At 33.9% G+C, this 60,948-nt stretch overlaps 3 protein-coding genes across 7 annotated transcripts in view; 1 reads left to right on the plus strand and 2 right to left on the minus strand.

The window, feature by feature from the left end:
• LOC125668735 (elongation of very long chain fatty acids protein 2-like) overlaps positions 1–15,787 on the plus strand; it is a 17,535-nt gene extending 1,748 nt beyond the window's left edge. For 3 of the 4 annotated variants that reach the window (XM_048903123.2, XM_048903122.2, XM_056162085.1), the window contains exons 2-7: positions 3,609–3,674; positions 4,403–4,596; positions 6,001–6,096; positions 8,799–8,970; positions 10,718–10,842; positions 12,275–15,787. In XM_048903123.2, coding sequence (XP_048759080.2) covers positions 3,611–3,674; positions 4,403–4,596; positions 6,001–6,096; positions 8,799–8,970; positions 10,718–10,842; positions 12,275–12,553 — 930 coding nt within the window. In that variant the 5' untranslated portion in view covers positions 3,609–3,610 and the 3' untranslated portion in view covers positions 12,554–15,787. Of the gene's footprint in view, positions 1–2,526; positions 2,550–3,608; positions 3,675–4,402; positions 4,597–6,000; positions 6,097–8,798; positions 8,971–10,717; positions 10,843–12,274 lie in introns of those variants that run through there. The other variant, XM_048903124.2, reaches the window with a different exon arrangement.
• A 4,064-nt stretch (positions 15,788–19,851) lies between these two features.
• Positions 19,852–35,531, minus strand: LOC125668728 (metalloprotease TIKI1-like). Its single transcript, XM_048903100.2, has 7 exons — positions 34,000–35,531; positions 32,168–32,728; positions 26,015–26,336; positions 23,646–23,736; positions 22,597–22,701; positions 21,380–21,475; positions 19,852–21,255 (listed from the first exon to the last, which is right to left on the minus strand). Exons 1-7 carry the CDS (start codon positions 34,093–34,095, stop codon positions 21,093–21,095), a joined length of 1,434 nt encoding a protein of 477 aa, XP_048759057.2. The 5' UTR covers positions 34,096–35,531; the 3' UTR covers positions 19,852–21,092.
• A 3,683-nt stretch (positions 35,532–39,214) lies between these two features.
• LOC125668739 (U6 snRNA-associated Sm-like protein LSm4) lies at positions 39,215–54,439 on the minus strand. 2 transcript variants are annotated; one of them, XM_056162088.1, is made up of 5 exons: positions 54,363–54,439; positions 52,072–52,113; positions 51,881–51,979; positions 51,479–51,656; positions 39,215–39,597 (listed from the first exon to the last, which is right to left on the minus strand). In XM_056162088.1, the coding sequence occupies exons 1-5, from the start codon at positions 54,363–54,365 to the stop codon at positions 39,518–39,520; spliced, it is 402 nt and encodes a 133-aa protein (XP_056018063.1). In that variant the 5' UTR covers positions 54,366–54,439; the 3' UTR covers positions 39,215–39,517. The 2 variants fall into 2 exon arrangements, with proteins under 2 accessions (XP_056018063.1, XP_056018062.1); XM_056162087.1 differs by lacking the exon at positions 39,215–39,597 and adding an exon at positions 49,547–50,674 and having other exon boundaries at positions 51,452–51,656.
• Between the last annotated feature and the right edge of the window lie 6,509 nt (positions 54,440–60,948).

Genomic DNA, 60,948 nt, shown 5'->3' on the forward strand with positions numbered 1-60,948 from the left:
CACAAGTATTACAATGGTTACCTTAAAGCAAAAAATTCTAAGATATATGTCACAGGTAAATGCCTGAGAGTGTGACATGGCATGTATAATGATGTATATACAGTAAGACCAAAACAGCATATTGTAGATTCACATCAACCAATAGTATTTTAAAGTACCGTATAGCTGGTTTTTTCCACTGGGTGATAAATTTGGCATGTTTTAGCAGTTATATAGCTTTCCGCCAAAATTTAACTCGCCAAATATGCTCCCGATTGCAACTTCAGTATTTACAAAAGAGATGACTCTTCCTTGTCCGCCAAAATTTATTCTCACTGCTAAAATTATTAGTATACATTTGAGCCAACAAATCGCCAAATGTTAAACCCGTGGAAATAAGCCGCTCTATGGTATTCAATTCTAGTTGTATCCAGTATAACATTAATGATACTGTATAATTTGTGTTGACATATAAGGACACACCCTCTCGACATCCATCCATCCAGAACTACTTTTTCCTAGAGCCCTATGTAGTATCTATAACACTTCTACCAGGGCTCGAAATTAACATATGCCCATCAGTCTGTGACTGGTTAAAAGTCTGGCGGATTGATTGACATTTGCACCATTCAGTCCAATGGGACGTCATTTTAGAAAACTCACTTGTCAAATCTTAAACACGCATTTGGCATTCCTCTGTAGATATAAGACAAACTCGATTGGTAAAGATAAATCTTGCATAAGTGTTACAATATTGTCTGAGGCATATCGAATTAAATTCCATTATTTCATTTTAATAACATTAAGGAGGTATGCTACACCAGAGAAATTTGATGTAGATGAAAAGTGTAGGATATGTAGAAAAATATTTTGAATTTTCAAATTTTCAAATTTACTTTATTTTGTCAAAAAATACAGTTTCAGTAGAAGGTAATCTGAAAAAAATTTAAAACCCCTGCTGGACTCGAACCTGCGATCTATAGTTCAGCAGTCGGTATTCTAACCTACTGAGCTACTCGGCTAGGTATTTAAATGGAAAAGGAAAAGTCAAATATTGCTGATATCGATTTTGTCATCCATGTTTTTAAAGGAAGTCAGCCATTATGACGATGTAGAGTACTACCTTAAAGAAATATGTTTAATTATTTCTGGAAAACTCTGGTGGACTGGTAAATTTTTCTGCGGACTGGTTGAAATTATCCCCTATCAGTATGGCTGGACTGCTGACATAAAATATTAGTTTCAAGCCCTGATTCTACCATACATCATGTTTATGACATAATATATTTGATAAAAGAAAAATTGATTTAAAAAGAAAAAGACAACATGCAGCACTAGTGCCTTTGACAAATCTAGCATAGCTGCTTCATTCACTGAGCTCCGTCAGCTCTTGCTACAGGAAATCACTATATTTGGTTAATTCAAATTTCATTTCTATGATTCATGCAAGCTAAGTAAGAAAAGTTCTGTTATGAATTAGTTTTCATGAGATGAATTGAACTATAAGGATTCCTAGCAAGTTGTCTGATATACTGGTAATTCACTTGGTTTTGGGACACTATACACTTCTTTATAATTCACTTCAGGATTTATAGAGCATAATCTACCCAAAGCCAAATTATATCAAATAACTTTACAATCCATAAAATAATGTATATGTAAATTATATCAAATAACTTTACAATCCATAAGATAATGTATATGTAAATTCATTTTAGGGTGTTTAAATTTGGCCCATTCAGATCTGATGCACTGTTTGGCATACTCGTGATTTTAGAGTTGTTCTGTGTTGGATAATGGATAAATAGAGATTTTCATATATTAGGGCAACTTTGAGCTAGTGCTCTTGTTTCTCATCCAAACTGTGTTAGAATATGAATTCCACTAAAATTGGTGCAGGTACAGTATTCTTTATTTTGATGATACATGTTATGATGTACCACCAATTCATTGCTACAACCACACGGATCGGCTATTTCATTGCTAACTCCTGTGCTACAACTAGTTAGTATATTGACTGACTAATTGGTGTTCAAATGATCCATATTATAGTGTTATTGGATTTATATTGATGAATATTGACACTAGTTGATGCGTTCTACACCCAATGAGTGCCAATATTCACCAGTAAGGGTCAATACATGTATGCGGCTCCTAAGAGTCCTTTATCATATAGTTAAAACATATTTCAGTTGTTTAATGTTGATAATTCATTCTTTTTCTTGTCAAGTTTACAAAATGAACATTATCTTGACATTGGTATGAATGCATGGGATATCATAGTTGCACACATTTTCAGCATTCAGTCAAATTGCTTTAATCAGTGCTAGTGATATAATATTTTCTGGTCCTAATTTGATAACAGTAAACCAGAATTGTAATATTTTAGATATCAATTGATACTTGAATAGAACATTGAAACCAGCTACTGGAAAAAAATTTTTATTCGCAAGTGGGACAATAGGTCCTGCTAGGACCAAAAAAGTTTTGCAGGACCGAACATTTCTGGCAGGAATCACAAAACCCCACACAGTTTATGGATTAGGAATTGCTGAATGAAATACATATATGTAAATATCTTTGTTGCATACATATTCTTTTTCAAAGACCGGCCCTTCCTCCACTACTGCTGTAAATTACACTCTTTTTCATCTGCCCGTCTCTTTTTCATCTGCCCGTCTCTTTTCCTGTTCGTTATTTCCATTTCACAAAAAGTTGACATTCATTTCAATAATTGCCCAGATATTGTTTGCTAAAATTCACTAGAATGTAGAAACACTTTATCAATAAAAAATTATTAGCAATTTATAACAATAAATTTTGATTGAATTAAATCTATGTCATTACAGTTTTCATATTGTTATTGTATCATTGATGAAGATTGCAATATGTTCATCATAAGGTTGTTAACTCGTCCATTTTTGATGCTGGAAATTGGTTAAATGCTACCTGCCATTTTGATAACCTCCTGGATACATGCTGGCCATTTCCTAAATTATCTCAAGCTTTCACTGACTTGATTTCCACTCTTCAATAGCCCCATGTTGCTGGACCATCATCATTTCTTTTTTAATCTGTGTATGTGTATTGCAAAAACACAATTTGTGAATGTATTGGATTGGAAAGTTCAGAGTTGAAGGAAGGGCAACAGACTCTGTCTGTTGATCTGACACCGACTTCAAATATATATGTCTTCTACAAACAAAATAACGAGGTGCATCGCCTGTTTTGTAGATCTTGATGAATTGATATATATACCAGTAGAAGTGTCGGAGATCAAACATTTTGTATTATTTAAGAAGTATTAGATCATATGCCCAAATTTTTATAGTTTCATGGTTTATTGTCTGAATCCAATTCATGATTTTACAGGTTTTTGATATTGACCATTCTAATTTTAATTAAATAGATAGGCTATATTCAATGTAGTTTTGATTCTCTGCTTTTGACCTACAGTGAAAATAAGGTTGTATACTGTTTAATAAACTTTCTTTTATCATTTTAAGGAAATTTGTCAAGAAACATTGTGGAAGAAAAATGCCATCAAGAAATTTCTATATATTTAGTTGCCAAAACATTCCATTTTTCAAGTACTTCATATTTTTTTTTTTTTTTTTTTTACATGATAGCCATGGAGAAAGTTCCTGTTGTGAGGGATATACTGCAGGCGTATGAAGAGGGCAAGGCCACAAGAGGTAGGGCATATCATAAGGTAATACGGTTAAAATGTAGAAAAATGTGAAACGGGTAAAAATTCAGTACACACTCTATCAAAGTGTTAAGTATATATATCTCAGCTGAAGGACATTGGCCTATCTCCTCATGGTTTAGCCTTGTATTACCTGTGAGGAAGTGATTAGGACCTGTACTTATCATTTAACCCCTAGTTATAAATGACACTCTGGAGTTTGATTATACAGATGCCCTATTTCTATATTATATTAATAGAAATCCTAAGGTCACACGTGTATACATATTTGTAGATGTAGGGTATCATTACAGGCCTGTAGTTTTAATCTCTGTATCATGATCAGGGTGTTAAAATCTAATCAACAATTAAATGCATGGAGCAAAGTTATAGTTAGTAGGTAAATAGTTCTGAGGGGTTTAAAGGTAATTTATCAAAGAAAGACAAATAAAATATATCCTTGTTTGATTTTCAAATGCAATGCATATTCATGTTAGAAAAAAACCACCATGTGATAAAAGGAGAAAATGTCATGAATAGCTAAAAGAATTGTTTGATATTCATAACGATTCTTGAAGCAAGAGCAGAATGTCTGATTAACTTTGTTATAGAATTTTGATACAAGAAAATGCATGTCCTTGAAAAATGATTGGCTTGACTTTTTATTATATGTGTATAATAAACTGTAATCTAGTGAGGAAGTAAATTGTACATGAATCCCATTTTTGTTTTCAGATCCCAGAACAAAGGATCTGTTTATGCTGTCCAATAATCCTGTTTATGTTTGGATAATAACAATTGTGTATATTTTAACTGTGACTGTTATTGGGCCGCGATTTATGAAAAATCGTCCCGCCTACAGTTTCCCTCGATTCCTCGTGGTATACAATAGTGTGCTTGTGGTGTGGTCCACCTATATGTTTGTGGAGGTAAGGTATTTAGGAAGGCATACCGGTAAATTATCAAGGGTTTTTAACTCACATAAGCTGGAAGCTCTTGAGGGCTTTTCTGATCGAAATTTGTCCAGTTGACCCAAACTTGGCACAAAGCATTCTTGGGTGAAGGGGATTTAAGTTTGTTAGAATTAAGTCCAAGACCCAAGGGGAGATAATTAAGAAATAGTAAAATAAAGATGGGTTACATGTTTTAATAATCTTTTCTTCAAGATCTGCAAGACCAGGAAAACCCTAACTTGCATAGAAGTTTCCTTGTATAATGAAGGTTCAAATTATTATAAAACATTTTTAAAGAAGACTTTCCTCAAGAGCCATGAGAGTGCAGTTTGTTAAATAAAGATGCAAACATCTTCCTGTAGTGTAGACTCAAGTTTGTGCACACTTTCAGGGCAGCATTTTTTCTACTGCATGGGAATGATACACATTTCATTTGGGAAAATAGAATCAAAATAGAACAAACTGGGAACTTTCTTTCTTATCAACAAATAGCATTTATTTTAAAATGAACTCAGAATAAGCTGTATTTTAAAAAATAAACAAGTATTCATCATTGACATTTTTTAAATGAATGCAATTTTATTGACCTCTACTTTTTATATAAGAGAAAGTGAAGAAATTAGTTAACTCGTACAACATTTTGTAGAAAGAAAATTACAAGTCTCAAATTAGGATGCCATAGTAGTTTATTACCAGTACTGAGCATTTCTAAGCCTCAAAATTGGGGAAAATCTATAGTATTTAGTATTGGGAATAGTACTGTTTATTGGTATAAGGGGTGAAAATGTTGCAAAGGCACATTAGAGGTTGAAGATTTTTACATAGGAATATCTAAAGAAATTCTTTAAAAATCTTGTGTTCAAGAACCACTAGAGTACAATTAGTCTAATTTGTTCTCAAGAGTGCTTTTTAGATAAGTATTGTAGATTCAAATTTGATTCACATTATGGTATGCATGGCAAGATTAGTGTCGTAATCAGGGTAACTCTGTTGATGTTTTACATGGGGAAAGACAATCATTATTCTGCTCGGTTAAGCAATGTGGCCAAGTGATCTCTTGTTATAATCTCTTATCAACTGTCATTATTCAATGAAGATAATCAATTTATATATATGACCTCTGAAATGAAAAGAACATAGTTAATTCCCCCCCCCCCCCTTCCCCCAAATCTCTCACAGGCATTGATCATTTGATGTTGTATGTATAGATGAGCTGTCTCTCTAACTAGCTGCAGGTTTTCAACTTAGTTCCAAAACCTTCATAATAATATGCTTTTATAATTCCCAACCTTTTTTCTTCAGTATTGAAATTTGTCGCAATTGTGTTACGATTCATTTCCTGCACAACAGATTATAAAAACCATGATTGTTACTTTGTAGATTATAGCCAGTGCAATCCATGCAGATTATTGGAAAAATGGATTTCTATGTTGTGTGTACAACCAGGACACCCCCAAGAACCCCAAAGAAGAGAGGGTAGGTTTAGTGGGGTTTTAATATAGAGCCATATTGACAAATAGATAAAGGTACTGGAATGTATTTTAAAGTTGTTTTGTTTTACTGGTATGCAGACTTTGAACACTGAGCAGATGTTTAACGGGGAAAAAAAAGTTAGACAAATAATAAGATCAATGATTCATTTTGAACTGATGTCACTTTCTGTAATGACAATGATATAACATTGTCACTGTTCAAAGATCAAGCAGGATGTTACCAGTAAATGTTACCAGTGAGAAGTAATTTAATTTTATGATGTGAACACTAAGCAGCGTGCTTTTGACAGTAATGATACACTGTGAACATATTATTTTATCTGATGATAAATTGTAGATACGACTGGTGATTTTTTAAAAGACTAATTGTATAGCATTATGTACTTGTCAGAAAGAGCTATTAGAGTCATTTTGTATCACTTTTAATCTGATCAGATATAATTCAGACAATTTTACTGTATGGTTGGAACTAAGGTGAAAAAGAACTCTTGTTCTTTGAGTTCATCAATTGTTTGCTGTATTTAAATTAATGTAGTAATGCAATAAAATGGAGGATGCTTATATAATCTGATTCTTGCATGCTAGGCATCTGAATAGATTACCAGTCCAAACAATGAAATGTACCGCCACTTCCTAGCAGTCCAAAGGAATTTTTGGTGTACAAAGCCTTCAGACAAACATTTTTCAAATCTCTCAGTTTCATTTCTTAAGTCATATTAAGAAAACTGGTTGTATTTACACTGGAACAGAAAAATCATTTACAAGTGAATACATGTATTGATTTTCTATCAGTTTTTATATTTTGCCATCAAAATGTCATTTATGTATGTGGATGGTATTCCATTCAAAATGATTGCTATCAATGGAAACATCGCGACCTGTAATAAGCATGCTTAAGTTCAATAAAAGCTGGCATTTGGATTGTCAACAATATGAATGTTTCAGTTGTATCATTCATGTGCTTAGTTTCAATCTCTTTTTATGTCGCCACCATGAAGTGGTCGGGGCATATAGTGTTACCCATAGCTGTCAATCATTCTGTGTTAGTTTTCCAGTCTTATTTTTTTCTGTGCTTGTAGATAATGAGTTAGTATTGGGTGTATTTCTTTATATTGATGACTTAAAAGTGAAGTACGAGTTTCACGTTGATCTACTTTATATTTTCACTGTAATATTGTCCTTAGAAACTTTCTAATTTTTCAACTGTTTTCTGCCAAGGGCTCAAGTGGGCTCTCCTGATCAAAGTTTTTCCATTGTCTGTTGGTGTCATTGGCATTGCAGATTTTTCACAATTTTTCATCTTCTCCAGAACCATTGAGCCAATTTCAACCAAACTAGGCGTAGAGTATTCTTGGGTGAAAGGGATTCAAGTTTGTTCAAATGAAGGGCCATCGACTCTTCCAAGGGGAAATAATCAAGAAAGGCAAAAATTGAGTGGGTTCATTTAAAGATCTCAAAAACTATTGGGCCAGAAAATAAAAGATATGGAAGCTTCATGACAAATTGAGGATTCAAGTTTGTCTAAATTATTGCGGAGTTCACATTGACTGACAACCTCGCATTGCTACGCAGGGTTTGAAATTAACTTTTTCAAGCACTAGTCCGTACGGACTAGTCACTATTGATGTTCACTAGTCCGCAAAGCATTTCACTAGTCCGTCCAGTATGAAAGGTGAAGATAACGAATAGTGATCAATCTCATAACTCCTATAAGCAATACAAAATAGATAGTTGGGCAAACAAGTATATCATATTTAATGATCTTCATTTTATTCAATAGTAATTAATGAAATCAAACACATCACAGTTGCAAGCAATTCAGTTTCTGACACCTACAGAAGAAAAAGACCACCATACTTTATTTTGCATTCAAGGTCTTCAGAAGCATACAGTAACCTCCGAGTTAATCCTTTTATAAACGTCCATAAGTACGTTCGAGATCGACGTTCTCGTTGTTTTCGTGCTCAGTTCTTAAGAGTCACAGGAGTTCGAAATTTTATCAATAAAGTCACTAAAATTCACTCGATTGACCAAGCCATGAGCCATAGTGTTACGAACTCCTGTCTTAGAATCATGAATGACGAGAACATGTGTGCACAAAGTTTAACGTGCTTGTTCTTAGATCACACTACTTGCAGTTCTTGCACCTCAAACCCGTTTTCGTGATGCGGAGTTCGGAATCAGTAGGAATTTGTGCTCGTTCGAAGAACGGCGGTCTTGAATGCACTCCATGTGTTTGGAAGATCAGGATGTCATAGTCACACAAACACTTACCATGCAGGTAATCTAAGAGGACTCAGACAAATCTTACTAAAATCTTAACCAATTCAAGATTGATTTCCGGATTTTCACTAGTCCGTACAGACTAGTGCTATAGAGAGTTTACTAGTCCGACATGTTTTTTACTAGTCTCGGACTTACGGACATGAGGTAATTTCGAACCCTGCTACGTAAACAAACAAACTGTATTGAAGTGTGAGTTTTCAGTTTGAATGGGACTTTAAACAGATGTTTGAAAGTATGTCTTTAATATTACAAGTTGGGTAATTTTCTTTGTGTTCCGGGTACATGATGACAATTATACAAAAAGCAGTGAGCTCTATAGAAGTGATGTGTTGTATCAGCCAGTCAGTAGTACGCTATTACCAGTATTTTGTTATTAACCAGAATATAACTTATTTTCAGATGGCGAAAGTCCTACACATGTTTTTCATCTCCAAGTTAGTGGAGCTAGTAGATTCAATTCTAATGGTTCTAAGAAAGAAGCAAGAACAAATTTCTTTTTTACACGTGTACCACCATAGTTCCATAGTCAATATATATTGGTGGGTGACCACATATATTCCAGGAGGCCAGTGTAAGTAGTGATTTATTTTGTAATCTTCCGAATGAAGTTCGGAGACTTATTGTTTTTGCTCAGTTCTTCTGCTTCCGCTTCTTCCCTCTTTCTCCCGCCTTAAAAATGTCTGCAGTCGTTTTCAGTAACCTGTTAGTGAAAGTATTAGATATTCAAGGACATGATAGGCCAATTCATCTAGTTGTGCAGAAATATTTGGGTTTTCAGATTGAAGAGGGTTAGGGTACATTTTCAGGGAATCAAATGGGTGTGGGGTCCAACAAGAACTCTATGGGGAAAAATCAATTCCAAATTCAACAGATACAACTTACATGACAAATATGATAGAGTCCTGAGATATTCAGAAATGAGAAGAGACTGACAGGGCCTACAAACTAGTATCAAGGTCAAGGGACTCCATTGACCTTGACCTCTTACCATGAACATAAAAACTGGTTTAACTTTAGAACCTGAACTAATAGTGACATAGGGTCTTTAGAAATGATAAGAAGATGATAGGACTTACAAACTTAAGATCAAGGTCAAGTGACGCCAGTTTTACTAAAGGAAACAAAGGGATTTTTTTTAAATGTTTAAAATCAAGGTTTTTGTAATCTAGATTTAAAAAAAAAAACAGAATTGAAATTAGTATGGATTTTATGCAAGGGAGTTAATTAATGAGGGGGCTAAGAAAAAAAAATCTATTTTATACAGCCAGTACTTCTGTCTTGTTTTTCTTGAAGCTGAAGTGTTCATCAAGTTAAGATAGATGTATTTTTTCAAGTTTCGGATTTTTATAACAAAACCTCTTTATTTAGGCTCAGCCTTTATAAGTCTTATATTTTACTGCTATAGTTTTTTGTTTTTGAATTTTTTTTTTTTTTTTTTTTGCTGAGGGATAAATCTGCAAAAAAATGTATTGAATAGAACTATAACTGTAAAATGGGATTAAACAGGTTTTGTTGCAAAGCCAAAAATAAAATTGGTGTGTTTCTGCTAACTTTTCTGACTGAACTTTTTCATGCCGACCCTAAAAATTATTTTATCAGCAAATCTAAGAAATTTTGGAATTCAGTGATTGATGTGGTCTCACTAAATATCATGCACTGTGTACTTTTTCCAGAAATTTCAAATAAAAGAGTATAGGGTTATCTGTAGTATATTTTTAAGGTCAGTGTAACAAATTGGATGTTTTAGGTTTATTGAACTTTTATAGGTGAATATTGTCATGAGTATGGTATACATGTTGTAGATGCTCGAACACTATTCTGTACCCAATGAGTGCCAAAAGTCACAAATATAAGTTCAGTAACTCTTGTATTATATAGTTAAAACAGATTTCAGTTATTTTATGGTGTCAGATAATGTATTCTTGTTCTCAAGATTACAAAACGAGCATTATTAGCATTGGAGATGAGGATTTAATGTGAAGGATTGATATCTTGTGTACGTTGGTGAAAATAGAAAATCCAGCACAATCTTCCTTTACCAGAAAGGGCATCATTTATGACAGTTTTTACATCAATAGATTTTCACATAATTAAATCATGGCTGTCACAGTTCTATGGATACGGAAGTACATGTAGTACTGCATGAAACACACTGGAATCTTATCTAAACTGACATTTTTTAAATATCAGTCATGAGTATATAAAATTATTCTAAGATATTGATTTGTCACTCTTGTAAAACACTTGTTTATTTTATTTTCATTTAATCATTCACAACAAACTGATTATTTCTTGACTTGTTTCTGATTTTGTTTCAGCCTGGTTTTGTAGTTCTCTGAATGCATTCGTACATATCATTATGTATGCTTACTATGCACTAGCAGCAATTCCATCAATGAGGGGGAGGTTATGGTGGAAGAAATACATCACTAGATTACAGCTGGTAAGGTTCTGGTCATTTATTGCAGTATGTTAGTATGAAGCACATTGAATATTGCTTATATACATGTAGATTACCAAGAATTTCTTTTCAACTCACCTTTTTAGCTCCCTGTAAACTGTCTGTTCGATTTTTTCTCCAAAACCACTAGACATGATTTGGCTCCCAAGAATTACTTTCAGGTTTTTAAAGCAAAGTTTATTTTGAATAAAAATATATTCACAATTTTTATATTCACCTATGTAGAAATAGTATTGATGGTTTTTTCCCCAATCATTATCATTGTGATAAACTGGAGATCACCTGGATGACTCAGATGACCTATTGCATCAATTGCAATTGGTTCCCACCCATTGTCATTCTCATGTTTTAACAATTGCACATTTTTAACTTCTTCCTGAGTACTGAACTAAATCTTTTCAAATTTGGTGTAACGCCTCTTTGGAGTAAAAGGGACTTAAAATTATCAAATTCATTACTTTCACACTACAAGGACCATAGTGGCAGGGCAAAAAAAAAATCACCAAAATTTGACTAATTTTTAGAAAATCTTCACCAATTCCACACATCTGACCAGTCATCTGAAAGGAAAACTTGATGCATAGTTATGCAGAGCAGGGATCCCTCTATTAAAAGTTGTAAATTTTATGACTCCTGGGGCAGTCCTGAGGGGTCTACTGCAGGACAAAAATGGGCACATTGTGTTAATGTCTGTAATATCTTTTCTTTTGTTGACACCAAAACAAAAAACCCCGACTGCATAATCAGGAAGTCCTCTGTCAACTTTGTAAATGCCATGGCTCCAGGAGCAGGGTTTCAGCCTCCAGGGTGGGGTCAAAGGGGTTCAGCCCTCAGGGCAGGGTCAAAGGGGTTCAGTCTCCAGGGAAGGGTAAAAATTTTCATATAGTAGCTCTAAAAGCTTAAAAACAGGTTATGTTTTTAAAATTTAGTATTTTAAAGTCTTGAATAATATTTTAATTAAAAGTTAACGTACATGGAGCAGAACAAACTGCCTGTCAACTTGCCAGAAACATATTCTGATGTTCTTCAAACAAATTCAGTTTCATTGTCAATTGTGCCATAGTTATCTATGCATGTGTCGAGTTACAACTAGTGTTGTGTTCAAAACTTGACTCCACAATATGTGGTTCAAAGTTTTATACTATTTGGTTTTCAAACTTACTAAGTTTCTTCCTATATGAATTAGGTGACTCCAGTAAGGACTGTGGCCCATGGGTCTCTTGCATTCATCATTCTTTGAGATTCTGGTAGGAAACTTGTTTGGATGTAAACATCAATTATGGTCATAGTTGACTCGTACTAGTAAAGATCAATTTTGTTCCCAGTAGACTACAAGAGTCAGCAGTCCTGGAGAGTGTTATATGACATGTAATGCATTAGCAGTGCTCTCAGAATGATGCTTTTTTCATTTCAGATTCAGTTTGTACTGATATTTTTCCACACCATTCAGACAACTTTCACAGGGTGTGACTTCCCTCTGTGGAGCCATATTCTCCTGAGCAGCTACATGATTTCCATGATGGTTCTGTTTGGTAACTTTTATGTACAAGCCTATATCAAGAAGTCAAGAGCCAGCCATAAAAAGACTGACCAGATTCAAAATGGAGGTGCCAAAAATGATAGTCTGCACCATGGCAATGGTGTGAATGGTCACTCAAATGGTATTGTCAGTGATCACAAAAAAGTTAAATAATGTAGAAATCCGTAAAGCATGTAGTTTGTTCCTTAGTAATTATGTACTTGAGGGACAAAACATTTTTTTTTTTTTTGATACAGTAGATATTTTTTACCTGATGCTTAATTTCAGAATATTACTATTAAATGAATGTATGTTGTATATTTTTAATATTGAATACGATTGTGTTGCTGTTTATGATAATACAATGGCATAGTCGGTGAAGACTATAATGTTGGGCAGCGAAATGTTAAGTGCAGTCCCCTGTCCCTGATTGGTATTTTTGTAACTTGTTACATGAAGTCACTATATAGACTGATTTTAACGTGAACAAATGTTTTTGTTATAGCAGTAGCCTGTAGATACATGCATTGATTTGATATCATTTTGTTATGCTTTGTTTTTTTTTTTCTTGTTCATGTTTACGCATATATGAATACAGACTGTAAAACATTATGAATACAGACTGCAAAACATGAATACAGACTGTAAAACATGAATACAGACTGTAAAACATTATGAATACAGACTGTAAAACATTATGAATACAGACTGCAAAACATGAATACAGACTGTAAAACATTATGAATACAGACTGTAAAACATGAATACAGACTGTAAAACATTATGAATACAGACTGTAAAACATTATGAATACAGACTGCAAAACATGAATACAGACTGTAAAACATTATGAATTTGAGTTGTCAGTATCTCACAAGTGATATATTTTATGTTCATTTAGGATTATAACAGGAGATAATTTTCAAGAGAACATTGTACATACATGTATGTATAGTTTGATAAGTAATGTTATACCCCTACTGTGTGTGGCCGGTTAACCTTAGCGACAGCCAAAATAGCAAATTGTAATTATGTAAACAGGGTGTTCATATGTAGGGAGATAATGTATATCTAGTGAATCTCTGATTCCCAACTGAAAAAATGGTGATACGTGATATGAAACTAAAAGTGCTGTGTATAAAGTGTGCTTGAATATATGTTTGAAGATTCATTTTATTTTCAATCAGAAAAATTTATCAATACGTGTATTGACATGTGATCAAATTCTAAAATGCTGTTACACTAAAAATTGTGCCATCTTAGATCATTTCCTTTTTTCAGTTATCATTATTTGTTCTGTTTTTGGTATAATTATCATTATTTGTTCTGTTTTTGGTATAATTATCATTATTTGTTTTGTTTTTTATTTTCCATTGTTGAACACAATAACACCATGGTTAATCTGTTATCAAGGGGAAAAATTCAGCAGTTCTTTTTAGGAAGTGTTTGGGGGTAAACCTCTCTAGCCACTTAAAAAGGGGGGGGGGGGGGGGTGTCTTCTATGCTTATACTATCGATGTATCCTCTGGGCAGAAATAGACATTATATATTCCATTGCTTGGGGTGGGGGTGTTCTTAAAGTTTTAAGAGCAACATGAAAAGAAAAATAGAATGATGCAATCAGATTTTTAAAAAATACTTTGAAATTTAACTTGTATAATGACGTGTGTATACAGCTGGAGCTTCCGGAGAATGGTAACTATATTCAGTGGGTGTTCGTTGGATTAAAACAGAGAGGCATGTTATATATGAAAACTAGAAAAATTAACTTTAGAACAGACTCTTTAGTTGATTAACTTTAGAACAGACTCTTTAGCGTATTTCAAAGATAAAGCTGCTGAATGTCTCACCAATCACTAGGCCTTTAGTTAATTGATTCTGGGTTGATCAGAGAATTTATACTTTGTATTAGTTAACATCAAATAATAACAAGTAACATGAGCTATTTTAGTGTTCGTTGGTATCAAAAAGTACTGTTATAAGGGATGTACCTGTCAAATATGATGATCAAGTGAAGTAAGAGTAATGTTATTGTGACTGACAGAAACACTGATTGACGGATGATCAGACTGCATATCCCCAGGACCATTTCACATTCGCCGTGGATTTTGTAAGATTACCTTGCTGTGAATTTTCCAAGTCGCATCTTGTACGGGTAAATGTATAGGGTGTCACAGATGTATCGCTAAGAACCAATGGGACAACCATGTAATAAAGAGGCTTGGTTTTATAGAGTATTTACAGTTATCTCTTAAAAAATTCCCAAGTTGATTGTGAATTGGTCCTACATGTGGACCACCTATTTATTAACATCCCTCCCTATAGGTACCTTCCAGCCTGGCAGAAAAAAAAAACCAAGTGTGCCATGTGTTCTACTGGGTTTTTTTTATATCTATAATCTGTTAGCATTGTAAGGTATTGTGTATTCATAAAGACATATCCAACAATGAATAAAATGCCCATGAAAAAGAACCAATTTTAGTTATTTCAAGTATTTCTAAAAAATAATGACACGAGTTTCAAAGGGAAGATGGTGATTAATTTTGCAAAATATTTTGTGCAAGGTTCTTATGAAAAGGTACATTTACCCATCTGGGGACGTAAAACAGAGACATAAGGTGCTGTGGAACTTGACTATTCGGTATGATCATCGACTCAATTTTTAAAGTTGAAGTAGCTAGGTCCATAGGAAAGCATGGGACTATCCTTTCTTTTTGTGTTTGTAGTGAACTATTCTTTAGGATACATGCATCTTCAGTTTTATCCCATTTTGGTAAAAGATTTGTGCAATTTGGTTAAATTTTGCCACAAGAAAAGTGATGAGGGATTTTTGTAATGTTTTTTATTTCTTTTATTTTTTTTTTAAAAGATGGCCCAAATGCAAATAAGATGTCAAAATTTTCAATTTCTAAAAAAAATAATGTCTGCATTTTATGTATTGTGGAGTTGTACCGTTTCATCAAAAGACATTTTTGCGGGCATTATACATGACTTAATTTGTATTTAAATGTTCTCGCTGTACTGTTCATATCTTCCTCGATGCTGTGATAATGATGTAAACAAAATGCTATGTGATCAACAATATGTGACATAAGTTTTATATACATAAATCTAAAAATTAAAGAAATTTCATTTTATTTTTATGCAGAAGAAAATTATGTTTATGTTGCAAAGCATTAAAAAAAACCAATATTTTGTTTTATCATTTTATCATTAATTTTTTATGAAGACCTTGAAAATGAGACTGAAAGTTATTTATTATATAGAATGCTTTTAGTGTTGAATGTGTGAAATAATGCCTATTTTGTATATTATGAGCTGATTATAATATTGAAAGATGCTATCACATCTTTAAATGTATTTAATTTTAAAATGGTAAAATAAAAATAAAAGACTGTATAGAATGAACTTTTAGTGATGTTACTGGAGGGAATCTATCACAAGCACCGTCTAATACGGAAGTTCCGAGTTCCCCAAGAGTTATTTCCCTTTGTCGAACTCTTCCGTAAATTATGACGTAAATATGATGACAGTGGGTACATTTGCTAATTACTATCGTTGTATTATTTCTTAAAAGATGATATCCAGAGTTTCTGAGACCATCCTATCTCGGAAAAGGCAACTTTAGTGTGTTTATGAGTATTGGATAACAAAATGGCTCAAACAAATATTGTTAATTGCCATCTTTCATTGATAAAAGAGTCACTCATGTAGAAGAGGAAACGAATAATGATTCAATAGCCAATTTGATGATCTTATTCAAACAAATTATGCTTGATATGGCCAGAATATGCGTACCAGTGATTGATATAAACAAAAGTTGCGCTTTTATTACATTTATCGTACATAATCGTTATGTACAATGCCAGTCTACGATATAATGTATACATTGTTTACCCACCATACGTCACAAAATGCAAAAGAGTTCGACAAAGGGAAATAACTTTTGGGTAACTCGGAACTTGCGTATTCATCTTTAGTATGATATGAGCTGATTTAATGATACCTTTACTGTCTAATTATTTATCTTTAGTATGATATGAGCTGATTTAATGATACCTTTACTGTCTAATTATTTATCTTTAGTATGATATGAGCTAATTTAATGATACCATTTGAGGGATTGCCATCACAACTTCAGTTATATAAAATTTGGAATTGCAAAACGTTATCATTACTATCTTAAATAAGAAATGTCTGGTCTTTTGAATTGTTTCAATTTGACAATGTCAAAACTGTAATTCTTGGCTTGAAGACGTACTTTCTTTCATCTATAGGAGAAATCAACATTCAATTTTGCTTTTGTTGATGTGTGCATTAAATACTAGTACTACAGTTTTTCAGATGGTGAAATTCTCATGTTTCAGTTCATTATATCACAGAGATATGATAATAATATTCGATGTCTCTAATTACCTTCATCAGCTGTTATCCAACAGTGATGCAAGAACACATGAAATCTTGGACAAGATGAGACAACTCTTACTGTGATGACAGCTTGATAAAGCATTTAGAAGTTTTATATAGGGAATAAGGGTTCTCTGTCATTTGAACACCTGCGTGAAACAGGACCTCAGATTTAAGGTCTCAGTTTTAAGATGTGTGACTGAGACTTCTAATACTGAACAAAGGGACAATCACAAGTATTACTTTTATTTTGATGGTTTTGGAATGTCTCAGCCAGACATCGAAACCAAACCTCTCCCACAAAGTGAGAGCCTACCAATCACAACTTTTTCAATTCCTGGTGATCGTATCAGTAATTTCAATTACATGTACTGATGTATATATATTGGGAGGGAATAATATCTTGAATGTGGTTTTATATTTGCTTTATCCAGTGAGTTGAAAATGTGAAGGCCCTGTCAATAGTGAGTTGAAAATGTGAAGGCCCAGTCAATAGTGAGTTAAAAATGTGAAGGCCCTGGCAATAGTGTGTTGAAAATGTGAAGGCCCTGGCAATAGTGAGTTTAACAAATCAAGTATGAAATTGCACTTCATCTTGTACATGTGATGCATATTGCCCTCAAGATAAATTACAGCGCTCTACAAAGCCTCGTAAATGCATTCACCACTTCAACTTGCAGGGTAAAGCAAATATAATATTACACTACAAGTATATAAAGATATCCTATATTGTACATGCGGTGTGATATATCACCTACTGGTCAAACTCCACCATGCATATATGTACACCATTTCATCATTAGCTGAAAGATTAAATTGTGCTGATATTATGTACGTATCCTTAATAGATATCAAATTTATATAATTTTTAAAAACTCTTCCCCCCCCACCTACTTTATGCAGGTTTTGTCGCATTTTCACTTGTGTGCAGTTCCGGTGTTGGTTAAAGCTTTAGTTTATCCAATGTGTGATATACACCAAAAGTTTGCAGTAGAAAACTTTTACGATAGGACAGGAGCAGTTTTCATGTTTCTTGAAACTAAATTATCAATCATTTACATTGATACTTGTTTGTTCTTGAGACAATTATAGCACTGGAGTACTGTTGATGTTTTAAGCTGAAGACTATACGCTCCGTTTATGCTTTTTGTACGCCCGTCAAAGACGGGACATATGGTATGGCATCGTCCCTCTGTCTATCCGGACCTTGTGAACAGGATACAGACCAAACCGCAAGCTCCAGGAGTTTACAACTTGGTACATTTGATCACCATGATTAGAGGAAGATGCCTATTGTTTTTGAAGGTCTGAGGTCAAGGTCGTAGTGTCACTTAGTAGGAAACCCTTGTGGGCAGGATACAAACCGAACCGTAAGCTCCAGGATATTGCAACTTGGTACATTCAATCACCATGATGAGAGGAAGTTGCCTATTGTTTTTCAAGGTTATAGGTCAAAGGTCAAGGTCCCAGTATCACTTAGTTGGAAAACCTTGTAGGCAGGATACAAACCGAACCGGAAGCTCCAGGATATTGAAACTTGGTACATTTGATCACCTTGATGAGAGGAAGATGCGTATTATTTTTCAAGTCAAAGTCACAATATCACTTAGTAGGAAAACCTTGTAGGCAGTATACAAACCGAACTGTTGGGGCTAGGACCGTCAAACTTTGTACACATACACTTTGTGCCAAGTGGGTGGAGGATGCCTATCGTTTCTTAAGTTCAAAGTCGTAGTAGCAGGATGCAGACCGATTCGTTAGGGCAAGGACCATTAAACTTGGTACACATACATCTTATGCCAAGTGAAAATATTACAGAGTACATAATTAGTCTTGCTTTTTTTTTTCGATGCAAAGAAAGTATGTCACACCCTGATGATTGCTGATACTACTTAAAGGCAAGTTCTACAAATCATGGTGCAAGAAAAACGCCCTGTATTAGCTTTTCACGGGCATATTATGTACTCTTGTTCAGTTATATATGTGTTGACTTTGTTGCTCTATATGTAGACAAAGTAGGGAATAAAGTAAAGATAATTTTAAAAAATGTACTTTTGTGATATGTCTTTGATTCCAATACCAGGCCACTCTGGTACTTTGTCTTATAATGAAGGTCTGTCGGTCTCATCACCGATTATTGACATGAAGAAGTTGATCCACATTTGAACTTCACAGCCACACTCATTAGACAAGGCCATGTTTTATAGAATTGGTATTGATCATCGAGACTTTCCTCTGTTCATTTGTCCTCCCATCTTGTCTTGCATGAAGTCTATTGACAAAGAGGTTGTGCTACATGTCTATTGAGGGTGATGACACTGTCTGCTTTGTCCAAACTCACTTGGAAGATGCATACTAACACCTCCCCTCAGATGTTGCCAGTGATCTATACTTTATAAATGACTGTAACTCCAAAAACATAACTTCTAGTCTGAAAACTTTGACCTGTTGAATACAAATATTTTGGACTTGAATGCCACAGTTCTACCAGTTAACAAATGAACAGCACAATTTTCTGAAACAGATCCATTCTCAACTACACTATACCAAGCAAACCTACACGAGCCAGGTGTCTATGGATGCACACTATCAGACACTCATTGAATGCTGCATATGGCCCGCAGTTTTTGAATGGAGACCACGAGGTTAATTCCTTGTGGAGCATGGGCATTCTCAAGTCATTATATCGCACTGGTGTAGCATAAACTAAGAGGTCTCATACATCCTGAATGTGGCCTATATTTTTTGGACCAGGCTTGGAGGTTACAAAACTTTTTTGAGTACGTTTTCATACTCGAACTCCATGCTCTAAATCATACTCATAAGTGAAGGTTATAAAACTTTTATAGAATTATTCTCGTACTCAAATGGAGTACATGCTCAAGATTTTTCAAGTATGCTGGGAGCTTGCTCAGAGTTGTACTCAAAACAAACATGGCTCCGAGTTTGATTATAAATATGGTAAATGTTTTATAACTTTCAGGCCAGGGTCATGCCATAGAAGTAAATAGATTTAACACCTTAAATATACAGACCCTTCTAGCTGATCGTAAAACAGGACTGACTAGAGTGGAAATGGATTTTTATTTGTTTTGGAAATGCTTAACAAAAATATTCTGAAAACTGAGGTAGACAATGTGAGGATATTGCCCATACTTGAAATAAACTAATAATGTCTTAGAAATCAGGTACATTGAAAAGTATAAGTAAACAAAGCATATCCATGAAAATTGATTGATGAAATATAGCACTATTTAAATGAAGTTACGACATGCTCTTTCTCTTGTACTGTCAATCACATATCTCATTAGACTCTATATCCACAATCTAGCCTTGATGAATTTATAAGCAAGATATAAATTTCACAAATATTCATTTCTTCATTGCTATGTATAATTATGGTATATACAAATTATTCACGAGATTCTGACTGTATTTGTTGTCGAGACAACCTCACAAATTCACAGGAGAATAAAGTTCTCACAAATAAAAACTTACGTACATATATGGTAGATATTGCTTCAATTTATAAACCGAGTTTTTACAGTCTAATATCTATCAGAATTTTGATCACGACATGGTAAAATTGTATCTAAAAAAAATTAAGTATGCGAGTACAAATATTGTTTTATAATATAGAAATACTATTTCATAAAATGTAGGTCTACCAGTCATGACTTACATTTTATAACAATGAGAATGTTCAAATTTTTATTTAATTCCTAATTTCTGAACTTTCAATTTTGAAAATGAAAATGACACACACATTCATGACTAGCAGGAAAATTGGATTTCTGATGTCAGTGATATTTTGAATACATGTATTATGAAATAACAATACCATTTTTATTCATGTTTATAATTGGATTAATTAAGTCAATGACTAGTTGACTAAAGCTGTTATAAATCGAAAAAATCTGCTCTACAGAAACCTATCCTGCTTCTTGTATCTTTAATATATAAATGTCTTAAGAAAATAGGGATCTCTTGATATTTACACAATCAGTACTGAGTATTTTGCTAGTCTCCACATGTTAAATAACATTCAGTGATTAAAAAGTAATGGGGAAAAATGAACCCATTAAATTCTCGAAATACATTTATATCACAGTAACATATGGGAAATAAATCTTCTCATAGCTCCAACTTTAACAAGAGTTATCGTTCTTGGTACAATTTTACAATGTTATAAATAATGCTTTCCAATGCTTTCATTGGATGAACACAACATTCAAATGTACCCCATTGAAAGACAAGTAAAAAATCAATAACTTATAATATCAACAGTAAAGGAAAAACTCTACTGTCAAGAAAATAACAATATCATAACAATGAAAACAGTTAATATCAAATGACTGTGGACATTGTGTGCAGTGGATGGGATGTCCTGTTTGTAAAAAACCTGGCTCTTCTGAGTGTCATTTCGATTTTGACTAAATCTCTCTGCCAGTTCTGTCATAAGACCAGGACTGAAAAATTCAAGCAAAATGGTAGTAAATACTAATTTTTCTCTACATACAAACAAACACACATAAATGCATACAAGAGAGAGAGAGAGAGAGAGAGAGAGAGAGAGAGAGGGGAGAGATTTACTTTTTATTGTCTATCCGTATCCACAAATCATTGAATGGAGTGTCACGATTTCTTGTCGGTTTTCTGGATTCCTTGCCAAGTTGGTCCATCCATGGTCTATGAAAACAAATTTATAAGCCATAATTATGGAGTGTCAAATTTTCAGCAAGTAACTTGAAATTATTTGAAAATATCTTTAATTATTTGAAGATACTATTAATTCATTTATTGTGCCCAATTATTCAATTGATGAATGCATCAAATCAATTAGTGATCTCATCAATATAATTATTGCTCACATCAATTGAATTGATGCATGCATTAATTGAATTGATGAGAACAATAATTAATTTAATGCACATATTCAATTATTGCATGCAATAATTCAATTATTGCTCTCATCAATTGAATTGCGGTAGAATTATTGCTTGTAAAAATTAATTTAAAGCTTTATATAAATGATTTGATGATCTCTTTAATTCAGTTCAAGATATCTTTGTTAATTATCAACAATGAGTTTATTAGCGGAATTAATGTGTGCATAAATTTTTTCAAAGAGAGCAACAATTTAATTAAAGAGATCATTCAATTAGCATTTTGCAACAAGAGCAAAAATTCAATAATTGTGTGCATCAATTCAGCAGAATAATTAGTGCTGTCAACATTTCAATATTAATGAACAATACTTCAGAATTAGAGATATTGATATCATTATAATATTATATTTCAAGAGATCTTTCATTGAACTGTTGCATGCATTAAATGAATAGTTGATATTTTCAAATAATTAAAAGCATCTTCAGTATTTAATTGACATTATTTGGCACTCCATACATAACTGAATTCAAAATCCTTTTTCTCCGTACTCTAAACACATATTACAGCTATTGTTTACAAAATGTAAAAAAAAATTCATTTATGAATTTCAATCTAATTTCCTTGACAGACATATAAACGTAAAGCTTCTCTCAGGCTCCATTGGTAACCATATATTCTCCACTGTCTGACCTTCTCTCAGGCTCCATTGGTAACCATATATTCTCCACTGTCTGACCTTCTCTCAGGCTCCATTGGTAACCATATATTCTCCACTGTCTGACCTTCTCTCAGGCTCCATTGGTAACCATATATTCTCCACTGACTCACCTTCTCTCAGGCTCCATTGGTAACCATATATTCTCCAATGACTGATCTTCTCTCAGGCTCCATTGGTAACCATATATTCACCACTGACTCACCTTCTCTCAGGCTCCATTGGTAACCATATATTCTCCACTGATTGATAGTAATGTTTTCTCTGTTTTTTCTTTCTTCTCAGTTTTCTTCTCTTCTTTCCTTTAGACCTTGAAAAAGGTTTAGTAATAAATGACACTACTACTCTTCCACTCAAGGACGATTGATTCATCTTAGGATGATAAGAGAAGAAGCCAAACAATTTATTTGATCAGCTATTACTACTGGGGGCATTCCTAACAGTAATGAAGCAAAATGTCTGACTAATAAACATGTAGACTATGACAATATTGCGAATACTTTTTGCAAGTGGATTACGACACAGGAGGCTTTATTCCCTATGTAAGAGCTGAATATTGATTTATCTCACTTTCCCTTTCTTAGTTGACAAAATAATTGAGATGTATTTCTACCCAAGTCGATCTGTGTATTATATGTACTTTTTCCTCTATTTTCTCGAGAGGATTGACACAAAATAATTGCCACTAAAATGTTCCCCCTGGAGGTCTGATAAAAAACGCTATCACACAATGTGACAATTCCATTAAACAAAACAAAAAAAGAAAAGGAAATTCTACAATCAAATAGGCCTATAGCTTGGTAATAACTGTTGTATGTGTATTTAGATTTCAGAATGATTACATTTACAAAATGACCCATTGTCTAGACTTCGAGTTATCTCTCTTTCAAACCACATCTATTAATTGTAATGTCAATATGCATGAGTTAGATTTGCCAGAAAAGATTGAAAAAAAAAATAAAAAATACAGGGTCCCATTAGAGAGGAAATACTTTTACATATGACAGCATTATAAGTGCAGAATAAAGGTGACCTATTTCTCACTTCAAAAGTACCTCACAAAAAAACCTGAGACTCCTTTGAATACTATGACAATCGGTATGTATAAAAAAAGTTAATCCAGGGGCTTTAAATTGTATTAGAATAAATATCTAAATGGCTTTCACATTAGCATTAGGTTTTGACTTGAAGGTGATGGATAGCAACAAAATGAAGCCCCCACACTTTTCTAAATTGGACTCTAAGTCCAGCTACCTTGGAATGCTGTCATTGTGTTGGATGTGCTCTATGGAATAGCCCTGCTTTTTCAATCTGTCAATCACAGTTTCATTGCCCAGAAAGTGACCTTAAAATAAAAAATGAAAAACACTGCAGATATACATATGCATATGTAAAACATCGTGAGCTGTACTTTTTCTATCGTCCAAAAAATGCCAAAGTTTTCAGATAAGAAAAATACATGGTGCTGACAAATTAATCTGAAAAAGTAATACTGTACATATATTTTTTTTCTTAAGAAATTATACAAGGTTGCTTTGCCCCAGGTATAACCTGAAAAATAAGCATGCATATGATTAACATTGTAGACATATCTTTCTGCTTCTTCAATTTGTCAATCAGAGCTTCACTGGCCAGAAAGTGCATGACCTTAAAAAATAAGCAAAGAGTGTGTGTTTTATATTGTATCTTCCAGCTTTTTCACTCTGTTACTCAAAGTTTTCAATACCCAGAGAATGACCAGAAAAATAAACAGCCAGGTTGTTGAAAGGTTCCTTTTTTTGTGTGGCTGAACTGACTACATTCCATTGAAAAAACATGACATCATTTGCAACAGTAGACTATACAAGATGTCTTAAATCAGCCATTACTTCACAAATCTCTGGCAACCTAACGGAGAGCGATTCCGTATCTTGGAAATTGAAACATTGCAATTTTATTCCGTCATTTATAAATTGGAGATGCAATTCAGATATACTCCACTTGAAAAGCATTCCACTTTCTTCAAATTGCTTTTCTTGCTACATATTTGCTTTGTGGTGAACTGTATAACAGCCATCAAAACAAAAGACCAATGGGCCACATTGCTCACCTGAGCAGTTGCATTTTACCACATAGTATATAAAGTCCTCATTACAGCCCCACCCTGGCAGCAGAAGGAGGGATCATGGTGTGTATTGTCTCTTGAAACTACACTACAAGATGTCAGAAACTAGATGTTGTCATAAGACAGTCATAAACTTACCTATCGATCTTAAAGGGGCATTAACTGTGAAAGTGATATGGCAATAATTTTTTTCTCAAAATCTCTCAATGGCATAGGAATATTAATGACTAATAAAAACATTTATTTATTTTGTACAAAAACAAGAGAAACCTAATAAAACTGCATCAGATAACTGCTTTTAGTGTAAAGAAATATATTTGGAAGAATCATTGTCTTGCACGACAATACTTATTTAATCACCATATTAATGCGTTTGCTTTGAGGTTAAAAAGTGTTTGTAATAATTAGATACTGGTGTTAGTACTGAAATATATAATATACACATGGTGGCAAATCACGTGACTTTGGCATGACCTAATACCAGGAAAAATGATGATGAAAGTCAAGACAAGGGAAAATTGAAATGAGTAATTAACATCTTTATCAATAACGAATTGTCACGTAACTTATATCAACATTAATTTGAAGAATTTTCTCAGGAACAAATCTATACTAAAATGGTAGTTCTATGTGCAACAGAAGCTGAGAACATTGACATATAGATTTCTGTTTTCAGTCAAAAACTTTCCAACCACCAAAAAACTGTGTCAATGTTCTTCTACCGTTAAGGAGAAGGAAGATTTTTAATATCAAATATTCCTATGTATCCCCAACATGGTGCTGGCCGGGACACATATGGCCTGAACAAACATAAATCTTAGTGACATAAGGAAGCCTACACACAAGTTTTTGATTTTCTACTTCAATGATCTTTGAGAAGACTTTTTAATTAATCAACCCACCCTAATTTTACCTATTTCTCAATTGAAAGGATGTCTGGCTCTTTATTTGAATATGTACACTTCAATCCTCTTTACCCAAGGATATTTTGTGCAATTTATAGTTCAAATTAGCTCTGGGTTTTGAAATATTGAATATTGTAAAAACTATACAGCTAGACAACTTGACAGATGTATGGATGAGAGACAAACTTTATGAGAAAAACTCACATGGCCTTTTAGCTCAGGTGAGCTTAAAATGTCCCTAAAAATTTGGGGTTTATGAAGGATGTTAAAATATATATGCCATTCATAAGATGGTATCTTAATTGTCATCTTAAAAGTAAATCAGTCACTATGCCCCCATTATTATCAGAGTATCAAATCTAGGTGTTTAATATACTATTATAAACACTTATATATAAAATACTGTCACTTTGCGAATCATATTTTAAAAGACGTCTCTTAAAAAATTAACTGAGTGGATCCCAACTGAGAAGACAAATTAAAGGCAATAAAAATTTATAAACAATTCAGTAAGAATCTGTCACTTCATGACTCATTTTCAAAGAGATATCTCTTAAAATTTGAAACCAGCAGACAGACCCCAGAAAAGAGACAAATTAAAGGTTGTGACTAACCAGCCCCAAAAGCAAAGAAGAAACTTTTCTGAGGGTGAGCCTTTAAAAGGTTGGTGACTCTCACTGTCATTCTCTCATTGCGTTTGTTGATGAGCTCGTCTCGGAAGTATTCATCAATCATTTTCGCCGTCTGAAGATCTTGGGGTGGTAGTGAGCTATTGACCAAATTCGGCACTTGTGCTGTATCGTGGTTGAATATAATTGAATTAAGGTCGCCACAGTTGTAGTGGTGAATGAGGTCCTGCGTAGTGTAGTGAACAGCATTCTTATTGGACCGTGATATCTCGTGCTGCCAGAGTGTTTGATTCAACGCAAACAAAACCTGAAAGAAAAAAAAAATTCATTGAAAAATTAAATCTGAATGAAAATGAGGTGGATAATGTTACAAGAAATACTAGACTTAAGACGATGAATAATCTTTAAATTGAGCAGGAATCTCATGCCATCTACTTTGATTTTCATTTGGAATTTATAGCATATAGGTTTTCTCTCTTTTTAGATAAATGATGCAATTACTTTGTGACCAGAAAATCTATTTGGTATTTTTCTCCATTTTCAGTCGTTTACTCCACATTACAAAAGCCTTATATCATATATTGGGATTTATGTAGTCACTTCCACTGAAATCATATATACTTTGATTTCAGAAAAAAATTCATTACAATGCAAACTATTTAGTATAAAATGTTGTTTTCAGTTCTCAAGTCGAAACTAACAGACTACAGGGGATGGTAAATAATTAATCAGTACGCTCCTCAGTAGTTATCTCCCTTTGTAGTTATAAAAAACATTGAATGACAAAACTTCCTCTAATTAACCTCAAGTGTACCAAAATGAAGGGTCATCGCCTGTCTGAAAAATAACATTCTGACTAGCCCTGACTTGGTCTTTCAATATATCATCACATAATTGGCAATAAGCGATTGTTTTTATTGCCCCCTACTCTATGCTCTTTGATCTTATCATTTCTCACTAATACTCCATAACCAAAAAACGATATATACATGCAGATTACATTATCCAGGAGTGTTGCCATTCTGTGGATTATTTTAGTGGGCGATATGGAGCAACCAGATCCCCACACAGAAGTGGGTAAACCTAGATCCTGGCTACTGTGGGACATAGTGCAGGGTTCTGGTTCTGATCACTGTGCTTAATTCATTGATAGCTGACTGATACAATGTGCATCTGCCCCAAGGTGTTATAGAAAGGCTTGACTTTTTTTGTAAGTGGAGGATTAGATCTACTTTTTAAATTCTCTTATCAACAGAGTCTAAGTGCTGATGGCTATTCAATACACAAAGTGTGCATCAACCTAAGATTAAGAAAGAATTGTTTGGATACAATTCAGTCAGATCTTTTAACTCGTGCAGATATATTCATTGATTGTTTCCAGTTTCCCATAAGGTAATTTTCAAGACCTCTAAGTTTCATGTACTGAAGGCAAATAGAAAATGGATTTCTTGGGGCCTTGAGAGAAATACTTTTAATGTCAAACCTGTATGTTAATCAAAACACTTGCTCATGTTCACCACTATACCTAAACAGTCAATTATCAGTGTTCTTTCAATATTTGTACATGCAAAATATTTACACTGAAAATATTTTAACTGGGTAATGGTGAACATGAAATTATAAATTTTTCACCTTTAGAAATTAAATCACTCTACTTCAATTATTACATAAATAGATGAAGGAACACACAAGTGTTGAATTAAGTAAAGGATTTGTGAAAACAACATTCATGCTGCCTTTTCAAACTTTTTAAGATAATGGGCAAATTGGAATCGAGCAAGTAAAAAGTAAATTCATCACTGAATTACAAGTTTTTAAAGCAAACACACATCAATTTCGCTACACACTCATGAGATTCATTGACATTTTCAAGAAGTTGAATGTTTTCCTTTTCTGCCTCCCACACTTTTAACTAATCACCAGACCATTCTTTTGGGAGATTTACAGTTTCTGGCAGGCCTGAGGGGTGTCTTTTTTATATATCAGAAATTATTTATTTATCACAAATTTCTTAGGTTTGGATTTAATTGTTTATATATGAAAGAAAAAATCTACTTTTCAAATAACTTTTTCCGAAGCATTACCATCACAATAAACAAAATCAATTTGTTTACAAAAATTATTTGGATACATTGTCATTCAAAACTTTTTATAATAAATACACTAATAATAATTAAAAGTTTGAATAGTACTTAGAAATATTTGAATAGTAAAACATTAAAATACTTCATTTTCAGTATTTATAAATAATTTTCCCCCATTTAATTCAATGAACAGAAGTTAATTTTCAATAGTACTACATGTATTACAAATCTGCAATTTCTTAAAATTCATCAATAGGGCTGTTACTCAAATAACTTTACTTCAAGCACTGCAGTACTGCATGCCCACACTAGAATATTTCCATCTGCTAATAGCCTACACCACAGATCAGGATGACCCATGTAAACACCCTATAATTAGTCCAAACATCTGCCAGCCTTGCCAAAATTAACAGTATTTTTTCTATCAGTATCTATTCCTTATCTACCAACATCTAAATAAACAAATTCTATTATCATATCAGATTCTATTCCCAAATCCTTGTCAACAAATTGTTTATATTTTCTTCTGTGGAAGATTAGGAGGAGGCCTCCACACTTCCCTTAATAAACCTAAAGGTCATATAACTTTAACCCCCAAATTTTCTCATTCATACAGCCTTCGTTGTATAGATTTGCAATGTTACTATTGTATTTTTTTCCTCAAATGAAAATGTATTAACTGTATCCTCATAGATGTGTTATAATGCGCCATATTAAATCATTGGAACACATGGAACTGAATTAATATTCCTAACACAACAGAAGTCAGGTCCATAAATTTTAACACCAGTTTACGCAAATTATTGTGGCAGTGCATTTATTTACTACCTCATGTGTGTCAACGTACTAACCGGGAGTGAAGAATTACACACTATAACAAGAACACATGCATAATTCATACATATTTTGTAGTCCAAGCGAAGTACCTTAAATATCTTACAGCTTAATGGCACTTGCTACATACAGGTTTTTCCCCCAAAAATGATGAAACTAGATTTATGTTTTTATACATAAAATGAATACAATTTACCATATGGAATGTAATTTATTCCCATGATTTTTTAATTAAGTCCAAAAACAGTATGGAAAAATTGTACACAGTTAAATAGGAAGGGGCAATATATTTCATGAACTTAATTTGTAAAAAAAAATTACAAGTTCCTTATTTGTTTTCTTCTTCTTCTTTTTGTTTTTTTTTTAGAAATTTTATATTAGTACTTATTACAACTAAGCTAGGCCAAAAAATATTAAACAACCCATACATCCAATTTTATTTTGTTTTTTTGGTATCATTTTAGTGCCCTTAAGACAATACTTTAACACATTTTTAAAATAGAGGAAAATTTAAAAGTAAGTTTTACCATTGCATGCATGTTTATAAGAATTTCTGCATCTTAATTCAAAACAAATTTTATGAATGGAAAAAGGTATTTTCGAAGTCTATTCTTAAACATAATTAGAGTCAGTTCAAAAGGCAAACAGAAAAAAGTGCTTTGTCATTTTGTTGACTTGAGGATTATGGACTTTGAAAAACAAGAAGTATCTCTGGTGTCAGTTTGCAGTGCTAAGCAGTAGTTGGGCAATCTTGACAAAGCTCATAAATCTTTTTTCTTTTTTTTCCAGAACTTATTTATTGTAAAATCTTGAGAGGAATCGTTCGTCAGACTGATACTTGAAACTTGGCATGGAAAATCTGCATGTGGTTCAAAAAACTTTTTCACAAAAAAATAGGAAAAGAATTGCTTCATTACCAGTACAAAAAAAATCTACCAAAAGCCTTTTTCCTCCTCTCAACACTTCACAAAGAAAAGAAAAATTTGAAATCAATAGTTCTATCATTAGCGACAGGGACAGTCCTTTCATAGCCAGACACTTCCCAGAGCAAATCAGCATGTAGGATTAGCCCCCTGTACAAAAGAACTGAAAAGAGGCACACTCGATAACTGAATTATCTACTAATTTACTCCATCTATATCACATTAAGTTACTTTACAATATAATTAATTGCAGAAGATGCCTCCTATTACAATTTAACAGGGATGTTCTATTAGATTGGTGGGGGGAACCGCTGGGAGAAATAATACACAGCATCATTTAATACATTCAATACTGTAGAGATGGTGCTGAGTTTTATCAATTGTCTAAGTCTGACATGCATTTGAAGTGCAACAAATGTATTTAATCAAGGTCCTGTTTTGTTCTTTTCTTGCACATTAAAACAATATACACACACTATTTACATCTTTCTTGAAAATGTCTACCTATTTATTTTCTCAGACATCACTGTTATTTCAAAATAAAAAAAATATCTACCGCTTTGCAAACCAATTTCTCTCTGATGAGGAAATAAGAAAACCAAGATGAAAGAAGAAATAGAATCTCTCTGAGTATTAGATCAGACCAAGTCATGATTGATTCCCTCTTTTTTTTCCCTCTTCCTATGAAGAAAAATCCATTTCTTTTTCAACTGGCTGATTGACATTTGCTTGAAACCTCAATCACTAATTGGCCTGTCCATTGCAAACCCTTTGAAAATTTGAAGAATGCTGGAGAAAATTTCACTGCCACCTGTGTTTTTTTTCATTTGAACTTAGACCCCTCCAATCGCCTATCTGTTATCATTTGCTCCAAGGTTTAAATTGAAAAATCAGTAGCAGATGCAGCCCTTTCACTGTTACACAATAAACTGATAAGATAATCAATGTACAGATGTAACAGACACAGGTCTCTGGATGTATCTACCCCTGACCAGCTCCAGAGAGAGCAGGACTGACACATAATTATAAACATTCTTGTATAAATTGTCTTGCTGAACTTGGACCTTCTGCTGGCCACCCATGACAATCCACAGCCTGGCACAGTTATTACTAATACAACTAGACAGTAGGGAAACAGAGTTCATCTGACCACACATTTCACTCAAATTAATGTCCACTATCTGACACAGCATGTCTGTCACCTAGCTACCACACTTATCAACTTGATTAAGAACTTGTTAATTAGATTACAAGTCCAACACTCTGCTGGCACTGTGGGAACTTCATTACTGCTCAGTATTTTAGTGGCTTGTTTTCATTATGAAGTTAGAAACCTACAGAAATCCATTATGGTACTTCTATATAAGTTTGATAGTCATGTCAACAAAACAACTGATGAGATGTTTTAGTGATTCAAATTTCCTACTATAACTACTCATGATATGTGAGAAAGTTTGCCTGCTACCGGAAATGAGGTGCACCCAGTAAGTACAAAATTGGTTACCTGCCGTGCACAACTGTACGGAAATTTCTTGAATATGTCACTCAGCATCTTATACCATTTAGAACTGATAGGAACATCTAAATGACTGACATGCTGACAAAATAGTCAGTATATCTTGCACAGAACTGGTGTCTGCAGGTCTGGAAGACAATAACATCAAGATGTTTACTCCTGCCCACCAACAACCTGACACAGACAATTGCCACATAGATACAACACGACAATATTTGTCCTATACTGAGCAAACAAGATCTTGAAACCATAAAACACTGCCCTCTTCAACCCTAGACCACCAGGGGTGACATACTTGTAGAATAGATAACTCTTTGGAAGACACCATAACTCAATCAAGAAATAAACATGAAATGCTGGATTTCATAAACCATTTTTTTCTTTTTCAATTCTGAAGAGTCTAAAAATTCTGTAAAATGAAAACATTCTCCAGAATTAAATTAAACCCTCAATGGACACAAATTACAATTTTTGATTTAGTTCTTCGGGATACTTTTACATTCAAAGGAGCATCATAATACTTTGACTTAATCAGCATGAAGGCTTTTTAACTTTACATTAATTATATCTCATACTTTTAAATAAAAACAGGAACATTTCAAATGAAACAGATAAGAAACATGGGCAGCTTAGAGTCGAGATGTACTATTACTGGCATATGGAGTAGAGCAATATGGAACCCTAAATATTTAATTGGCTACTTTCATATAATTGATAATGCACTCCTATGTTACCCATTATCACAAGCAGTGATTTTTTTTTCATTTTATCAGAAACACACCTGAGAAAAGTTGAGTTCATTCAGGGGAACACACTGCTCTTCCACCCGTTCCACTGCACCGGTCACTTTTCCCATCTTCTCAGCTTCCTGCGCTAAATATAAATCCAACACTGGAATCCCCCGGGATTTAATGTCATTTTCTGTCAGAGAATTCACCATCAACATAACCCAAATTGGACGCTTCCTTTCCCAGTTTCCTGCAATGATGTCAAACAGGTAGTCAGCGTAAAGTCCCATTCCTCTTTGGTCTGCTGTCATCCATGATGGTAGCATAGATTTGACGTAATGGATGTGGTCTTTTAGCCGGACATAAATATCTTCTGGAAGGATACTATCCAACGTTTTTCCACTGGGAAGCAGCTGACAGTTGGCTAATGCAGATATGGTGTACGGATCTGTCAAATCCAACTCAAATACGATGTCCTCTGCTTCCTCGAAGGCAATTTTTGTGTTCTCCGGAATGAAGTCCCATACTCTTGTATAAGGAACATGAATTGTGCCAAAAAAGTAAGATGGTGGATTTCTTTTCAGTGTCCATAGGAAGGAGTTCAGATTGGAAGGCTGTCAACAAAATAAGCCATTATCAAATTTCTGTCACTACCATGTTAATCCAAACAATCAAGTAAAAGCACAAGTAGTGTTAATAAATAGTCTTTCAAAAATTGTGAATTTTCTTTCTCATTTTACGTCAAGTAAAATTAATCATCATAAATTATGATCAAAATTTCACTTAAAATATTATTCATTTATTCAATAATTTATTGTCAAATTTTAAGAGTAAAAAATTAAAACTCTCTCAATTTCATTAAATAATATGTGCCTTAGAAACTATTAATTATATGTATATTTTAACTATTCAAATTTTGATTAAATTAACTTTTTAACATTTACAATTAAAGTTCAAAATAAGAGATTTAAACAAAAAGAAAACATGCTTTTACAATATCATTACTGCAGAAACTTTAGTCTAACTTCTGTTTAATGTAAAAAAAATTATTTCTGGTAAAATTTGTGTTGAGCAGTGTCCATAATGTGGTTAAACATTTCTTGCATTTTATGCTTTCAAACCCATCTGATGAGACATCCGAAACGGTTCTTGGTGTAAAAATGGGAATTTTTGCGGTAAATGATGAAATGAACCTTGCCAAAAAGCTTAATTATCCCAAAGTGGTAAACTATTGTCATGAGAAATTTAACGTACAAAAAGTCAACTTTAAACTTTTAGAAAATTGCCCACACCAAAGTACATAATTTGACTGGAAAGCAGAGGCACTTAACGGTCCTTTGTCCGGGGGAATTCGATCTAATTTATGTGCATTTTCAATGTCGTCTCCGTTCATGTAACCCGATTTTCGGGGTGTTTGCTGATTTTCCCCCATGCCTGTCAAAGGTGAAGAATACGACTGTGTGCAGGTGTGTTACCCCTCGTTCATTGTAGTGGCCGAGTGTCGCGATGTTGACACAGATAAATCTAGCCATTAAAAATTCATAAATATACTGGACTTTATTTACAAACTTTTCTTCCCAGCTTGGAAATTACATTAGGAAAAAATGGAATATTTTGCAACATTTTCATTTTTTTTCTTTTTCTAAAAGCGATCTGTTTTTCTCCAGAGTTCTAACAACTCTCTCCGTTCTTACCATTTCACGAGTATAAATTTTATCACCCAATTGGTTCGATTGCGATTAACGTAACTGAATTCTACAAGTTAATATATAAATGTATGTATAGAAATTCACCTATCAAGAAATACGAATGTTTTATACACACAAATAACGTAAATATATTAATTCAAATTAAAGATTATTCGTCGATTAAAGTTCATACGTACGTTTTTGTCTGCGATGTCACATTCTCTGGTGTTAGTGATGACACTTTCCACAACTGTATAAATTAAACATAGGTAAATAACAAATAAATTGCACATTTTTGTCTTAATTCATCCATGGATACACGTGTGCCCTGCGCTCTTTCATGCTTTTCCTATATCCGCGTGATCTCCAGCTCCATTGTAATACCCCGGCAATCTCCTCTATCTTTATCTTGACGTCTTTTCTATACTCAAATTTTTTCTCTCCACAATCGTATTAATTAATCCCAAGTCTCAAAATCGCCGTCAACTTTATGAAGCCACGATATCATAACGTACACGCCGAGATGGGTAAATAGTATCACATTGTTTACGTCGCACTCCTCACCAGATAACACGGGCACTGCCTATTTCAGCGATTACTCTAATACCTTTGCGCTAGTATGCGCTGTGCTTACTGTGCCGCAGAAAGGAAGGAGAGAGAAATTTTTATCGCTTTAAAAATAGAAATCCTCCGCTCGGGGAGTGGGGGGTACTTATTTTACCGTCTTATTTGTTAGGTAAATAAATCATATACCGAGTGCTTGCAATTTTGCTTTAATTTCTGACGAAATACCGTCAAAAACAAATATGCCCCCAAAAGGCTAGGAAGATTGGGCTAATCCGGCTATTGATTTTGCCTTCCACTGTTTTTTATCTCCTGCTATAACCCATCTTTTGTCGGCACGAAAAATTAGTACCAATTCGATGAATTCAAACAAAATCTTCCGTTCTTTTGATATTCAATGCATGATTATTTCCTTCAAAGTCACATCGACGAGATCGCTATCACTAAATCAATTATCTAAGTTGATTAAATTTCAACAATTAAATTATTATTCGTCGGAATTTGCTCAAATAAAAAGCTTGAAAAAGAAATATGACGTTCTTATTGACAAAAAGAAGTCCAGAAATCTGATATAGTGCTTGATATGCAAGATTATTTTGTAGCTCGAACGAGGAACGATTTGGCGCCAAAAATGACACCCCTCTATCATACGATATCTTATTTATCATTAGAATTAAATTAATTGACACCAACAAACTGTACGCGTTTCTTCTTTTTATGAAGCCGTAATAGATATATACATTCAGTTGAAATACGATACCTCAACACCTTTGGCAAAACTGCATACATCTTATAATAAATTGAGGGAAAACTGCATACAACACATAATATTAAAAATTAAAATCGTTATTTTTCGTGGTATTAAATACGCTGAAAAGGCGTGATCCCGATGAGTTAACTTTTTACAGATGTTCTGTGATCTTTCTGTCAAAGAAAGGCACAGCAAAGTCTCACAAAACAGAAGTCGCCCGCCACATGATGGATGGACGTATTTTCTATTATAGTTAATTATTATGTTACACACATAAAAAAGAAGCATAAAAACAGTTGTGAAAATCCTTTTACTGTCACAATCGATTTAGGGGGGTGTGTGTGTGGAAAACATCCGCATGGACGTTAATGTCGCGATGCCCATACGACAAATTCAAATTCCTCGCAACATTTGGGAATGAGCGTAAAACAGTTAATGTAGAAAATTATTAAAGATACGAATAGACTTTATATTAATGCTTACAGCTGAAATACTTCATTACTAACGTCCTGAAATAATCTCAATTTCCGTGTTACATACTGCCAATCTGAAGACCAAACAATGGAATACTTAGTACGCCTCATTATTCTAAATGGTCATTTAACAAAATCCTCCTTTGTACAAGTCAGTAAAATGGCAAGTTTGTAGAACGATTAACTAAAGTGTTGTTGACTTAATTGACGTCGTTTTCTGGGGAGGGGTGTATAGTTTTGGATTTTTTGGTTTGGTTGGTTGGTTTTCTTCAACTTCTTTGTTTTTGTTTTTCAACTGAAAGGTGGTCACAATGGACAGAATTTATATAGAATGGTCACATGATCAAAAATTTGAAATTGAAAGGAGGGACAGGTCGGATGTAGGGAGATGGAAAGACTATGTGAGGCGTCCAGTCTCATTCTGACTTTTTACGTACATCTTGTGAAACCCGAGACAGATATAGTTTTACAGCTTTGGAATCTAGATAAAGCCTGATGGGAGCTTAAGAGGCAAAACTGCAGTCTGACTTCAAATTTTGTATTTCATTTGACATTTAAAGTTTTTGTGTATACGTACATACATGATCTCCAAGGAGATGGCTAGTATATTTTGTGGTTTCAGAAGGGTTTATATCAATGTTTTAGGGATCAAAGTAACCAAGTCCCAGGATATCCAGAATTGATATATTCATTACCGGTATTATCAGTGACCCACATACAAATTCGGGGGGGGGGGGGGGGGGGGGGGGTCCCTTCAAGTCCATCAAGACTTTCAATAATTTATCAACGAAAAATAAAGTAAAATGATGAAATTAAACAATATGCAGAATCATCGAACTGAGTTTGCATTTCGAAATGGAGAGGTGAGGGTGTTACACGAGAAACGGATTATGGAAATTCTCCATTGCTTTTAGCAAATAATGTGATTTTCATAACTTTAAAAAAGTTTAAACTTTATGATTTTACGACGGTTGACAAGTTCCGCAGCCTCTGGTCAACTCGAATATCGGAGCGAAGGGGTCATTGATGTGCGAGGAAACCGGAGTACCCTGACGAAACCCACACGAACGTGTTTGAGTGGGCAACCACAATACCCTCTCAAATACAACCACTGCCGATCCTGAGGATCGAACTCAGGCCGCAGCCGAGTGCTTTTAAACCTTACACATATTTGGTAAGAAGTTCGCAAAGGACCACACACTTATAAACTCAACTGGCATCTTTATGCGCTGTAAGTTCTTTGAAATTTCTCCACAAGTACCGATAATTGAGCAACATATCAACTTTTATCTGATATATCACAACGGCCGTGCTTTTAACAAAATTGTCCCTATTTTTTTCCAAATTGTTAAGAAAGTGCTAGTTTACAAAACAGATAAAATTTAATTAGATCGATAATTCAACAGATAACCTGCATCTATCACTGAGGCTTTCACTAAAAGAAGAAAACTTTCAAAAAAAGCCACAACTATTTTCATTCAGCTATTCAATTGCAAGCAGACCAAAGTATAAGGTGGAAAAATAACATTCAAAAGTCATATCAAACTGGTTGACAATTCAAAATGTCATTTAGAAATTTTGATAATAGCTGACTATATATTCATGTTAACCTCCTCTCCTTCATGAAAATATTATTGTTCACAAAAATTTGACACCAGCAACAGATCACATTTCAACTTAATTTAATAATAAAAAAAAACCCAAACACATTGATAAAACTTTGAGGCGTGATCCCCATTTGAAACAGACATTGTGAAGGTTTGTTTCAATCTTTGACAGAAAACGGCAGGCAAGACATAAAATATTTAGTTTTAGCAGGCTATCGCTCACATCTTTCACATAAAATAATAATTTTTTAACATTTGAGATGAATTATGATAAACAATAAACTTCCCGATAAGCATCAGGTGTAAATGCATCAGGCAACCATGGATTATATAACTCTGGCTACATTTCAATGTTTTGTGTTTTTTTTCTCAAATGGAGAATTTACTAAATTGAAGAGGCACGTTCTTTACAAAACACAAAGAATAACATAATGTGTCCAATATCATGGCAGGAAACCAATAAATATTTCAATATGTACAAATGTACATGTGGGATTGTTCTTCTATTATCTTAGTGTCATCATTTGAAACCATTGTCTCACAGAAAAAGGCACTCATTATATGTTAATAAGCAATATTGTTTTGTCATAAAAGCGGTCGACATGAGGAGTACCTTGAGAACTAATGGTTCAAATCCTAATGGACACAAAACGTCAGCCAATCTACACTGCATGTACAGACTTTGTTGCTCTTTTTCCTGGTGCTCTTGAAGAAAGATGTGAAATTTCATATACAAAAGCAGGACCACGGAAAATATAACTGTATATCTCACATAAATCTCGAGATATTCCTGATTTTATTTGCTTTTGAAAACATTTCTCGACTTGTTGAAAGGCTGTTTTGAATGGGACACCTAAATAGTATTTAACCTGGGTATGATATGGTTACAAATTATTGCATTAATAAATGAAACTAAACAATATACAAACTACTGCAAACAAATAAAAGGGGGGTAACCTGGGATATATTTTGTTGAAGTTGCAAACAGTAACCAAGGGGTGTACTGGCTGTAGTGGCTAAAAATTTTCCTGGTATTCTCTCTCTCTCAACCCTCCCCCCCCCCCCAAAAAAAAACCCCCAAACAACCCCCACCCCCCAAAAAAACAAACACACACACCCCCAAACAACCACAACATTAGCATTATTATTTTAAACGAGATTGGTAAAGTTTGCAAGGGACTAATACAATTATCAAGAGAACTAATAATAATCAATTTTCTATAATTTTCCTAAAATCATCATAATTAATATGTGATGAACATATGAGAAACTCTTAACTTTTCATGTTGCTAGAAAGAAAGGTCATCTGACCAATATAAATCATTTAAAGGAAAGGGGCAACTTATTCATTAATTTCACCAGCCATACTTTCATTTTTTATTTTTTCCTGTATTTATGAACTGCTAAAGTGGCCTCTGCTTCAGTCATTAGTCAGTGAAACTAAAGGCCAAGAAACCAGGTGTACAAGCTCATATATATGATAAATGGAATTTTGATTAAAGTTGGCAGATGACTTGTATAATTAATGCATCCATTACATGATAAAAAGCCAGGCATGTTACATAATACTCAAAGGGAAGCAGAACTTGCAGTCATGTTTCAAAGCTGAAACCATAATCATTCCTCAACCATCTTTTTTTTTACACAGGTTAAGAAATATTATATATAATAATTTTTCTTAATGTACACTGACAGGGACGCCATCTCAATTAACTGCTGTGTTAATCAAAACAATATATATGAGAGGGTTTTGGATTTTATGTGATGTCCATTATAGTGAAACTCCAAGCAGTATGCATGTATTGTAACATTCCAAGGTCTTGCATTCATAAAGTGCTTCGAAATTAATTAACCTTGCTAATATTACCACTGGTACAAGAGTCAGGAGTTCAAATCAAACTCAAGCAACAAACATAACAGTTATTAAAAATTGACACATTTTTGGTCTTTCTCACTGACTTACAATACCTTCCTGCTCCCTTAACCTCAGTCTGAACTGATGAAACACTGCCAAAGCTGATGTGTCTGAATTTTTAATATCTAGATTTAGAGATTCGAATTTCAATACTAGTATTCACTTCACAATATACAATATCAAAAAGTCATACTTGTTTTAAAGTTTCACTTGTATGTATCTAGAGGGCAGTTCTATTTTTTAGACAACTGCATCACATGAAGATTTGTTCCATTTATGATGAGCTGTCATGGTGCGTTTCTGACAGACAGATGAAACAATAATATCCCATGTCTATCACTAAAAAATTCACATTCTTTCCACTGTCACACGATGAAATGAAATCACTGTCACACCCTCTCGCTGTCAGTCACCTCTCCCCTTGCCAGGCCTCTGTTGACCTCCCCGGCCTCCACCTCGTCCACCTCCTCTGCTTCCAAAGGCACCTATAAAATACAGCAAAACGTATCTTTTCTATACCTATAAAATACAGCAAAACGTATCTTTTCTATACCTATAAAATACAGCAAAATGTATCTTTTCTATGCCTATAAAATACAGCAAAACGTAACTTTTCTATACCTATAAAATACAGCAAAACATATCTTTTCTATACCTATAAAATACAGCAAAACGTAACTTTTCTATACCTATAAAATACAGCAAAACGTATCTTTTCTATACCTGTAAAATACAGTAAAACGTATCTTTTCTATACCAAAAAAATATAGCAAAACGTATCTTTTCTATACCTATAAAATACAGCAAAACGTAACTTTTTTCATCTCTAAAGTACAATATACAATAATTATGTTTAACATGAAAGAGTTTTTGCTGTCAACCAAACTTGGTCTGGTGTTTCATTTCTTAGAGAGACTTTTTTTTGTGATCTAAAACGTTTTCGATATCACAGTCCTTGTAAACAGAGGCCTTATCCTTTAATTAAACTGTCTCTACACATAGGAAAAAACCATCTGTCAATCTTGCAAAAAATTTACCTTGCTGCATTTACCAATGACAATAAACAACTCTTTTTATCAAAGTGCACTCAAATCTGAACATCCAAGGTTGAAGATCACAAAGTACAAAGCCAGTTCTATACCACTGATCTCAGTGATATACTATAACAAAAATTCTGAAGAATGTAGGTATTTTTCTATGTAGGTCAAGTTTTTGTATCTTTTTCTTTCAGTGCTCAAGCTTTAATTAGATGAACAGCATTGATAATCAGTTAATTATCTGGAATTTGATGAATTCATCCGATAGAAATATTACACTTTTAAATTGTTAATTAATTTCCATGATAAATTTTAAGATGAGAAAGAAAATAGTCATATTTGTCCATTCCTCCATTCATAAATCATATAAAAGTCTAATTGAAGATCAAACATCCTAACTATGCTAAATGACTGTACGTTGAAGCAAAATTCCCAAAATTCCATGCCTCTTTCTCTTTAAAGAAACTATTGAAATAGTTGAAGTTCACAATTAAATTTTTTCAGCAAATGGACATTATGTAGCAAAAGCATGTTAATGAACGAAATATATTTCTATTTCATGTGGAACTTCAAAGGTGTACCATGACAAAAACTGGCATGCTAAAGATGATTTAGACACACTGCAATACCTACTTAAACAATGAAAGTCATACTGTGTAACATATGAAGACCTTTATGTAAAACACACCAGAACTAATGATAAAATCACAGTAATTCCCTGTAACGATTATTAGTCTAGTCATGACTTTCAGGACCTGCCCTGAAAAGATTTTTGAAGCACAAGGGTCAACAGATGCAAGTATTGTTTGCATATACTGATTTAAAGTGACTGATAAATGAACCTTTCCTCCAGTCAGGACCCTGTGCGCGGAAGTCTTTAGGGGGTGCCTTTGATGAACATTTACCATGTTCCTCTCTATCTACGACAGATATCTCAAGATGTAAGATGTTTTTGGACATATGTTTCCACACATAATGGGGGGCATCCCTCTGTCTGTAGATTTTTTTCCCTATATAATTTTCATTTGTTATTTTTTGATTATATAAAGCACACCATATTTTATTATTCATGCAGTACATGTATGTTTTTAAAAAAAAAAATCAAAGTAAAGTTAGTGTCTCTTCAAATAATCCTTGTCTGCTATGACACGTTTTTTGTACTCAATTGAGTGAGAACTGGTTGTTGATTAAAATTTGATCAGATATAAGCTGGGAGAGAAGGATAATCCTTTGATGTAAAGTTTATGAATTTTGTCATATTTAACAAACTGTTGATTTGAATGATAAGGGCTTTATTTTTTTGTAAAATACCTTAAACTTCTTTGATCAGTTATGAATTATTCAATTTTTTTAATAAACCAACATGCAATTTATTAGCCACATTTGAGTTATAGCATAATATCATTAGATATGAAAGAAATTTTGTAAACAGAAATAGGAGGATCCTTCACAAAACATTGCAAAGAAAAAGATTTTTATATGCATTTGCACAGTTAAGTTTGCTGATGGTGGAGATTGATCTGTTGAAACCGGGCTTGAGTTTGACTAAACTTCTTAAAGTTCAACATTTTATTCTAAACTTAAGTTACGATAAAAATCTGTTTTGTTAAACTTTTTTACTTTAAGTTACACTGAAATATCATAGTAACTTTACAACAGCTTATAGGATATCCTAGGTTAAAATGTTATTCTTAAATTATTTTCTTTCATATAGATAACAAGAGGCCCATGGGCCACATCGCTCACCTGAGTCACTTTGGCCCATATCTGAAGACTTTCCATATATATTTGCATGTAAAACCTTAGTCCCTATTATGGCCCAAACTACCCTTTGCAAACTTGAATCTACACTATGTCAGAAAGCTTTCATGTAAATGTCAACTTCTTTGGCCCAATGGTTCTTGAGAAGAAGATTTTTAAAGCTTTTTCCTATATTTGTACGTAAAACTTTGACCCCCCCCCCCCCCCACTTGTGGCCCAATCCTACGCCCCGGGGGCCATGATTTGAACAATCTTGAATCTTCACTATTTCAGAAAGTTTTCTTGTAAATATCAGCTTTTCTGACTCAGTGGTTATTGAGAAAAAGATTTTAACTATATATTTGTATGTAAAACTTTGATCCCCCTTGTGGCCTCATCCTACCCTCAGGGGCCATGATTTGAACAAACTTGAATCTGCACTATGTCAAAAAGTTTTCATGTAAAAATCAGCTTTTCTGGCTCAGTGGTTCTTGAGAAGAAGATTTTTCCTATATATTTGTATGTAAAACTTTGATCCCCTATTGTGGCCCCATCCAACCCCCGGAGCCCATGATTTGAACAAACTTGAATCTGCATTATGTCAGGAAGCTTTCATGTAAATCTCAGCTTTTCTGGCTTAGTGGTTCTTGAGAAGAAGATTTTTAAAGTTTTTCCCTATATATTTGTATGTAAAACTTTGATCCCCCCTTGTGGCCCCATCCTACCCCTGGGGGCCATGATTTGAACGAACTTGAATCTGCACTATGTCAGGAAGCTTTCAGGTAAATTTCAGCTCTTCTGGCTCAGTGGTTCTTGAGAAGAAGATTTTTAAAGATTTTTCCTATATATTTGTATGTAAAACTTTGATCCCCTATTGTGGCCCCATCCAACCCCCGGAGCCCATGATTTGAACAAACTTGAATCTGCATTATGTCAGGAAGCTTTCATGTAAATCTCAGCTTTTCTGGCTTAGTGGTTCTTGAGAAGAAGATTTTTAAAGTTTTTCCCTATATATTTGTATGTATAACTTTGATCCCCCCTTGTGGCCCCATCCTACCCCTGGGGGCCATGATTTGAACGAACTTGAATCTGCACTATGTCAGAAAGTTTTCATGTAAAAATCAGCTTTTCTGGCTTAGTGGTTCTTGAGAAGAAGATTTTTAAAGATTTTTCCTATATATTTGTATGTAAAACTTTGATCCCCTATTGTGGCCCCATCCAACCCCCGGGGGCCATGATTTGAACAAACTTGAATCTGCATTATGTCAGGAAGCTTTCATGTAAATCTCAGCTTTTCTGGCTTAGTGGTTCTTGAGAAGAAGATTTTTAAAGTTTTTCCCTATATATTTGTGTGCAAAACTTTGATCCCCCCTTGGGGCCCCATCCTATCCCCGGGGGCCATGATTTGAACAAAGTTGAATCTGCACTATGTCAGGAAGCTTTCATGTAAATCTCAGCTTTTCTGGCTTAGTGGTTCTTGAGAAGAAGATTTTTAAAGTTTTTCCCTATATATTTGTATGTAAAACTTTGATCTCCCCTTGTGGCCCCATCCTACCCCTGGGGGCCATGATTTGAACAAACTTGAATCTGCACTATGTCAGAAAGTTTTCATGTAAAAATCAGCTTTTCTGGCTCAGTGGTTCTTGAGAAGAAGATTTTTAAAGATTTTTCCTATATATTTGTGTGTAAAACTTTGATCCCCTATTGTGGCCCCATCCAACCCCCGGGGGCCATGATTTGAACAAACTTGAATCTGCATTATGTCAGGAAGCTTTCATGTAAATCTCAGCTTTTCTGGCTCAGTGGTTCTTGAGAAGAAGATTTTTAAAGTTTTTCCCTATATATTTGTGTGCAAAACTTTGATCCCCCCTTGGGGCCCCATCCTATCCCCGGGGGCCATGATTTGAACAAAGTTGAATCTGCACTATGTCAGGAAGCTTTCATGTAAATCTCAGCTTTTCTGGCTTAGTGGTTCTTGAAAAGAAGATTTTTAAAGTTTTTCCCTATATATTTGTGTGTAAAACTTTGATCCACCTCTTGGGGCCCCATCTTATCCCCGGGGGCAATGATTTGAACAAACTTGAATCTGCACTATGTCAGAAAGTTTTCATGTAAAAATCAGCTTTTCTGGCTCAGTGGTTCTTGAGAAGAAGATTTTTCCTATATATTTGTATGTAAAACTTTGATCCCCTATTGTGGCCCCATCCAACCCCAGGGGCCCATGATTTGAACAAACTTGAATCTGCATTATGTCAGGAAGCTTTCATGTAAATCTCAGCTTTTCTGGCTTAGTGGTTCTTGAGAAGAAGATTTTTAAAGTTTTTTCCTATATATTTGTATGTAAAACTTTGATCCCCCCTTGTGGCCCCATCCTACCACCGGGGGCCATGATTTGAACAAACTTGAATCTGCAATATGTCAGGAAGCTTTCAGGTAAATTTCAGCTCTTCTGGCCCAGTGGTTCTTGAGAAGAAGATTTTTAAATGACCCCACCCTATTTTTGCATTTTTGTGATTATCTCCCCTTCGAAAGGGACATGGCCCTTCATTTGAACAAACTTGAAAGCCCATCACCCAAGGATGCTTTTGGCCAAGTTAGGTTGAAATTGGCCCAGTGGTTCTGGAGAAGAAGTCGAAAATGTGAAAAGTTTACAGACAGACAGACGGACGCCGGACAAAATGTGATCAGAATAGCTCACTTGAACCTTCGGTTCAGGTGAGCTAAAAATGGTTGCCCTCATGCTGTTCCAAGACATTTTGAGAGAATATGAAGACAAAACTTTCCATCATCATCAAATTTTTAACTAATTTAGTAAAAGAGAAGTGTTGTATCTAAAGTTAGAATTTGTGAAATTCTTAAGTCAGAATTTTTTTTCATAAGATAAGAAGTTTTAATAGTAAAACTTGCATAAGAACATATATGATGAAAGCAAAAAAAAGGGTGTTCATAATTCTAACTGACTTTGTCCATTGTTATTTCAATTAAAGATTAAATCAACAAAGAATTCACAGTAATTTATCATCGGATAATTTCTCAAGAGGCATCACTTGCAAAATAAAATTACTCGCTTTTAACTTTCTGTTGCCAAAATACATATAACAGATGAAATGCGAATTCATGTTTACGCGATTTGACATATACAAGTCATTTCACTATATCAAGTACTCGCGTAAAATAAGGAATCTACAGAATACCTTCACCAGGTAATACAGTAAGCTTCTAGTTACTGGCACAAATCAAATAAAAATGATTTAGATTTTGTGTCACCTGCAGCAAAGCAAGGTGGGCACATGAATATAACTTCTACGCCCGGTGTTTGGTTGTCCAGGTGGAGACCTAACAGCAAAGCTACAACAAAAGGGCACAAGCTCCTAAGAGTAAATGTCTTATAGGATAACCTAAGCATTGTTTAGTTTAGTTGATTGAATTAGCAAAAAATAGTCAAAAAAGAGGTAAAGGATTACCAGAGCTTACTAAGATTACAAATATGCTGACACTCGCTAGTGTTGGTTACTTTCTCAGCTTATCATCAAAATTAAGAGGATTGTTTACAAGAAAACCCTGAATCACATTTTAGAGAGTAAACATACTTCTAAATATTTAGCGGAACAGCAAATGTGGTTGTTGGACACCTGACAAAACATAATACAGAGGAATGACAGTGCCACACCATACCAGGTGTTGCATGCAAGAGTGAATGGATTACCCCCCTTGAAATCTACTACATAGAATGTTAATTCAAGTACTGACAGTTCTGAGTGTGTGTACACATTCTATATAGAAATAATGGTTTGTGACACAAATTCATAAAATTATGGCTAGATTCTTTGCTGATCATTATCTTACAGTGACTAGAGAGTTGATAGTCAAGAGTCTGGGAAGGAGTACAGCTAGATGTTTTATTTACAAGCATTGCATTAACTCTTTTGAAAATCTTCCTAAAAATATCACATATTATAATTAAGAATTCAATTCTAATTGTAATATTTTTTTCTGCTAATGCTTATTCCAAAATGTGCAGTGATAATTAAAACTGTTCAATCTACTTGTCCTTACCACCACCAAATTTCTAACTTACTGTGGAATAATTTAAATTCGAGGGACTCAGTTTTCGTGGGTTGTTTATCGGTTTCGTTGGGAGGTAATTTCATGGATATGGTTTCTGTACACGGGAAATTAATTATTTTGTATATTTCATTGTGGTTTGAATTTAATATCTAATAATTCCACAGCACTCAGACTGAATAAGCATCCCAAATACTGAGAACTTTCTCACACCATCATCATCAAACTTAGTAAGCACTTACTCAGCTGATTTGGAATATAATGCTCTCATCTGTGGAATTTTTGGTTTTTGTTTGGAAAACAAGAAAATATTTTTACCATATTTTTTCCCCGTCAATGTCATGTTTCTATGATGTAGGAGGTGCATTTAGTGGAACTTTGAATGCATAAGTGAAGAGTCAGTGATGAAGATGATAAAATGTATTAAAAGTGGCTTCTCTTTAAATTTGTAAATGTAGGAAATACAAAACACTATAGAATGAAATGTTTTACTAAAGTGGAAACATAAAAGCAATGTTAAATTTGTAAGTAATATCCAAGATATGATACTTATGAGTAACAAAATAACATGATATAATAAGTAATTAATCCCAGAATACTTATAACTTATTTAGTTTGGGTAATGAGAAACTTACTGAGCACATTCACTTATGCAGTGATGGATAATTGTTCCACCCTAGCATGAAAACAAATTATTTTGTATCTTACTGTTTACGAGAGTTCTCTGAAGGGAAATAACTCTGACGTATCTTGAAAACTTGCATACTTGAATGTCTTCATAGTGTTTTTATTAAGGTAACTCCATACTCGCAGTTTTATCTGACACAAGTTTAAAAAGTGTACTTATATCCATTTATTAGAGTTCAAACTAACAAATTATTAAATAAGATATATAGGTCATCACACTCTTAAAGATGCGAGACATACATAAACAGAATCATATATCACCGTCAGAAAATTGCAATGTTCCTTAAACAACGTTATCAAAATTCAATAAAAACTGGTTATGATGATATAATAGCATTTATAACAATTTCATGAAACTGTTTCTTCACAAAAATATATAAAATGTCTGTGAAAATAAAGGAAAACTTTTGCATAATAGACTTGATAGAGAAATCAATAAAAACAGAGTTATTGCCCTTGGATTCAATATTTTGAAACTTGTCATTGATTATTCATCAATAACTTAAACTTTTGAAATATTTTATTTTTAACAAGATTTTTTACAATAACTATCGAAAAAGACTCCAACAAAAGGTACACTCCTATCATGCATAAATTTAAATAAACCATTCATTGACTTTGCAAAATCTGATGACATCACAGGAGGGTGGAATTACTTTAATATATGATGCTGTTTAAAAATCTCATTAACACCAGCATGTGTTGGTTGTGTAGAGATCCAGTCACATATATATGTATAGGAAGCCTTGACAAGATGCAAGAGAGCATCCCAGATGAGTACATCAGATGAGTATTGCTGTTTGACTAAAAGAAAGAAATTAAAAGTTTTTAACACTAGCTTGAGTCGCCTTATTGGGACTGAATTGTCATAAGGTAAGAACAGACCTAAATTCTGTCCTTAATCGGAGTCACTGAAACACAAAATGTGGGTCAGCTTCTGGACCATGAGTTGGAAGATGCTAGATGAGTAGGCCTAGTCTGTATTCCACTCACCATCAGGTAAGATGACACCTAATCGTCTTCTCTCACCAGAGGGTGCATTACACAAGCTTTTCTTACACATCTGTCAATGCTCTTTTTAAAAGATCATTGTCAAACCGTAAATGATTTATTGAAATAAATTCGGTTTCCTTTTCAGATATCAAAATAAAGTATTCAATTCAATGGATAGAAACTGCAGTTATTCTTCTAATTGTTTCTACAATCTGGACTATATTGTGAATGAATATACACTGAATTATATCATATGAAAGTAAACAAACCCATATTTTCAGAAAGTGTAGAAGAACAACAGTTGAACAGTTTACAATACTTCTCATTACCAGCTCGTTGGAGTTATCGCGCTTTGATGACTCTTGTGCGTCATTGGTAAGAAAATGCACAAATCTCGCGAGCAAGTGCGAGATTACTGGGACATAAACGAAACGTTCAGAGCACCCCCATCCCCCTTTTTAAAAGTTAAAATACATGGTGTATTTTTAAATAAAATTACCATTAGTCAAACTGCATTTTTTCAAATATTCTAACACTATCTTATTAAAGAAGTTTCATGTTTTTTAAACTCCAACACACACCACACCTATTTTAAAAATTCCAAACAACGATGTTCTTTGGACACCCAAGTCCATCAATATTTTTTGTAATTTTCAAATTAGCTTAGATGCAGTTTGGAAACGCACTAGGTGTGTTAATTAGTGTTATAAATGGCTTTTTAAAAAATGCAGTTTGGCATATACATGTATATATCTTGTTCTAAAATATGGAAATTGACCGGGGGAGGGGGGGGGGGGGGGGGGTACGTGTACGATTACAAAGTCCATGCCATATGAACCTGTCCTAACTGTATGATAAAATAGAATGTCTTCATAGTCTGACAGAATAACTTTAAAAACATATTCATCACATTAATTACAAGAAAAGTTCTTGTGTTGGATGTGCATATAGGTTTTTCCCTTCACAGTTCTTCTTGCGATTGACGCTTTATATCGGTCAGATTTGGCAAATTTAGTAGCTTCTCTTCCTCATATAGTTTAATACGTTCGTCTGTTTTCTTGTAAGAATAATCAATTCCTAAATTTGACTTTAGAATCTTAATCAGTGTTGTGGTTTGCAGTCGGTTATAATATGTATTCGATACCATAATTTATATTACGTATGACTAAGTAATGTGTTTACATTATGTTGTCCCGGTAGCAGGACTTTACGCGCCTTTAATTTGAAGAGTTCCACTAATGGAAATGATAAGTATTACATTTAACAAGTAAGGATAAATTTACCAGAGATAATAGAAGACATATGCAAGTCCAGCCATCATAGTGCTATACATGGTGTCTCCTACATAATTCAGGAGCACCATAGCGGCACATAATATCATCAGCAAGTTTTAATTGATATCCTTCATCCTTCGGTTTCCTATTGTTCACATCATAACAATAATGCTTTTTGTCCCACTCAAGGCAGTCAAATTATATGTTTTCCCAGATTGCTGCCATATTGCACATTTTTTTAATACACTGTTTCCATTGTTCATTATTAAATTATATCATGTGATTAAATTTTCATGTGATGTAGAAAATGGTTGTACAATGTGCCCTTTGGTGAGAGAATGACCTAAATGCCAACCTTACACATGTAATAATATTATCTACCGACATGGTGATTCCATTTTTAACCCCCCCCCCCCCCCCCCCACTGGCGTAGGGGATAATTATGATAATCAAATTTTGTAATGTTTACATAATCAACAATCAAAGTAATATTAAATATTTGAGTAATTTCCCTATTATTGTTGATGTGTTTAACATCTTACTTAGCCTGCAATGGTGGGCAATGTGGTAGTGTTGATTATATATCAAACTGATGGACATTTTATCCCTACGCTTTCCATATATTATAATGCATTTCTTTTCCTTTTTCATATACTCTACCAATATTACCATATTATCAGGACTACTTATTGTGTATCCATGATGGTTTCAAAGCATCATTATTTTGTATTTTGATCGAAAATTCCTTTTTGACAATCACATCCAATCAATTTATTTCAGATATTCTTATTTCATATCCATCAACAGATAAAGAAATGAATGAAAAGATAAAGTTTTGATCAGAGGAGATCACTTGAACGTTTGCCTCAAGTTATTTTTTTTGAAAATACTTTTTTCATTGAATAACTACAAAATGTAAATAGCCAAGCAGAACAGAGGATATTCCAATATATTTTGATTTTATTGGACTGTTTTGGCATGTAACAATGCAAGGGGAATAACTCTAGGATTTCATAAGAACTGAACCTAACATCAGCATATTAACTATCATGCAACAGTAATTCAATGTAAAACAAATATAACAAGCCACCAAGAGAAACAGAACTATGTGACTTGTTTAAAGCAAAATGTTCCATTTAATTTCATTTCGTAACAAAGTTTCATGACCATAAAGTGAGAATAGACTGAAGTCAAACTTTCAAACTGATTTAATCCAAGTCAGAAAAATTCATATTGAGATTAGATTCTAAATATACAAGTAATTCAAAATGTCCATTCAGTAAGTATTTCTGTAGTGTATTATATACAAAATCTATTTTTCACTTGACGCTATTCTCCAAGCCAGGCATCCTCTTTAAGGAGGAATAACACATCAGAGAAATTTGATATAGATGAAAGGTGGAGGATATGTACAAAAGTGTTTTAAAATTGAAACCTTTCAAATTTACTTTATTTAGTTAAAAAATGCAGTTTTAGTAGAAAGAAATCTAAAAAAAAAATTAAAACCCCTGCTGGACTTAAACTCATGATCTACATATCAGCAGTCGACACGTTAACCAACAGAGCTACCCAGCAAGGCAATCAAATCTAAACAGAATTACCAATATCGTTGATATACATTGTATATACATTTTCATTGATGTTTTAAAAGGAAGTTAGATATCATGATGGTGTAGTATATATCCTTAACCATGTCTGGTACCAATTAACTTTATTGCATATAAAGAGTGCTTTGAACACATTGTTAATGAATTCAAACCCCGGTCCTACTAAACAGAGTACGCTAGAGTACGTTAGAGTACGCTGGTAAAATTTCATAATTTAATGCAATTTAACTGTTGTTTGTAGGTGTTCTTACTTTAGTTTAACCTTATAAATATATATCTGGAATATATTGTGTTTGTTTTCATTATATTTAGAAAATATTTTGAATTACAGTTTACCGTTTGATCCCAATCAAATATAACTACATATTTACATAAAGTACCAACGCATTACATTAAATTTTCCAAGATCATGCCTTAATCTTATTTTTAAAGTATTAAGTCTTTTTTAGTCAACTGAACAGTGAATTCCATGAAAATAAATCATTCAGTGGTATTTAGATTAACATAAAAATGAAATGATTACATCTATGAAGATGATTTCTTTAGTGATTGTAGCTGTGGTTTTAAATCAACACTGGATGTGTTTTTTAAAGGCCAGCAATTATTCAATTCTAAATAACTATCAATCATACGTAAAATTAATTACTGATGCAATATGTCACATCGCTTAATTCTTTCTCCAAACAAAATAGTAATAATCGGGATCAGGATGCCATACATGTAAATCGTCAATAAATTGAATGTAACATTTGTTTTCTGGTCAAAATATCGCTAAAAAGCAAATACTTTTGATAAATTTTGCAATATTATTTTATAATCATGTTTATTTAAGTGGTATATATACAAATAAACAATTAAATTGCATTAAATTATGAAATTTTACCAGCGTACTCTATAGTACTCTAACGTACTCTGTTTAGTAGGATCCATTCAAACCCTGCATGTTAATTGTTGAATGCATACCTCTGCCTCCTCGTCCACCCCTCTGGGGGCCTCCTCGACCCCTCATCTCCCCTCTGCCCTTTGATTTCTGAATAACCTCCTCCTTGACCATGTCAATCACCTCATCAGGGATCCTTAGGTATTTGATTGTGCTGCCTCTGATGTAACACTCAGGCATTCTCCAAAACCGATCACCATCCTATGACAAACAAAAGCCATCATCATGTTTGTCATTGTCATGTTTGAATATGCCACCTAATAATATCTAGATTACACATCTGGGTTTTTCTCAGTAAATTAAATGTTTGATGACATACAATCAGGAAAATATTACTTGCACATTTAATTTAAAAAAAGAAATTCTTTGTTAATCAATTTTCCTTACATGATCAACGTTAATGAAATTAAATGCCAGTTACCTACCCTGGATGTACAAATGACCTCTCTTAAATTGATATTCATCCAGTTATCACAACTGACTAAATGTCCATTATAAGTTTCTCCATTCTTTAACTCCACTAACTGAAACAATGAAAGATCTCAGTTATTGTTCATTTCCAGAATCATTAGGACTACAGTGCAGAATTAGATTACAAGTACAGGTAGTAACTCACCATAGGATGGTTAACAGCTGTTCGTAACAGGGATAATGGCAACTGAAAGAAACAGTGTAATTAACAACGACAAAGATCAACATCTGTCTGTCAGGCAACTCTCACTTCAAATGAATTCTAAGCAGAATGCTAAAATATTTGGATCAGATACATGAATATGAGAACAGAATTATTGATGTGAATATGAATTATACCTATACTATCTGTACATGCTGAAAGGATACTACTGCTACATTTGTACTACGTTACATTTCCAATGCTTTTTAACGACTGGAATAGAATGTAAATCTAAAAAATAAATTTCATTTTTGAAAATACATGAGAGCATGAACTGCAACACTTCAGGCCAGCATACATTTCATGAAGCGCTAAATGCACTTCATGACGTATGCTGGCATGAAGCACAGCAGTTCATGCCCTCAGGTATCTTCAAAAATGTAATTTATTTCTTAAATGTATATCCTAATTATGCATATAACTACTATGAATAGAATTAACACCAAGGGTATAGACACTGTAGATACAGGTAAATATCACTATCTTGAATATGAGTTATTTCGAATACCCCATTTATGTCGAAGTCAATTGCTGATCCCGGCCATATTCCCTATATAAATGACGTAAAAACACTCTTTATAGCTCGAATACATTAATCTTGAATCCTCTACTTATGTTGAAGTGTCTGCAAGCCATAATTTAATTACATGATGTATCTCAATGTGCAGTGATTTCCCGGTCCACTAAACATACCTGATATTATGGATGGAATATCTAAAGGGGCAGATTCATGATTTTCCAAAAAAAATTGTTTTTCACTTTTAATGATTAAAATCTACTGTCTAAAGTGTTTAAAGGGTTTTTTTTTTAAAAAATAAATAAGGTTATACATTATGACAGGTGCTTGTTATAGAGAGTGTATCATATGTTGTGTCAAGAAAGTTTCAGGTATATAATTATCTGTTATTGTTTACAAAATTTTTGTTTATCAATCTAAGTTAATGATATACAGTGAAACCATTCTAATCCAACATGCACTGGGAGATAATTTTTTGTTGGAATACAGTGTGGTGAAATAAACATTGTAAAAATATAATGATATTGAGGATGAAAATTAGGGTTGGAATGTCCAGTGAAACAGATTGCACAGGTGTCAGATTAGACAGTTTTCACTGTATATCACATTTCAAGTATTCTTTAGGTAAAATGTGCATGCCATTTAAAGTTAAAATTTGTATCTCTGCAATATTAGAATGCTTTAAATTCCAAAATTAGAATTTCACTAGTTTATTTGTAAACATAAACAAGGCTCTAATCTGTTGTTGTTGTTTTTTTTACATAACACAGAGATAATGCTATATTATTGTTCTTATCTTTGCATTTTTGGTTGTCAATTTTAAATGAGTTACATTTCTAATGTTTAACAATGAAATTGAAATTTTCTCTCTCCAAAAAAATGTGAATCAGTCCCATTAATTATATGTGCTATATTATTTATATGTTTTATAAATAAATGCCAAGATTTTCAAAATGAATTTGGATTCATACAATCATGAAGGCGCAATATGGGCATTTAATAATACATGCCATACAGCTAACACATTTATTTACGATAGGGTCTAAGGCGAAAGGTTGAAGCTGACAAGAAATTCAATTTAACCCATTTTAATCACAAGAAGCAACTGAAGTTCAGGCAAGACTTTGTGTGACACTGGTCTGAGATTCGGAAGAGGCGTCAGTCCAAATATCATTCCTCGACGAATCTCACCGAGATTTGTGTGACACTGGTCTGAGATTCGGAAGAGGCGTCAGTCCAAATATCATTCCTCGACAAATCTCACTCAGATTAGGGATTTCAATGAAGTGGAACTACATTAGCCTGACAAGACATTTGCAGAAATTCCTTCAGTAAAGTTGTTTATACGCCATGAATCGGTCTCGAAGCAGATAGCCCCGTTTGTTTACATTACTTTGTTGCGCACCATTACATATATCTCACTTGTGATCATCTCAAAATTATTGGTTCTATATTTATTTTTTCCATTGGGTAGAAGGGGAGGGAAGGTATGTACTCTATATCTATGCTACTGACTATGTGCACGCGCACGCTATCCACACTTGAGGTGCCTTTGATTAGGTTCCCTTGAATATCAAATAAAATTGTCTACCAATGGGGTTTACAGTTTTAGGTTTAGTAATTTCGTTTAGGTATATTGTATCTGACTGAGCCCTCCCTAACACTGGTGCCATAAAAACATGTCAAAAAGGCCTTTCTAAAAGACTATGCGACTTACCATGTTTCTATATTAATAATATTGAAAGTAAAACCGGAAATAGAGAAATTGAGTAATTCAATCGATGTTTATTCGACTAGACAATTCTATCGATAGACAGGGCATCTAGGTCCAATCGATATTCCATTCCCTGACCTTTAAAGTAAAGTAAAGTTATTTTATTTAAAGTCGGCACTATATACATTCAACATACCAAACACAAGCTCTGTAGAACTTTTAAACCGACTATCACATTCATGGACAAAGACACATAGCATGCATGTACACATATACACAGACATATCACAGATTAACAAAAGAATACAAAATAAAACTTTCATGCAAGAATATACAGATACGAAAGCATAAAACTAAGAGGAAGAAATAAAATACTACAAGCAAGAGTATATGTATATAAAAATCATCATTAAATTTCAAGCCAATTAGCTATGTTTGCTGTTTCAAGTAAAAGCTGGATAGTATAAGAATTTTTGAAAATAATTTAAGTGTAATTAAAATCAATGATGGTAGTAAATAAATCATATAAATATTCAAAATTTCATTGTTGATGGAATTTACTAAAAATAAATAATAAAGGTAAAAATGGAAAAGAAAGGTCTATTGAGCCATGCAAACACACAAATAAACGCTGCATCGATAGAAAGAGCAGAAACAACATATAAAGCTATGTACACTGGACCTAAGATCTGCATGATTTACACTTACATGTGGGGCCAGACCAAGTGGAAATAAAACTTATAAATTGATTTAAGGTGGTAAGATGCCTAGTTTCATTTGGCAAAGAGTTCCAGATCTTAGGAGCACTGTACCTAAAGGATTTCAACCCATACCTGGTTGTCCTGACACTGGGCACAATGACAGTGTTTGTGTATCTAAAACTGTAAGAGTGATCTTTAAATGCAATGATGTCATGAAGAAACAGAGGGATGGATTTATTTATAATTTTATAAGTTTCTATAGCCAGTGTGAGCATACGCCTTACTTTTAAGGTTGGAAGAAGAGATTTATGAAGCAATTCATCATATGTAGAAACATAATCACTATATATGAAACGAAGGGCCCTTTTCTGCAGCTTTTCCATTTTTGTGTTATTCTTCTCAGAGCAGAAGTGCCAGGTAAGGGGGCAGTAGCTAAAATTTGATAAAATAAAGGAATGGCAAATTGTAAATTTACTTAGACGATTAAGATTGTGTCCTATTCTTTTTAACACATTTAATCGCCCAGTTGCCTTCCTACAGATGTCAGTAATATGGGATTGAAATTTAATTGATAATCTATGGTCACCCCTAATAGTTTAACCTCCGATTCACTGCATAGAGTAGTTTCTCCTAAATCAAAAGTTAATTCTAAATCTTTGCTCTTCTTTCCATCTGGAATTTATCAGGGTTTGCCTTCATTTTGTTGCAATTGAACCAGTTTAAAGGGGATACGCTATCATTTTCCAATGTGGTCTTTAATATATCTGCTTTTTCATGAGAGTAAGAAACTGTTGTCATCAGCATGATTATAAATGGAAGAGTCAGAGACAAAGCCGAAAATATCATTTATAAAGACATTAAACAGTATTGGTCCAAGTATCGAGCCCTGAGGAACGCCCTTGAAAACTGGTTGAAATGAACTAGAAAACTCCCCGATTTTCACATATTGATATCTTTCACTGAGATAACTTTCCATAAGACTTAAGGCTTCATTTCCAAGACCGTAGTGTTAAAGTTTTAAGAGAAGCAAATCATGGGGGAGACAGACGAAAGCCTTAGAGAGATCCATAAGAATTGCGGCTACATACTTATTCTCATCCAAGGCTCTCTTCCAGTCTTCCATGATCCTAAGTAAGGTGGACTGACATCCATACCCAGTTCTAAAAGCAGCAAGGAAAGGATGAAATATAGATTCAAAATATTCAGAAAGCTGTATATGGATGGCTCTTTCAAAGAGCTTTGAGATGGCTGACAAAACACTGACCGGTCTATAATTTCCCTTGTCTAGACAGCTGTTTTTCTTATGAATAGGACAGACTTTGGCTTTCCATAGCAAACAGTTATGCAGAAATTATTAAAATCTAATATATTCATATATTAATCTTATATTTATAAGATATATATAAGAAGGTAAGTTTACAATCAAAATCAATTGAAAAACTGACATACATGGAGAATATGATATTTTTAAGGATTCATCGTTTCATGCAGACTTTTTGAGATACGTGTGCTAAATGAGTTATGTACATATAATAGGAAGGGAGAAAATGCAACGGACCAGACAGGGATTTGAACCAGGGCCCCCTGAATATCTAGTCAGGTGCTCTACCAACTGAGCTAACTGACCACCGGGGATCGAATCCGGCTGGTCCCGTGGGGATCCGGGTTAGAATAGGTCCTCAGTGCCCCTTGCTTGTCGTAAAAGGCGACTAAATGGGGCGGTCCTTCGGATGAGACCGCAAAAACCGAGGTCTCGTGTCACAGCAGGTGTGGCATGATAAAGATCCTTCCCTGTTCAAAGGCCACATGCGCCGAGCATAGGCCCAAATTTTGCAGCCCTTCACCGGCAATGGTGACGTCTCCATATGAGTGAAATATTCTCGAGAGGGACGTTAAACAATATTCAATCATTCGAATCCGGCTGACCGCTACATACTGATAAATCTTTAATATATAGTTAGGATATATTCATCGGATTAGAATCAATCAAAATGATTACATTTGCAGCATAGCATGAGCGTGAAGGATAAACGCTAAATGTTGCTACTGGATATTGTACAAATAAGCCACGCCCAGATTCACGTACTGACTAGCATTATATGTTGCTTCAATATATACTAATAAGCCACATGGTGTTTTAACATACCAGTAACCTACTGTTATGACAATCCGTTTTATTTCACTACAGAAAATACAGCCCGATCCACCACCAAAAGGGATCATCTGTACAATATTTCGTTCAGCATATGTAGTACTAGATTGCTGCCATCCACGTATTTGTCCATCTGTGATATGAAGCAAAAAAGACTCGTCCGACAAATGGACTTTTTTCCTCCAAGAGGTTAGGTTTTAACGTTGGCGAGCTTGACACCATCCCATACTTGCTGCTTTGTGGTTGTGTGTAAGCAAATGTTTTACGAGGGACCTCCAGATCTTGTTCATTGTCATTCCGAACAGCTGTTTTACGAGGGACCTCCAGATCTTGTTCATTGTCATTCCGAACAGCTGTTTTACGAGGGACCTCCAGATCTTGCGTGATCTTTGACGTTATTTGTTAACTGGTACTTTCTGACAAATCTACAGATGGTAAAATGGTGATAACCCACTTGATGACCAGTTTGTCTCAATGATACATTCTAATAATGTGCCATCGTATTGCATCTGAGACTTGCGGAGGATCCATAATTTCGATGTGCAAGGAAAGTAAATCTAATTTGTGAAACTGTTCAGGTTAGATAAAGAGCTAAAGCAGTGTGTACCAAACTCACAATTCTGTTGAAAGTGAGTACAGGTACAAGAGTCACGTGGGCGAATCTCGGCCAACAGAGTGGACAATAGACAATTGAATACAGATAAACAAAGATATAGACTACATTGCGATTAGTAACTTTGGAGTTGCAATACCTTTTCCCATGTGAATGCAAGTAAAACGAATCAATTTCTCAGCGTGGAATTTTGAAATTTTTGCCTACGATTTTTCAATAAGTTTAATACAGCGGATATGGAGTTATGTAGGGAGGAACAATAATCGAAATTTTTTAACATCACAGAAAATGCACAAGTTCCTAATATTTTCGGAATTTAATACATATACCACAGTACTAGTTACAACACGGGTAAACCAGAAATATATATCAACTCGTGTATCCAATCAAGTGACCCTACTCTGTGTATGTAAAACTTATACGGTACCAATTTTGATGCACCAGATGCGCATTTCGACAAATAAATGTCTCTTCAGTGATGCTCAACCGAAATGTTTGAAATCCGAAATAACTATGAAGTTTTAGAGCTAAATATAGCCAAAAACAGTGTGCCAAAAAAGTGGAGCCAAATTCGTCCAAGGATAAGAGCTATGCATGAGGGAGATAATCCTTAATTTTGAAATGAATTTCTAAATTTTATAACAGCAATTAAATATACATCCGTATTTTCAAGCTAGTAACGAAGTATTTAGCTACTGGGCTGTAGAGACCCTCGGGGACTAACAGTCCACCAGCAGAGTATATTTTTATATATTTCCACGTTAACAGATTCAAAGAAACATTGAAATTCGTTTTATATACATGTACTTCATCTGAGGCTGTCGGCCATTTAAAGTTATTTGGAATAGATTAAATCTAGATCACAGTACTTATCGATTTTTCAACAACAGAATACAGACTGAATTCTATGATTATGGATGTTGTCCATCACAGGCTCTTAAACCACTGCGGGTTATGGATGACATTCCTTTCGAATCATGTCACAAATTCCTCCAACTCAAATTTACTAACAAAGGAATATATGCCGTCAACAGAAGCAACATTCTTCGTCTTAAGAAAGTTCAGTCTTGTATTCCAACATAGTTCAAGTCTACACCCTGTGTTTCCTACAAATATATTTCTACTATTGCATCCAAACTTTTAATTACAAACAAATTTTACTATGCCTAGATATAAATCATCTTATACTAGTACTTATATCCACCTACGTGTTCTTCGTCTTCTTTCAACTATATTCCAGCAGGACATGTCATTATGGGTGATGTTGATATAGTTGGAAACGAGGACCTGAAATCACTAAGTTTAAAAGGTTCTAAATTAAGAGAATTCCGGTCTTTCAGTTGGCGACAGAACGTCATCTCTATTATGAATTTTGTTGAAGATTGTGCCAGACGATGGGCTAAATATGAAAAAGAATTTGATACCTTGTCAGAATCGATTAAAAGTATAATTGGAATATCAAAATCCTGCATTAGACACATCAAAACAAAAGTACGTACCATCTATCCATCTGTGTTTGGTAAACCAGAAGTGATAAAATAAAGAGAGAGGTTACATGAGGAATAAGTTTTGGTTCCAGCTGACAAAGGTTGTAACAACATTGTCTTTGTTTGTAAAGCTCATTATTACAACTGTATTTTAAACAAACCCCGTGGGGATCCGGGTTAAAATAGGTTGTTAATACCCATTGCTTGTCATATGAGGCGACTAAATGGGACGGTCCTTCGGATGAGATCCCCAAAACCGAGGTATCGTGTCAGAGCAGGTGTGGCACGATAAAGATTCCCCTGCTCAATGGTCATAAATGCTGAGTATAGGCCTAAATTTTGCAGCCCTTCACCGGCATTGGTGATGTCTTCATATGAGTGAAAGATTCTCAAAAGGGACGTTAAACAATATTCAATCAATATTTGAAACGAACTTGGCATTAATTCCATATTTGGTAATCGTATTTATATTCCAACTGTCCTCTCAAAAGATGAAATCTTCAAAATCATGCTTCAGTTTTATACACATCAAATATCTCAGTCAATGGAATGGATGAATATGGGTTGCTGTAACAATACTGGATTCCTAAACTTTACAAAAATCCTTACTAACAAAGATACATTGCTGGATCCAGTAAATCTTTTACCAAACCCCTACCTTTGCTCCTCACGAAAATATCAACATCTATGAAGGAGAAACCTGAAACGTACTGTACCACAACATATGCCAGAACAAATGTGGATTCTAAAAAAAATAATGAAGAACTTTTAGTGAATTTGAAATAGCAAAACTTTTTTCAAATCATCAACATTAAAACGTAAAGCTTATTAACACTTTACACGCGCATTCCTTACGATAAATTAAAGACTATACTTTTTGACATCATACGACAGTTGGTTCTACAACAAAAATGGAAATAGGAAATATTCATATCTAGTGATCAGTCATCCTAAAAATTACTTTGTTGAACATCACTCTGAAGTTGATTTGAAAAATGGGATGGAGTTCCTCATTGACAATATCTTCGTAGTCTTTGGTGAACAGGTCTTCCAACAGTCTGTTTGAATTTCCATGTACACGAATTGTGCTCCTTTGTTAGGTAACTTGTTTTCATATTCTTATGAAGTAGAATTTATTCAAAAACTTCTCGTGAGAAGAATAAAATCTCTAGTTGTGACTTTCAATTCGACATTTAGATATATCGACGACGTTTTATTTATCAACATCATTTTCGTTCATATGTCGATATATCCCTGTGAACTCGAAATAAAAGACACCACAGAGTCCCCCACATCTGCTTCACACATATTTATTCTATTGAGAATAAATATCAACAGAAAACTAACAATATACTTTATGGCAAACGGGATGATTTCAGCTTCTCCATCGTCAAGTTCCCACATTTATGTAGCAATATTCCATTATCACCTGCTTATGGTGTTTATCTCTCTCAACTGATTCGATACCGAAGAATGATATGTTCTACGTATGGTTAGTTTTTAAATCGAGGCAGGCTACTGACAAACAAGTTGATGTTGTAGGTGTTTCAACAGTCTCGTTTACAGTCAGCATCTCGCAATTCTATATTCATGATAATGATCTAGTTGGCCAATACAACCTATAATGGATCAAATG

This window comes from Ostrea edulis, chromosome 4 (genome assembly GCF_947568905.1).
Source record: "Ostrea edulis chromosome 4, xbOstEdul1.1, whole genome shotgun sequence".
NCBI classification, from domain to species: domain Eukaryota; kingdom Metazoa; phylum Mollusca; class Bivalvia; order Ostreida; family Ostreidae; genus Ostrea; species Ostrea edulis.

What these genes read in the sequence shown, in the direction of transcription:
- LOC125668739 (XM_056162087.1), bottom strand. An exon ending in CAGCTGTTAACCATCCTATG is followed by an intron (nt 51,980 to 52,071) that starts GTGAGTTACTAC and finishes TCATTGTTTCAG; the next exon opens with TTAGTGGAGTTAAAGAATGG. An exon ending in TTCAACAATTAACATGCAGG is followed by an intron (nt 50,675 to 51,451) that starts GTTTGAATGGAT and finishes TCTGTTTAGTAG; the next exon opens with GACCGGGGTTTGAATTCATT.
- LOC125668728 (XM_048903100.2), bottom strand. Translation starts at nt 34,095, where the DNA reads ATGTGCAATTTATTTGTTATTTACCTATGTTTAATTTATACAGTTGTG. An exon ending in CTTCTTTGCTTTTGGGGCTG is followed by an intron (nt 23,737 to 26,014) that starts GTTAGTCACAAC and finishes TTTTATTTTAAG; the next exon opens with GTCACTTTCTGGGCAATGAA. An exon ending in CACAATGACAGCATTCCAAG is followed by an intron (nt 22,702 to 23,645) that starts GTAGCTGGACTT and finishes ACCTTTTTCAAG; the next exon opens with GTCTAAAGGAAAGAAGAGAA.